This window comes from Scyliorhinus torazame, chromosome 2 (genome assembly GCF_047496885.1).
Source record: "Scyliorhinus torazame isolate Kashiwa2021f chromosome 2, sScyTor2.1, whole genome shotgun sequence".
Taxonomy (NCBI): Eukaryota; Metazoa; Chordata; class Chondrichthyes; order Carcharhiniformes; family Scyliorhinidae; genus Scyliorhinus; species Scyliorhinus torazame.
This window is the reverse complement of record NC_092708.1, coordinates 170,604,247-170,669,094: the sequence shown is the minus strand read 5'-3', so window position 1 is coordinate 170,669,094 and position 64,848 is coordinate 170,604,247. Positions and strand designations below refer to the sequence as shown.

The 64,848-nt window shown below is 48.0% G+C and overlaps 3 protein-coding genes and 1 pseudogene across 3 annotated transcripts in view; 3 read left to right on the top strand and 1 right to left on the bottom strand.

Annotated features, from left to right (window-relative positions):
- The first annotated feature begins 23,128 nt into the window (after positions 1 to 23,128).
- On the top strand, positions 23,129 to 33,377 carry LOC140393477 (gamma-crystallin S-1-like). Its single transcript, XM_072479806.1, has 3 exons — positions 23,129 to 23,155; positions 23,251 to 23,493; positions 33,033 to 33,377. The coding sequence occupies exons 1-3, from the start codon at positions 23,147 to 23,149 to the stop codon at positions 33,306 to 33,308; spliced, it is 528 nt and encodes a 175-aa protein (XP_072335907.1). The 5' UTR covers positions 23,129 to 23,146; the 3' UTR covers positions 33,309 to 33,377.
- On the bottom strand, positions 23,519 to 23,685 carry LOC140408086 (U2 spliceosomal RNA; annotated as a pseudogene).
- Positions 33,378 to 47,613: 14,236 nt separating the features above from the next.
- LOC140393486 (gamma-crystallin S-1-like) lies at positions 47,614 to 49,588 on the top strand. Its single transcript, XM_072479814.1, has 3 exons — positions 47,614 to 47,651; positions 47,747 to 47,989; positions 49,244 to 49,588. The coding sequence occupies exons 1-3, from the start codon at positions 47,643 to 47,645 to the stop codon at positions 49,517 to 49,519; spliced, it is 528 nt and encodes a 175-aa protein (XP_072335915.1). The 5' UTR covers positions 47,614 to 47,642; the 3' UTR covers positions 49,520 to 49,588.
- A 12,495-nt stretch (positions 49,589 to 62,083) lies between these two features.
- Positions 62,084 to 64,848, top strand: part of LOC140406957 (gamma-crystallin S-1-like) — a 7,284-nt gene continuing 4,519 nt past the window's right edge. Inside the window, exons 1-2 of the mRNA XM_072494790.1 lie at positions 62,084 to 62,280; positions 62,689 to 62,776. Of these exons, the coding sequence (XP_072350891.1) occupies positions 62,084 to 62,280; positions 62,689 to 62,776 (285 nt within the window). The remainder of the gene's footprint in view (positions 62,281 to 62,688; positions 62,777 to 64,848) is intronic.

The window sequence follows — 64,848 nt, the reverse complement described above, 5'->3', positions numbered from 1 at the left end:
GACCTTACGAAATGTTTTACGAAAGTCCATATAGACAAAATCCATAGCCCTTCCCTCCTCAAAAAACTCAATTCAATTAGTGAGATATGACTCCCTGGCACAAACCATGCTGTCTGTCACTAATAAGACCATTCACTTCCAAATGTACATAGATCCAGGGCTGGATTCTCCAAAAAAGAGGCTAAGTGTTGACGGCGTCGTGATAACCGTGGAGTTTCACGACGGTGTCATCAGGTCCACAGGTGGAACGATTCAACCGCTCCCAAGGGGCCAGCACAGGTGTATCGTGAAACACCTGACAGACCAGCTGTCGATTCGCTGGTTCCGTCATTGATGCGACGCCGGGGCAGCACTTAATAATTCTTCCCCCCACACACACAGCGTTGCAGGCAAGATGGGCGCCAGGAGTGCAGCGAGGTGATTCCGGGATAGCAAACGCGAGAGCCTCCTGGATACGATGGAGAAGAGGAGGCTGGTGTTGTACCCCGGGCCGGGACGGAGGTCAGTAGAATCATAGAGAATCATAGAAATTTACAGCATGGAAACAGGCCCTTCGGCCCAACCAGTCCATGCCGCCCAGTTTTTACCATTAAGCTAGTCCCAGTTGCCCGCACTTGGCCCATAACCCTCTATACCCATCTTACCCATGTAACTATCTAAATGCTTTTTAAAAGACACAATTGTACCCGCCTCTGCTACTACCTCTGGCAGCCCATTCCAGACACTCACTACCCTCTGAGTGAAGAAATTGCCCCTCTGGGCCCTTCTGAATCTCTCCCCTCTCACCTTAAACCTATGCCCTCTAGTTTTAGACTCCCCTACCTTTGGGAAAAGATGTTGACTATCTACCTTATCTATGCCCCTCATTATTTTATAGACCTCTATAAGATCACCCCTAAGCCTCCTACGCTCCAGGGAAAAAAGTCCCAGTCTATCCAGCCTCTCCTTATAACTCAAACCATCAAGTCCCGGCAACATCCTAGTAAATCTTTTCTGCACTCTTTCTAGTTTAATAATATCCTTTCTATAATAGGGTGACCAGAACTGCACACAGTATTCCAAGTGTGGCCGTACCAATGTCTTGTACAACTTCAACAAGACGTCCCAACTCCTGTATTCAATGTTCTGACCAATGAAACCAAGCATGCCGAATGCCTTCTTCACCACCCTGTCCACCTGCGACTCCACCTTCAAGGAGCTATGAACCTGTACTCCTAGATCTCTTTGTTCTATAACTCTCCCCAACGCCATACCATTAACTGAGTAGGTCCTGGCCTGATTCGATCTGCCAAAATGCATCACCTCACATTTATCTAAATTAAACTCCATCTGCCATTCGTCGGCCCACTGGCCTAATTGATCAAGATCCCGTTGCAATCCTAGATAACCTTCTTCACTATCCACTGTGCCACCAATCTTGGTGTCATCTGCAAACTTACTAACCATGCCTCCTAAATTCTCATCCAAATCATTAATATAAATCACAAATAACAGTGGACCCAGCACCGATCCCTGAGGCACACCACTGGTCACAGGCCTCCAGTTTGAAAAACAACCCTCGACAACCACCCTCTGCCTTCTGTCGTCCAGCCAATTTTGAATCCAATTGGCAACCTCACCCTGGATCCCGTGAGCTTTAACCTTCTGCAACAACCTACCATGCGGTACCTTGTCAAAGGCTTTGCTAAAGTCCATGTAGACAACGTCTACTGCACTGCCCTCATCTACCTTCTTGGTCACTCCCTCAAAAAACTCAATCAAATTTGTGAGACATGATTTTCCACGCACAAAGCCATGCTGACTGCCCCGAATCAGTCCTTGCCTCTCTAAATGCTTGTAGATCCTGTCTCTCAGAATACCTTCTAGCAACTTACCTACTACAGACGTTAGGCTCACCGGTCTGTAGTTCCCAGGCTTTTCCCTGCTGCCCTTCTTAAACAAGGGCCCAATCTTCAGGCACCTCACCTGTGGCTGCCGATGATTCAAATATCTCGGTTAGGGGACCCGCAATTTCCTCCCTAGCCTCCCACAACATCCTGGGATACATTTCATCAGGTCCCGGGGATTTATCTACCTTGATGCGCTTTAAGACTTCCAGCACCTCCTCCTCTGTAATATGCACACTTCTCAAGACATCACTATTTATTTCCCTTAGTTTCCTAACATCCATGCCTTTCTTCACCGTGAATACCGATGAGAAATATTCATTCAGGATCTCACCCAACTCTTGTGGCTCTGCACATAGATGTCCTTGTTGATCCTTAAGAGGCCCGACTCTGTCCCTAGTTACTCTTTTCCCCTTTATGCATCTGTAGAATCTCTTTGGATTCTCCCTTGCATTATTTGCCAAAGCAATTTCATGTCCCCTTTTTGCCCTCCTGATTTCCCTCTTAACTATATTACGACAATCTCTATACTCTTCAAGGGATCCACTTGATCCCGGTTGCTTTTGTACGTCAAATGCCTCCTTCTTCTTTTTGACCAGAGTCTCAATATCTCGAGTCATCCAGGGTTCCCTACTTCTACCAGCCTTGCCCTTCACTCTAAAGGGAATGTGCTTACCCTGCACCCTGGTTAACACATTTTTAAAAGCCTCCCATTTACCAGCCGTCCCTTTGCCTGCCAATAGTCTCCCCCAATCTACCTTTGCAAATTCCTGTCTGATACCATCAAAATTGGCCTTGCCCCAATTAAGAATTTTAACTCTTGGGCCAGACCTATCATTCTCCATAGCTATCTTAAAACTAATGGAATTATGGTCACTTGTCCCAAAGTGATCCCTCACTAGCACTTCTGTCACTTGCCCTTCCTTATTTCCCAAGACGAGGTCAGGTTTTGCCCCCTCTCTAGTCGGTCCATCCACATACTGAATGAGAAATTTCTCCTGAATACACTCAACAAATTTCCCTCTATCCAAGCCCCTAATGCTATGGCTGTCCCAGTCAATGTTGGGAAAGTTAAAGTCCCCTACTACTACCACCCTATTATTCTTGCAGCTATCTGTAATCTCCTTACATATTTGCTCCTCAATTTCCTGCTGACTATTTGGGGGCCTGTAGTACAGTCCTACCAAGGTGATCTCTCCCTTCTTATTTTTCAGTTCCACCCATATAGACTCAGTGGGCGAACCCTCGGATATATCCCCTCTAAGTACTACCGTGATGTTCTCCCGAATCAAAAACGCCACTCACCCTCCTCTCTTACCTCCTGTTCTATCCTTTCTATAGCATCTGTACCCCGGAACATTGAGCTGCCAGTCCTGCCCCTCCCTTAGCCATGTTTCAGTCATAACTATAATATCCCAGTCCCATGTGCCCGTCCATGCCCTGAGTTCATCCGCTTTGCCCGTCAGGCCCCTTGCATTGAAATAAATGCAGTTTAATGTAGACCTTCCTTGCTCTCTGCCCTGCTTTCTCTGGTCATGCTTTACACACTCTCCCTTCTTGCCTTTTGTTTCTGTCCCCACTGACTTCCTACATCGGTTCCCACCCCCCTGGCACATTAGTTTAAACCCTCCCCAACTGCACTAGCAAACACCCCCCCGAGAACATTGGTTCCGGTCCCACCCAGATGCAGACGGTCCGATTTGTACAGGTCCCACCTCCCCCAGAACCGGTCCCAATGTCCCAGGAATTTGAAACCCTCCCTCTTGCACCATCTCTCAAGCCATGAATTCATCCTAGCTATCCTGTCATTCCTACTCTGACTATCACGTGGCACTGGTAGCAATCCTGAGATTACTACCTTTGAGGTCCTACTTTTTAGTTTAACTCCTAACTCCCTAAATTCAGCTTGTAGGACCTCATCCCATTTTTTACCTATATCGTTGGTGCCTATATGCACCACGACAGCTGGCTGTTCACCCTCCCCCTCCAGAATGCCCTGCAGCCGCTCCGAGACATCCTTGACCCTTGCACCAGGGAGGCAACATACCAACCTGGATTCTCGTTTGCGTCCGCAGAAACGCCTGTCTATTCCCCTTACAATTGAATCCCCTATCACTATAGCTCTGCCACTCTTTTTCCCGCCCTTCTGTGCAGCAGAGCCAGCCACGGTGCCATGAACCTGGCTGCTGCCACCTTCCCCTGGTGAGCCATCTCCCCCAACAGTTTCCAAAACGGTAAATCTGTTTTGGAGGGAGATGACCGCAGGGGATCCCTGCACTGCCTTCCTACTCTTCCTCTGTCTGTTGGTCACCCTTTCCCTATCTGCCTCAGGAATTTTAATCTGCGGTGTGACCAACTCACTGAATGTGCTATCCACAACTTCCTCAGCATCGCGGATGCTCCAAAGTGAGTCCATCCGCAGCTCCAGAGCCGTCAAGCAGTCTAACAGGAGCTGCAGTTGGACACACTTCTTGCAGATGAAGGAGCCAGGGACACCAGAAGGGTCCCTGACTTGCCACATCTCACAAGAGGAGCATGACACGGGTCTGAGCTCTCCTGCCATGACTTAAACCTGAAGTTAAATTTGAACTACACTACACAGCTAAGAGAAAGTCAAAGAGAGAGAAATCACTTACCAGTTACAAGCCAATCACTTACCTGCTGGCTGTGATGTAATTGCTCCAGAGACTCCCTCACAGGTCTGCTTCTCTGCACCTCCTTCAGGTGAGCACCAAATTCCCTTAACTAGTTAATTAATTTACTTAATTAATTTGATATTTAAAAAAAAAAATTTTTGTCACTCCCCTCTTACCCGAACTCAGCCTTACCCAAACTCAGATACACTCTGTTTGCCTCCAGCACTCTGTTTCTATAGGCACTTCAGCCACACCCTTTGTATCCTTCCTGATTTACAGTCAGCCAATAGGCCTGCTCCCGAAACTGATCTCTCTCCCGAACAGCTGACCTGCAAGGTAAGGAAGTGGTTAAGCAGTACTTACCTCACCCAGGCAGCGACCTTTTAAACTGTCCCCTCTGCCTCGCAGCTCCCGCGCTTTTTGAAACTCCCACGCTGTTTCCAAGGTCCCGGCTACCTCTCTCTCCCGAACAGCTGACCTGCAAGGTAAGGAAGTGGTTAAGCAGTACTTACCTCACCCACGGCGCGACCTTTTAAACTGTCCCCTCTGCCTCGCAGCTCCCGCGCTTTTGGTGCCATTGTTTGCCGTGCCTGGGCAGAGGTGGCAGCCGCCGTCAGCGCCGTCGGGGTGGTGGCCCGGACTGCAGACCAGTGCAGGAAAAAACTGCACAACCTCCTCAGGGCAGCCAGGGTGAGTACCCAGCACTGTTCCCCTGGCACAAAGCACCCTACCCCCACATACCTGTGACACCCCCTCCCCTCCAGGGGAACGGTCCCACCCACCCACTAACCCACATAGCTGCACACACCCATGCCAGCCGCAATGGCCGGGTGCCCTGTGCACCAATGCCATCAGAGACCCAACTCCTGGGCTGCATGTGTCGAACCGTCTAACACTGTTGCTGTTTGTGTTTGTCCCCTTCACCCCAGGACAAGTCCGCGCATAACCACCAGGAGCGGGAGAAGATCAGAAGGGCAGTGGACGACCTGCGGCCCCTCACCGTGCCCGAGCAGAGGGCACTAGACATTGTCGGCGGGCCAGAGGTGAGGGAGGTCGCCGATGTGGAGGTCGGAGGCACGCCACCAAGTGAGACCCCCCTGACTGGTTGCGGGTCCTCACGACACATGTGTGCCCACCCCAACCCACCCATACCCCACACCCCAACCCCCCTCACCCCACACCTCAACCCCCCTCACCCCACACACCAACCCCCCTCACCCCACACACCAACCCCCCTCACCCCTCACACCAATCCCCCAACCCCCCTCACCCCACACACCAACCCCCCTCACCCCACACCCCAACCCCCCAAACCCCACACCCCAAACCCCACACACCCCACACACCAACAGCCATCACCACCTCACCCCTCACCCCTGTCCGCTTGTCTAACCATACATGCTGTCTTGTGTCTTACAGGACCAGCCAGCGATGGGCCCGGCCCATTCTGGGCCTCCCACCCACAGCCAGTGCCAGGTCCGGTGCCCCCCAGGACCCCAAGTACCGATGGGGTGAGCAACCGGAACATCGGCCCTCTGCCCGAGACGACCAGGAGACAAACACACAGGGGACAGACACACAGGGAGAGACACACAGGGAGAGCCACACAGGGACTGGCACACAGGGAGAGACACACAGGGGACAGACACACAGGGAGAGACACACAGGGAGAGACACACAGGGAGAGCCACACAGGGAGAGACACACAGGGGACAGACACACAGGGAGAGACACACAGGGAGAGACACACAGGGAGAGCCACACAGGGACTGGCACACAGGGAGAGACACACAGGGGACAGACACACAGGGAGAGACACACAGGGAGAGACACACAGGGAGAGCCACACAGGGACTGGCACACAGGGAGAGACACACAGGGGACAGACACACAGGGAGAGACACACAGGGAGAGACACACAGGGAGAGCCACACAGGGACTGGCACACAGGGAGAGACACACAGGGGACAGACACACAGGGAGAGACACACAGGGAGAGACACACAGGGAGAGCCACACAGGGACTGGCACACAGGGAGAGACACACAGGGGACAGACACACAGGGACAGACACACAGGGAGAGACACACAGGGAGAGACACACAGGGAGAGACACACAGGGAGAGACAGACAGGGGACAGACACACAGGGACAGACACACAGGGAGAGACACACAGGGAGAGACACACAGGGAGAGACACACAGGGGACAGACACACAGGGAGAGACACACAGGGGACAGGCACACTGGGAGAGACAGACAGGGGACAAACACACAGGGAGAGACACACAGGAGACCCCGGACTTCGGGTCGGATGAGGACATTGACTTTCCGTCACTGTTGTCTCCTACATCCTCCACCATCTCAGAGACGATCACCTCGGTTGGGCAATTTAGTGAGGAGGCTTCTGGGACACCCACTGGTGCACACCACACATCGCATCCGGTACAGCGGTGGAGGTAGGAGCAGCTGAGGGGCCGGACGGTCGGAGGGCAGCCCGGCCCCAGCAACCAGCTACCACTCTGCGGGTCCCTGGCTCTGGAATATCCAGTCCCACCCGTAGTTCCGGTGCAGTCAGAGACCCAGGGAGCAGAGGAGGGGATGACGGCCGGCTTCCAGCGCCTGCAAGCGCAGGTGGAGGAGTGCAACCGCCTGCAGGAGCAGGGAGTGGTGCCGGTCAGCCAAAACCGCATGGGTGGCGTCCACGGTGGAGGCAAATGGGGGAGATGGTGTCGGACTTGAGTTAGAGTATGCAAGGCCTGGGGCAATCCGTGCAGGCGGGGACCGTGACCCAGGACAGGGCTGCCCACTCACAGGCAGCCATGTGCCAGAGCCAGCTGCAGACAGCAGGCCATGGCTGAGAGCATCGGTGCCATTGCCCAGGTCCTGGCCGGCGACGCACAGACCGAGAGGGAAGTGGCGCAGTCCCAGACAGAGATCTCCCTGTGCTCCATGGCCGCTAACATACAGACCCTGGTCGATACCAGAGCGGGCATCCAGGACTGGCAGCGCCAGGTTTCGAGGGGGCCTCGTGGGATGGCTCCGCCCTCACCCCGTCCCATGGAGAAGCCTGGGTGCCATCGGGCATCCCGGGGGGAGGAGGAAGTGCTGGGGCCCATGCTGGTGGCACCTGCAGGGGAGGTCCCGGAACACCGCAGCACCTCGGACTCCCCCCCTCCTGCCCTGGTGCATCTGGTGGGCAGCAGGCAGAACAGGGCAGCACCACACCACCTGGGGCGTCCGAGGAGCATCCGGGCCCATCCAGGCTGGGCCGCCCCTGGAGACGTGCCCCAACAGGGACCCTCTTCGCCGTGAAGGGGTCACAGCAGTCCACCTCCACTCCTGCTGTACCATCTGGGGAACCGCCTAGGCATCGAGTTAGGGCCCGTAAGGCCATAAAGCTAGACACCAGTTAAATTGGCACGTGTGCATTGCACACTTTAATTATAGGGCTAGGGCACAGACTGTATATACATCATCACATTAAACCCCTGTTCTCACCGTTGAAATCTGCCTCTGTGCTCTGTCTGATGGGTGTGGGGGTGGGGCAGTCAGTTATGGCCACTGGGGGTGAGGGGTGATGGACGGGTGTGGCCCAGTGGGTGGAACCTGCAGTCCCCCCCTCCCCCAACCGTCCCCATCACCCCATCCCCAACTATCCGACAGTGCCATGTGATGGACTGGCCAGCTCGCATGCAGGGATCACCCAGGTTGAAGGTGCTACTGTGGGCATGAGTCAGGCATTGTCCAACAATGTGGAGTATGGAGCTCATCGCAGAGCGGTTGTCATCATCCTCCATCCCATGGACCAGACACATTGTCACTGCCAACCCAGTGCCCCCAGCTCGTAGTGCCGCAGGTATATATAATGGAGGAGGGTGTGCATGCGGGTGGTTCGGTGGTGTGGGAGGTAAGGGTGGTCGGTGGTGTGGGAGGTGAGGGTGTCTGGTGGTGAAGGTGTGTGGTATTGTGGTGTCCGTGCCCCTGCCGAGCAACTCCACCCCCCCAGATGGCGAAACGTGTGTCGACTAATATGTCCCGTGCTTGCTGGCCCTGCCAAAAGTGTAGTGCGGCCTCCTGTGCCCTGGCCACCCGCCATGTCCCGCCCATTGTCCCCTTCCCCTTCATCCTCCTTGTCTGACAAGGTCTGCCCTTGCTCCCCATCCACATCCAGCTCATCGACTCTCTGCTGGGCTATATTGTGGAGGACACAGCAGACCACAACGATGCGGCCGACCCTCCTTGCCTCGTACTGGAGGGCCCCTCCAGAGCGGTCCAGGCACCTGAAGCGCATCTTCAGCACCCCGAAGCACCTCTCCACCACACCGCTGGTCGCACAATGGGCATGATTGTATCGGTGTTCCGGGACCTCCCCTGCAGGAGTCACCAGCATGGGTCCAAGCACCTCCTCCTCCCTCAGGGTGCCCTCTGGGTCTCTGCATCGGTCTGTGGCCTCCATATAGGCGTCATCAGCCACGACCGCAACAGGTAACCCTTGTCACCCATCAACCAGCCCAGCAGTCAGAGGGAGCATTCCTCGAACATGCCGGAGATCACAGGTTGTGCCAATATGAACGAGTCATGCACACTGCCTGGGTATCGGGCGCAGACATGCAGGATCCTCATCTGATGGTCACCGACCACCTGAATGTTCATTGAGTGTTATCCCTTGAGTGGTTGGTGAACAGCAGCCTGTTATCCGCCGGTGGCCACAGGGCGACAATCACCCCATCGATGACGCCCTGGACCCGGGGCATCCCGGCGATGGCAGCGAACCCCACTGCTTAGACATCCTGGTGGCCGCAGTCCACAGGGAACTGGATGTAGTGGGCCGCCAGAGCATACAGGGCGTCATTGATGGCATGGATGCACCTGTGCACCGATGCCTGTGAGATGCCAGACAGGAACTGGAACTGGAACAGGTACTGGAACGACCCCGTCACATAAAAATTCAGGGTGACCGTCACCTTGACGGCCACCAGTAGCGGGTGTCCTCCCCCACTCTCACGCGGTGCCAAGTGTGCCATCATGTGGCAGATGTGTCCGACAATCTCCCGGCTCATCCACAGTCTCCTCCTGCATGCCCGGTCCGGGTGTTCCTCAAAGTACATGCGGCACCAGTGCATGCGGGGCGTCATCCGGCACCTCCTTGGCACCACCACCACCTTCTCCTCCTCATCTTGTTCCTTCTCCTTCTCCTCGTCCCATTCCTCCTCCTCCTCCTCCTCCTCTGCCTGTCAGGCGAGCGGCCTTCCAGCCTGAGCGGCTGGCACCTGCCCCAGTGCGGCCCTCTCCTCTGCTGCAGCCTCCACCTCCTCGCTGAGCCGCCTCAGCCTCCGCTGCCAGAGGGCTGCATGTGGGGCAGCGGCCCTCGCCACGGAGGCCAACATCGCTGGTTGGTGACCAAACATGATAATCCGCAGGGGGTGAGGGGAGAAAATGTTATCGTGCATACACCCGTGAACAATCAGGTGTCATAGACTACATGATCACCCTGGTTGGCACCATGCGCCCCAGCCACGCATGCCCCCCACCCCCTGCCTCATCAGTGCCCCCGCACCTACCGCCTACCCGTGCTGCCAGGGCCACCGTTTCATGGCACTGCCCTCACTGGGGGCTGGCATCAGTGTGGCCCTGGGTGTTTCCCCTGGTGGGTGTGTCCGGTTGACTGGGGTAGCCGGGGAAGGGGAGCAGCACCCAGCCACACGGCCGTTAACCCTTTGTTCACCCAGCTCCTGGAGTGGGTGGCCAACAAGATGGCCATCATAGTGGGGCTCGGTGTGTGGGCACCGCCCTGTCATGTGGGGGCTCGCCGACTGCTCGGCCTGTTCCCCCACCCTTCCCCGCCCCTCCCCCGACCCTGCACGGGCAACGCCCCCCCCAAAAAAAGTACGGCCGGTGTCCATCACGGGAGCCCACTGTCCCCCCCACACCAACTCCTACCTCCTCTCGCAGCCGCCTCAGCCAACACGCCGGTATCACAATTTTTTATAGGTGGTTAGAACCTCGCTGTCAGGAAATTGGCCCATCCGGCCCACTGAATCGCTGAGGCCCCAGAGAATCGGTTGTCGGGGCAGATAATGAGCTGCATCGCGGGAGCCACGATTTCGTCAGGTTGGGGGGTGCGAAGAGTCCCAAATCGGTGTGAAACCCAATTTCTGCGTCGGAGCCAACTCTCCGGCCCATCGCGTTTCACGATTTCGGTGCGGTGTCTCGGAGAATCCAGCCCCCTATCTTTGAGAATCTTTTTCAACAATTTCACTATCACTGGTGTCAAGCTCACTGGCCTATAATTACCTGGGTTATCCTTGCAACCCTTCTTAAATAATGGTACAAATTAGCTATCCTCTGGGACCTTACCTGTGGCCAACGAGGACACAAAGATTTCTGTCAGAGGCCCAGCGATTTCATCTCTTGTCTTCCTCAGAAATCTAGGATTGATGCCATTTGGCCCTGGGGATTTGTCTCCCATAATGCTTTTTGACACACATAACACTTCCTCCCTCGTAATAACAACCTGTTCTAAAGTGTTTACACATCCGCCTGAGACAACACCAATTAATGTGTCCCTCTGCTTTGTGAATACCGATGCAAAATAGTCATGAAGGATCTCACCTACTTCCTTTGGTTCTACACATAATTTCCCTCCTTTGTCATGGAGTGGTCCAACTCTTTCTCCAGCTATCCTCTTGTTCCGAGTATATGTATAAACTACCTTGGGATTCTCCTTAATCCTGTCTGCCAAGGACATTTTGTGACCCCCTTTTGTCCTTCTAACTCCCTGCTTGAGCTCTTTTCTACTTTCCTTGTATTCTTCAAGTGCTTCATCTGTTTTTAGTTGCCTAGACCTCATTCATGTATCCTTTTTCTTTTTGACTAGACTCACAATTTCCCTGGTCATCCATTGTTCCTGAATCCTGCCTTTCCTGTCCTTCCTTTTTACAGGCACATGCCTGTCCTGCGTTCCTATCAACTGTTCCTTAAAAGACTCCCAAATGCCAAATGTGGATTTACCCTCAAACAGCCTCTCCCAACAACAGCCTCCAAATCCTGCCCAATTTAACACCTCAACCCTGGGACAACACTCGTGCTTTCCATGAGTATCTGAAAGCTTATGGAATTGTGGTCACTGTTCACCACATGTTCCCCCACTGCAACTATGGTGACCTGGCCTGGCTCATTCCCCAGTATTAGGTCCAGTATAGCCGCCTCTCTAGTCGGACTATCCACATATTGTTACAAAAAACATTCTTGGACACACTTGACAAATTCCTCACCATCCAGATCCCTAGCCCTAAAGGATTTCCAGTCAATATGAGGAAAATTAAAGTTTCCCACTTTAACAACCCTATTATTTCTACATCTATCCAGAATCTGCTTACACATCTGTTCTTCACCTTCCCGTGGCTGTTGGGAGGCCTGTAGTACACCCCCATCATAGGGACTGCCCCCTCCCTGTTTCTGAGTTCTACCCACAGTGCCTCGTTACTTGATTCTTCCATGGTGTCCTCCCTCTGTAATATGTTCCCTAACCAGTATTGCAACTCCCTCACCTCTCTGACCTTCCTCCCTGTCTCGCCTAAAACTCCTATAAGCTGGAATATTTAACTGCCAATCCTGTTCATTTATTAACCAAGTCTCCGTTACAACAACCACATCCAAGTTCCGCGCATGAATCAAGGCTCTACGTTCATCTGTCTTACCTGTTATACTTCATACATTGAAGCAGATACACTCCAGGGCCACTGGGTTCATCAACCCCCAGCCTGCCCTTCCTCTGTAAGAAGTCTTACAACACCAGGTTAAAGTCCAACAGGTTTGTTTTGAATCACTAGCGTTCGGAGCACTGCTCCTTCCTGAGGTGAATGAAAAGGTGGGTTCCAGAAACATATTTATGGACAAAGTCAAAGATGCAAGAATGCGTCTGAGACACAGTCCGAATCATTGAAAATGGCAAGAATTCAATTACAGATTAAACAGCTTGAACATGAAAAAGAATTAAAGTAGCTTGAATAGGAAATGATTGAAAAAGAAAAGGAGAGAGAAGAAAGGGAAAAAAAAGAAAAAGGGAGGTACAAATTAGGGAAAATGAAAAGGAGAGAAAGGAAAGAGAAAAGGAACGAATAGCCCAAGCAGAACAAAAAGCGAGAGAAAGGGAGGTACAGATCAGGGAAAAAGAAAAAGAGAGCGAGGAAAAAGAAAAAGAGAGAGACTTTGAACTTCAGAAACTGGCCATGAAACATGAAAGTCAGTTAAAATTGGCAGAAGTAAAGAGAAATGTGCAGTCTGAGGATAGTGATGAGGATAGTAAGAAAGAGTGTCATAGTCGAAGGCTTGATGCAGATCTATTTAAATCTGTCCAAGCATTGCCAAGGTTTGATGAGAAGGATCCTTTGAGAAGGTAACTAAACAAATGAAGTGGCCACAGGATATGTGGGTATTACTGATTCAAACAAAATTGGTAGGTAGAGCTAGTGAAGGCCAGTAAGTATGTGGCGAGCATGCTGGAGAGGTTGATGGGAGAGGGGACCTTCGGCTGTCCCCTCGACGTGGATCGGGTCAGTGCAGTCTCAGTGAGCCTAATGGTTCCTTCTGCACTGTAGGTATTCTATGGAGTCTATGAGGCCCTTATTTGGTCATGAATTGGCCACTTTAGGACCTCAATTGGCAGTGGGGCGAAAGATCGACTTTAGGCCTTCCTGCATGGAACTTACTTTTGGCGGAGAGGAGGGAGTAGCAGGGTTCAGGTTTTTTATTCATTAATCGGATGTGTGCATCGTTGGCTAGGCTGCATAAATTATCAATAGGATTGACAGCTGACTGGAGGCTGAAGACTATAGGGCAGCACAGTGGTTAACACAGTTGCTTCACAGCTGCAGGGTCCCAGGTTCCATTCCCGACTTGGGCCACTGTCTGTGCGGAGTCTGCACGTTCTCCCCGTGTCTGTGTGGGTTTCCTCCGGGTGCTCCGGTTTCCTCCCACAGTCCAAAGGTGTGCAGGTTAGGTGGATTGGCCATGATAAATTGCCCCTAGTGTCCAAAAAGGTTGGGTGGGTTATTGGGTTATGGGGATAGGGTGGAGGTGTGAGCTTAAGTGGGGTGATCGATGGGCCGAATGGCTTCATTCTGCACTATAAATTATTACTTATTACTAAGTGTTTGCATCACTATCAGAGGAGGTATCTGGGACATATGAGGTTAACAATCCATCAGAGGCCATTCCAGTACACAATATTACAGCTAAAACACTGTGGAGGAGTTACTTAAATTCTTAACTAAATATGGACTACTTACAGAAATACAACAGGATCAAGGATCAAATTTTACCTCAAGGTTATTCAAGGAGCTTATGGATAGCTTAGGAGTAAAACATTTAAAATCAACTGCGTACCATCCAGAATCGCAGGGAGCGTGAGAACAGTGGCATCAGACGTGAAAGACAATATTGAGGGCTTAGTGTCAAGATTATCCAGAGGGTTGGGATAAAGGAATTCCATTCATACTGTTTGCAATTAGGGATGCACAAATGAGTCAACCAAATTCAGTCCTTTTGAATTAATTTTTGGTCATGAGGTAAGAGGACCACTTAAATTGATTAAGGAAAAATTGGTGAGTGAGTAGTCTGAAATTACATAAGAACATAAGAACTAGGAACAGGAGTAGGCCATCTGGCCCCTCGATCTCATTTAATGAGATCATGGCTGATCTTTGTGGACTCAGCTCCACTCTCCGGCCCGTACACCATATCCCCGAATCCGTTTATTCTTTAAAAAGGCATCTATCTTTTTCTGAAAAACGTTTAAAGAAGGAACCTCAACTGCTTCACTGGGCAAGGAATTCCAGAGATTCACAACCCTTTGGGTGAAGAAGTTCCTCCTACACTCTGTCCTAAATCTACTTCCCCTTATTTTGAGGCTATGCCCCCTAGTTCTGCTTTCCCCGACCAGTGGAAACAACCTGCCCGCATCTATCCTATCTACTCCCTTCATAATTTTATATGTCTCAATAAGATCCCCCCGCATCCTTCTAAACTCCAATGAGTACAGTCCCAGTCTACTCAACCTCTCGTCATAATCTAATCCCCTCAACTCTGGGATCAACCTAGTGAATCTCCTCTGCACTCCCTCCAGTGCCAATATGTCCTTTCTCAGGTAAGGAGACCAAAACTGAACACAATACTCCAGATGCGGCCTCACCAACACCCTAGACAATTGCAGCATAACCTCCCTAGTCTTGAACTCCATCCCTGTAGCAACGAAAGACAAAACTCGATTAGCCTTCTTAATCACCTGTTGCACCTGCACACCAACTTTTTGCGACTCGTGCACCAGCACACCCAGGTCCCCCTGCACAGCAGCATGTTTTAACATCTTATCGTTTAAATAATAATCCATTCTGCTGTTATTCCTCCCAAAATGGATAGCCTCACACTTGGCAACATTGAATTCCATCTGCCAGACCCGAGCCCATTCACCTAACCTATCCAAATCCTTCTGCAGACTTCCGGTATCCTCTGCCCTTTTTGCTTTACCACTCATCTTAGTGTCGTCTGCAAACTTTGACACATTGCACTTTGTCCCCAACTCCAAATCGTCTATGTAAATTGTGAACAACTGCGGGCCCAACACTGATCCTTGAGGGACCCCACTAGTTACAGGTTGCCAACCAGAGAAACACCCATTTATCCCCACTCTCTGCTTTCTGTTAGTTAACCAATCCTCTACCCATGCTACCACTTTACCCTCAATGCCATGCATCTTTAGTTTATGCAGCAACCTTTTGCGTGGCACCTTGTCAAAAGCTTTCTGGAAATCCAGATATACCACATCCATTGGCTCCCCGTTATCTACTGCACTGGTAACGGCCTCAAAAAATTCTACCAAATTAGTCAGACACGACCTACCCTTTGTGAACCCATGCTGCGTCTGCCCAATGGGACAATTTCCCTCCAAGTGCCCCGCTATTTCCTCCTTAATGATAGATTCCAGCATTTTCCCTACAACCGAAGTTAAGCTTACCAGCCTATAATTACCCGCTTTCTGCCGACCTCCTTTTTTAAACAGTGGTGTCACGTTTGCTACTTTCCAATCCTCTGGGACCACCCCAGAGTCTAGTGAATTTTGATAAATTATCACTAGTGCGTTTACAATTTCCTTAGCCATCTCTTTTAACACTCTGGGATGCATCCCATCAGGGCCAGGAGACTTGTCTACCTTTAGCCCCATTAGCTTGCCCAATACTGCCTCCTTTGTGGTTACAATCATCTCAAGGTCCTCACCTATCATATCTTTATTTCCATCAGTCACTGGCATGTTATTTGTGTCCTCCACTGTGAAGACTGACCCAAAAAACCTGTTCAGCTCCTCAGCCATTTCCCCGTCTCCTATTATTAAATCTCCCTTCTCATCTTCCAAAGGACCAATATTTACCTTAGCCACTCTTTTTTGTCTTATATATTTGTAGAAGCTTTTAGTATCTGCTTTTATGTTCTGAGCCAGTTTACTTTCATAGTCTACCTTACTCTTCTTTATAGCTTTTTAGTAGCTTTCTGTTGTCTCCTAAAGACTTCCCAGTCCTCTAGTCTCCCACTAATATTTGCCACTTTGTATGTTTTTTCCTTCAATTTGATACTCTCCCTCACCTCCTTTGATATCCACGGTCGATTTTTCCCGTTTCTCCCATCTTTCTTTTTTGTCGGTATGAATCTTTTCTGAACACTGTGAAAGATTGCTCGGAAGGTCCTCCACTGTTCCTCAACTGCTTCACCATGAAGTCTTTGCTCCCAGTCTACCTTAGCTAGTTCTTCTCTCATCCCATTGTAATCGCCTTTGTTTAAGCACAAAACACTAGTGTTTGATTTTACCTTGTCATCCTCCAACTGTATTTTAAATTCCACCATATTGTGGTCACTCCTTCCAAGAGGATCCCGAACTATGAGATCATTAATCAATCCTGCCTCATTACACAGTACCAGATCTAGGACCGCTTGTTCCCTTGTAGGTTCCATTACATACTGTTCCAGGAAATTATCCCGGGCACATTCTATAAACTCCTCCTCAAGGCTGCCTTTACCAACCTGATTAAACCAATCGATATGCAGATTAAAATCTCCCATGATAACCGCTGTACCATTTCTACATGCATCCGTTATTTCTTTGCTTATTGCCTGCCCTACCATCCTGTTACTATTTGGTGGCCTATAGACTACTTCTATCAGTGACCTTTTCACCTTACTATTCCTGATTTCCACCCAAATTGATTCAACCTTGTCCTCCATAGCACCAATATCATCCCTTACTATTGCCCGGATGCCATCCTTAAACAACAAAGCTACACCACCGCCCTTACCGCCCATTCTATCCTTTCGTATAGTCTGATACCCTTGGATATTTAACTCCCAGTCGTGACCATCTTGTAACCACGTTTCAGTAATGGCCACTAAATCATATTCATTCACGATGATTTGCGCCATCAACTCATTTACCTTATTTTGTATACTACGATCATTCAGGTAAAGTACACTTATGCTGTTTTTTTATGACTTTGTTATGAATCCTAACACCTTGATCAGTAACTTTTCGCAAATTATTTTTCCTCTTACCCTTTCTCCTAATTTTCCTTGTCTTTGAACCCATATCTTTACATAATAACCTGTCACGTAACCTGCTGCCTTGATCTCCATTCACCATTATACTGTCCATAGCTTTACACTTCCCTTCCCCCCAACTTGCTAGTTTAAAGTCCTTGTGACCAACCTATTTATCCTATTCGCTAGAACACTGGTCCTAGAATGGTTCAGGCGAAGACCGTCCCAATGTTACAGGTCCCTCCTGTCCCAGTACTGATGCCAATGCCCCATGAAATGGAATCCCTCTTTCCCGCACCACTCCTTTAGCCATGTGTTAACTTCCCTAATTTTCTCAACCCTATGCCAATTGGCACATGGCTCGGGTAGTAATCCAGAGATTATAACCCTGGAGGACCTGTTCTTTAATTAGTCCCTAGTGTTTGATAATCCCCAAACAAGTCCTCTTTCCTAGTCTTACCTCTGTTGTTAGTCCCAACGTGGACCACAACAACTGGATCCTCCCCTTCCCTCTCCAAAATCCTTTCAAGGTGACCAGAGATGTCCCTCACCCTGGCACCAGGCAGGCAACATACCATGCGGGACTCTCGATCTGGCTTACAAAGGATGCCATCAATCCCCCTAATTATAGAATCCCCTACAACTACCACTTGTCTTTTTGCTCCCCCCTCTTGAATGGCTTCCTGTACCACGGTGCAGTGGTCAGTCAACGCATCCTCCCTACAGCCCTCTTCCTCATCCACACAGGGAGCAAGTACCTCATACCTGTTGGACAAGGTCAAGGGCTGAGGCTCCTCAACTCCTAAACTCAGGATCCCTCTACCTGCCTCCCTTGCAGTCACACCACTCTGTCCCTGACCACTGTCCGAATTAACAGTACTTATTTTACCGGGTGTGACTGCCTCCTGAAACAAAGCGTCCAGATAATTTTCCCCCTCCCTGATGTGCCGCAGTGTGTGCAGCTCGGTCTCCAGCTCATCAATTCTGAACCGAAGTTCCTCGAGCAGCCAACACTTGCTGCAGATATGGTCACTGACGGTCTCAATGGGATCCACCAGTTCCATCATCATACAGCAACAGCACATCACCTGTCCAGCCATATTCAATTAGTTAATTAATTTAAATAATAATTTAAAAAAAATTGTTTTGATATAACCTCAAGGATAAACCCGAACACCAACAAAAACACAGCCCTCTCTCGCCACTCACCCAAACTCAGTAACTCACCTAAACTCAGATGCACTCTGTTCCAATCAGCACTCCGTGTCTAAAGGCATTCCTGCCACACCTTGTGTGCACTCACCTCTCCCAGCACTGTGGGAGAGGTGAGTTACATTATTGGATTACGTGTCAAATTTTGGGAATGATTAAATAGAGCAGGTGAATTGGCTAGACAACATTTAAAAGTTGCACAGCATGTGATGAAATAGGTAGCGGACAAGAAATCAAAAGCTCATAGTTTTTGCCAGTGGAGATAAAGTTTTAGTGTTGTTACCAGTGGTAGGTGAACCTTTAAAAGCTAGGTTTTGTGGACCTTATCAGATTGAAAGTAAATTGAGTGAGGTGAATTATTTGGTAAGAACGCCAGATAAAAGGAAAACTCACCGAGGTGAATATGTTTAAAAGGTATTTTGAAAGGGAAGAAGAGCAAAAGGAGGAGGTTTTAATGATGCTAGCTCAAAGTGAAGAACCAAATCCAGACGACTCTTAATTTGACATTCCTCAAATTAAATTGGATAACGAGGCTGTTCTTAAAGATTGGGATAAACCTTCCAGAGGAAAAACAAACTGACCAGAAAGAGTTATTAATATCACATGGGCAAGTTTGTGGAGATAAATTGGGAAGTACTAAAATGGCTATACATGATGTAGATGTGAGAAATGCTGTTCCAATTAAATAACATTCATACAGACATAACCCTCTAAAATTGGCACAGGTTCAAAAAAAAATTGGAAGTATGCTTGGAAATTGGCATAATTGAAGTGGGTTGTAGCGAGTGGAGCTCACCCATAGTGATGGTACCGAAACTGGACAGGACTCAATGATTGTGTGTGGACTATAGAAAGGTTAATGCAGTTACAAAAATATACTCTTATCCTATCCCATGGTTGGAGGGCTGCATTGAGAAGGTGGGACAATCAGGCTTTATCTCCAAACTGGATTTACTCAAAGGTTACTGGCAGATACCTTTATCCGAAAGAGAAAAGGAGATTTCAGCTTTTATGACTCGAAATGGTTTAAACCAATTCAATATTATGCCATTTGGCATGAAAAACGCCCCAGCCACATATCAACGGTTAACTAACAAAGTCATTTCAGGATTACCTAATTGTGCGATGTACATAGACAATCTGATGATTTTTAGTCAGACATGGAAAGAACATTTGAAGCATCTGATGGAGTTATTCGATCGACTTCAGGAGGCGGGTTTGGTGGTAAACCTAGCCAAAAGTGAGTTTGGAAAAGCCTAAGTCATGTTCCTTGGCCATACAATTGGATATGGACAAATGGTCCCACGGGATGTGAAAACAAATGTTATTGGGGAGTTTCCAATATCCTCGACACAAAGCGAAATAATGAGTGGCTTTTATCGTAAATTTGTGCCGAATTTTAGCAGCGTGGTTGCTCTACCGACGGACTTGCTGAAGAAGAGTTGCAAGTTTCAGTGGACAGCGGAGTGTCAACTGGCATTTGAAGGCCTGAAGGCTGTGTTAACCACTGCTCCTGTATTGGCCACCCCAAATTACACAAAACCATTCAAGGTGGCTATCGATACGAGTGATGTGGGTATAGTTGCTGTGCTCTTGTAAGAAGATGACGAAGGAATAGAGCGACCTATTGGGTATTTTTAAAAAAAAAATGATCACCAGAGGAAGCATTCAACAATTGAAAAGGAGACTGAGCATGGTGCTGGCTTTGCAACATTTTAGCATTTATGTTACCAGCAATTCGTCTGAAACAATTACATATACTGATCATAATCCATGTAAGTTTTTGGAGAAATTCGAGAAGAAAAATGTCTGACTGTTTCGTTGGAGTTTAATTTAAAATTTATACATATGGCAGGACGAGTAAAGGTGATAGTGAATACTTTGGCACGAATGTGATGAAGGGAAGCAGGTTCAAAGGTGGAAGATAAAGAACTAAAATGAACTGTATTATTGTAAATGTTTGCCTGTTTTGATGTTTTAAAATGTATGTATGTTTATTGTCAAGTGTTAGGAATGGGCAAGTGAAAAGGTGAAAAATTAAACCATCTTTGAAGGTGATGGTTTTTTTTTTTCTTGAGGGGAGGTATCATGTGAGTGCCCCTTTAAGAAAGATTCAGTCTCTTATCATGTGACTTGTAGCACATTGGGCTGTGGCTGTCAGGTGAGCGTTTTTTTTTTCGGTTTCAGTTTTATTGCTTTTGGACGACAGAAGGGGATAGAGGTCTTTTCCCTGTTTTTCTCTGTTTTCATTTTAAAAGCTGTTCCAGTAGAAAGCCCATTGGTTGTGTCTATCTGCCTTGGTAATGTGAAAGATATAGTTGAAGGAGTTTGAATCTGCTGGTTGGAACAGGATCAGAATTTCAGGAAAAGGACCAGCCCATTCAAATAAGAATACAGTGTGCTGGCTACACCCTTAAAAATGGGTTTTAGTTTAATTTTGCTGTGGTTATTATATATATATGTTAACTACATTTCTAGAATAACCTTGTTTGGATTAGTGTCAAGGAAGTCTGATGATTCACATCTGCAGTGAAGGCTTTTGTGCTTATCCGAATCAAATTCAACATAAAGGTTGTAGGTCAGGTGAACTTCATAATACACTTTGCAATTTCTAAGCCCTGGCCCATAACACTCCTTATACACACACAACTGTGTGTCAAAATTTGGCTCTAACTCCATCTGCAAGTTTGCTGATGACACGACCGTAGTGGGTCGGATCTCAAGGAACGATGAGTCAGAGTACAGGAGGGAGATGGAGAACCTAGTGGTGTGGTGTAATGACAACAATCTCTCCCTCAATGTCAGCAAGACTAAGGAGCTGGTCGACTTTAGGAAGCGAAGTATCGTACACACACCTGTCAGCATCAATGGTGCCGAGGTGGAGATGGTTGACAGCTTCAAATTCCTAGGTGTGCACATCACCAATAATCTGTCCTGGTTCACCCACGTCGATGCTACGACCAAGAAAGCATAACAGTATCTATACTTCCTCAGGTATCTAAGGAAATTCAGCACACCCACATTGATTCTTACCAATTTTTACAGATGCACCATAGAAAGCATCCTATCTGGCTGCATCACAGCCTGGTATGGCAACTGCTTGGCCCAAGACTGTAAGAAACTTCAGAGTTGTGAACATAGCCCAGTCCATCACACGAACCCACCTCGCATCCATTGACTCTGTCTTCAGCTCCGGCTGTCTTGGGAAAGCGGGCAGCATAATCAGAGACCCCTCCAACTGGGTTATTCTCTCTTCCAACCTCTTCCATCAGGCAGGAGATACAAAAGTCCGAGAACACGCAGTAACAGATTCAAAAACAGCTTCTTCCCATCTGTTATCAAATTCGTGAATGACCCTCTTATGGACTGAACTGATCTTTCCACACATCTTCTCTACTGAGTAGCACAACAGTCTGTATGTTTCACTCGATAGCTATGTCTATGTATTTACATTGTGTATTTATGTATGTCCTATGTTTCTTATGTATGGAGCGATCTGTCCGGATTGTTCGCAGAAGAATACTTGTCATTGTACCTTGGTACACATGACAATAAATCTAATTCTAATCTCAATCTAAATCTAATCTGCCTTGTTATGAATGCTGCACGCATTCAGTTAGAGCACCCTGAATTCAGTTAGAGCACCTTGTCTTTTTGACATCATTCCACAATCAACACATACTCGGTACTTTGCTTTGTTTCTCCTGCCCTTAGTCCCATTACTACTTCCGGTTACCAACATTACTTCCTTTCAATTTGGGTCACTCGTCAGGTTCCCATGCCCTTGACAAGCTAGTTTAAACCCATCCCAACAGCGTGAGCAAATATCCCTGATAGTATATCAGTGCCAGTCCTATTAAAATGTAACCCATCCATCTTGTACATTTTCCACTTGCCCTAGAACCAGTCCCAATGCCTCAGAAATCTGATGCCCTCCCTCCTATGCCATTTCTCCAGCAACGTATTTAATCGACCAGTCCTCCTATTCTTATTTTCACTAGCATGTGGAATTGGGATTACTCCTAAGATTCCTTCTCATGACATCCTGCTTTTTAAATTCCTTCCTAATTCAGTTAATTCTGCTTTCAGCACCTCATCTGTCTTCCTCCTATGACCTTGGTACCAGGTAGGGGGTGATCGAGGGAACGCATGTCCCTCTCTGAGCACCAGATCAACAGGTCCATTAGGTCCTGGGCACTGGGAGAATCCCATAAAACCATATTTAAATGAGACCCTAATACACAAATCTGGATCATGCCCAGTGAGGGTGAAATCCAGATGGGTTTGTCTTGCAAGATTTTGTTTAATCCGACAAAGCTTTTCCCACTTTGTTCACATGCATCATCACATCGATGTGCACCTTAATTTGATTGGACTCAAACAGAGAAACAAAGCCATTTACAGTTGCATCGTAACTGGAAGTAGTTACGTCAGTCACCAAAGCAATTAATTCATGTTTTGCTTTTTCTCCTTTGGTTAGTTTAGAAAGCGAGTTAGCTGGGTATATTTTGGAAATAAGTTCTTGAAAATGGATTTTGCAACCAATGCTGTTTGAAAACAATTTGAATGTAGAAAGGACGATGGACTCTCCCTCTTTGTTTTCACACAACAAATAAAATGAAGTGAAAGCAAAGTGAAGAGAATCAGTGACATGTCAAGCAACATGTCAAGTGATGTGTTTTGTTCTCTTTTTGCTGATGTTCAGCATCAGATCATATGAATAACAAAGGAACAGAGGAGAGAGGTCATTCTGTACAGCATATATATACCACACTGTACAACGTGTTGCTATGTTAAAGCAGTTATTCATCTAACTGTGAGCTCAAAATGGCAAAGGTAAGAATCAGTCTGATTTTCTACAGGATGTGAGAGTTCTTGATTATTATCCAGAGATTTTCAGGCTTATCAATTAATCTTGTCTCTTTCCACAGATTATCTTTTACGAGGACAGGAACTTCCAGGGTCGGCACTATGAGTGCAGCAGTGACTGTGCTGACCTGTCCCCTTACTTCAGCCGCTGTAACTCCATGCGTGTTATGAGTGACTGGTGGGTGATGTATGAGAGACCCAATTACATGGGATACCAGTATGTTCTGAGCAGGGGAGAATACCCTGACTACCAGCGCTGGATGGGATTCAATGACAGCGTTGGGTCATGTCGCACCTACCCATATGTAAGTTGGTTGTTTACTTTTTTTAAAAATGTGTTCCTTTCTTAAAGTTACAAGCCAATGCACAGAGTGGGCAGGGCAAGCCATTAATCCATCTCCTTTCTTGCTCCAGAAATCAATTCAAATTCAAATTGAGACATACAAGATCATGGATTGATCTGACGCTTGATCTTAGCCAAAAGGCCGAGAAGTGAACATCTTTATGATCATGGTTCCACCCCTGCCAAGTAACATATTCCGCTCAGATTGAGCTCGAGGACATGTTCATTCAGCAGGGCACCTAAGTTTGTGGATGTTATTCTGTTTATCACAGTTGACATTTGTAATAACAACAAAGCAGAGTTCTGAAGGTATAACTTTGCATTGGTAGGATTGGGAACTTATTGCTCCTCAAAATTAATTTTTAAGGTTTTTTGGTGGCGGCCTAAAACAGGGTTGTGTTACTTAGAATACAAATTGTGACAGTTGAGGAGTATTCTATCTAAGATGTTCCGGAGTAGTCGAGGTTGTAGGCTACCAGACAAGGTCTTGTGAATATCTAAAGTAAGACTCGCTATATGGGAGTTCTAATTATAGTATGCACAATGTGCCTTGCATTCACTACCTTCAGTGTACAGGTTAGACTATGACTTAGATGGCTATCTTTTCGTTAACGTCGACTAAATATTTCTAATTCTTGCGAGCTAGGCATGGGCAAGTGACCCTTCAGATAGCCTCAAAGGGTGAGAATATGATGAGTCTTAGTTAAATGTCACTCTTATTTATTAAAATAGACACGGATCTGTATGGTAAAATATATACGTAATGTATTTAAAGAAAAAAAGATAATACAAGTGTTTGATAAATGATACAGTTTTACAATTACAGGATATGTGATGAGCTAGCCTGTGAATTCCTGAACTACATAATTGCTTAAGCTATAAACATTTCATCCTTACAACGACTAGTAGTCTCGGAGTTCGACACTCAATCAAGAGCAGAACTCTACGAGTCGAGATAGCAGCTTACTCAAATAAACACCCAGTAATATCCCCCAAGCGAAACTCTCGCTTTCGCAGCTTTTGCTTAAATATTTATATCCTTTTCATACTTATGGAGTTTGACTCCCCAGTTATTTCGAGACAAAGAACAGTCTCTCTTTTGGTCGGCAAGACCTTGGTTTCTAAGGAGGTCTGACAAGACACTAGATACAAGGTTGATACCTCTGGTAGCTATCTCCAGAAAACCCCCAGCCTCCCTTCTTGGCAGGGTCTTTTGCCCCCATAGTGGCAAAGTCACTCTACAAGTGATATCCTCCCTTAGTTAGCAGAGCTTATTTCCAGACAAGGCCACATGATTTAATGAGTTTACTGCATCTGGACTTTTACAAAGATAATGGGCAGGATTCTACGACCCCCAGCCGGGTCCCGAAGTCTCCGCCACCAGAGATTCGCCGGGGGCGGGAATCGCGCCGCGCCGGTTGGCGGGCCCACCCCCACCGATTCTCCAGCCCGCGATGGGCTGAAGTCCCGCTGCTGGAATGCCTGTCCTGCCAGTGTGGATGAAACCACCTCTTGAACCTCAGGACAAGGTGGCGCGGGCGGGCTCCGGGGTCCTGGGGGGGGGGGGCGCGGGGCGATCTGGCCCCGGGGGGTGCCCCCACAGTGGCCTGGCTCGTGATCGGGGCCCACCGATCCGCGGGCGGGCCTGTGCCGTGGGGGCACTCTTTTTCTTCCGCCTTCGCTGTGGTCTTCACTATGGCAGAGGCGGAAGAGACCCCCCTCCCCTGCGCATGCGTGGGGATGACGTCAGCAGCCGCTAATGCTCCCGCGCATGCGCGGACCCGCGTCGCCCAGCGAAGACCTTTCGGCCCTGGCTGGCGTGGCGCCAAAGGCCTTTCCCACCAGCCGGTGGAGCGGAAACTGCTCCAGTGCGGGCCTAGCCCCTCAAGGTGAGGGTTTGGCCCCTAAAGGTGCGGAGACTTCCGCACCTTTGGGGCGGCCCGACACCGGAGTGGATCCCACCACTCCATCACGCCGGGACGCCCCGCCCCGCCGGGTAGGGGAGAATCCCACCCCTTGTCTGTGATTCATATTAAAAACATTATTGCGATAAGTAATGGTTTACATTGATAATGGACTTCATCAGTCTTCAGTTTTTAATATAGGGTTAAAGACATGAGTTAATATAGCATCAGCTCTGATCAGTTTTTAATATAAAGTGAATATATGATTTAATATAAAATCAGTTCTGATCAGCCTTTAATATAGGTGGATACCGCCACAAAATGAGATGTCAGAGAGGCTTTCTGTACCCTGAGAGATGTTTGATTGCGATGGATCTTTACGTGGCTGCAGTTTTGTAAGTAGAGACCGCCAGGAAATTATACTAAAAGCCTTCCTGTTGGCCTTAGGAGAGTCAGGTCCTTGTGTGACTCCACAATCATTGTAATCACAGCCTCTCCAACCACTTCATATTGCCATTCCCAGTGTCCACTCTACTCCAGTCCTGTTCCCCATTAATGTTTATTTCATAGAGTTTTAGAGTTTTACAGCACGGAAGGTGGCCCTTCGGCCCATTATGTTCACGCCGACCATAAGCGCCTAACTATTCTAATCCATTTTCCAGCACCTGGCCTTTAGTGTTGTATGCAATGGCATTTCAAGTGCTCATTTAAATACTTCTTAAATGTTGTGAGGATTCCCGCCTCTATCATCCTTTCCGGCAGATTCCCAACATGCTCTGGGTGAATAAGTTTTTCCTCACATTTCCTCTAAATCTTCTGCCCATTACCTTAAATCTATTTCTCCTGGTTATTGACTCTTCCACTAAGGAGAAAAGTACCTTCCTGTCCATCCTATCTATGTCTCTCAGAATTTTATACACCTCAATCACATTCCCTCCTCAGCCTTCTCTGCATAGGGCAAACAACCCCAGCCTATCCAGTCTCTTGATAGCTGAAACGATCCAGCCAGATAACATCCTGGTGAACGTCCTCTGTACCCTGTCCAGTGCAATCACTTCCTTTTTAAACTGTGCTGACCAGAACTATACATAGTACTCTAATTGAGGCCTAGCCAGTGTTTTATACAGCTCCAGCATATCTTCCTTGCTCTTATATTCAATACCTTGGTTAATAAAGGCAAGAATCCCATCGGCCTTCTTAACCACCTTATCTACCTATCCTGCTGTCTTCAATGACCTGTGAGCATCCACACCAAGGTCCCACTGATCCTCTGTACTTCTTAGGGTCCAACCGTTCATTGTATTTCCCTTGCCTTGTTAGCCCTCCCAAATGGATTACCCCAGACTTTTGACGATTAAATTCCATTTGTCACTCTTCTGCCCATCTAACCAGCCTGCCTATAATGTTCTTTAATCTAAGGCCTTGCTCCTCACTATTTACCACACCACCAATTTTTGTGTCTTCTGCAAATTTACTTATCATTTCTCTTACATTCACATCCAGATCATTAATGTACACTACAAAATACAATGGAGCATCAGTGGACACAGGTTTCCAGTCACAAAAGCACCCTTTGACCATCACTCTCTGCCTCCTGTCATCAAACCAATTTTGTATCCAGTGTGCCAGATTGCCCTGGATCCCATGAGCTTTTACCTTCTTCATCATCCTCCCATGTGGGACGTTGTCAAAAGCCTGACTAAAGTCCATGTAGACTACATCAACTGCACTACCCTCAGTTATACATCGAGTCTCCTCCTCAAATGTCTGTAAGGCGGATGATCTCCCTTCGACAAAACCATGCTGACTATTCAAGTGGAGAATAATTCTGCCCTCAGAAATTTTTTCCAGTAGTTTCCTTACCACTGACGTTAGACTCACTGGCCTGTAATTTCCTGGTTCGTCCCTACTTCCCTTCTTGAATAATTATATCAAATTAGTTGTCCTCCAGCCCTCTGGCACCTCTCCTGTGGCCAGAGAAAATATGAAATTCTGAGTCAGAGCCCATGCAATCACCTCCCTTGCCTCCCACAATAACCTTGGATACACCTCATCTGGCCCTGCGGGTTTATCCACTTTTAGGCCCATTTAAAACTGTTAATACCTCCTCGCTCTCAATGTTAAGTCATTCAAGTAAATCACATTACACCTCCTTGATTTCTATACCTACATCATCCATCTCTGTAGTGAACAAAGATGCAAAGTACTAATTTAAAACCTCACCTATATCTTCCAGTTAAATAGACGAATTGCCACGTTGGTCCCTAATGGGCCCTACTCTTACCCCGGTCAACCTCCTGCCCTCAATATACTTAGAAAACATCTTTGGATTTTCCTTTATTTACGTGTCAATGCTTTCTCATGCCCCCTCTTCGCACTCCTAACTTTTTTTTGAAGTAACCCCCAGCATTTTCTATATTCCTCCAGGGCTTCTGCTGTTTTGAGCCCTTGGTATCTGCCATAACCCTCCTTTTATCCCTTATCCAACCCTGGATATCCCTTGACATCCAGGGTTCTCTGGATTATTGCTCCCACCCTTCACTATCATGGGAGCATGTTGGCCCTGTATTCTCTCTATTTCTTTTTGAATGAATCTCACACCTTTTCTTACAAGTAGCTGCTCCCAGTTAACTTGGGACAGATTGTCTGACTTTAATTAGTCCACCCCAATTAAGAAACTTAATTTCCAGTCTATTTTTGGCCCTTTCCATAACTACCTTAAATTCTACTAAGTTATGGTCACTGTTCCCAAAACGCTTCCCCATTGAAACTTTGCCGGCTTCATTCCCTAAAACTAGATCCAACACCGCCCCCTACCTTGTGGGACTTTCTTCACATTGGCAAAAAAATCCCCTCTTAAGCCCTTCACACTTTGACTATCCCAGTTAATACTGGGGAAGTTGAAATCTCCCACTATTATGACCTGATTTATCTTACAATTCTCAGAGATTTGCCTACATAGCTGCCCTTTTATCTCTCCTTGACTGTTTGGGGCCTACAGTACACTCCCAGCAATGTGATTGTCCCCTTTTTATTACTAAGTCCTACCAATGTCACTTCATTTGAAGAACCAAAAAAGATATTACCCTGAATACTGCTGTGATGTTCTCCCTAATCAATGATGCAATTCCTCCTCCTCTGTTACCTCCCCCTCCAGCACACCTGAAACTTCTATACCCTGCGATGTTCAGATGTTCAGATGTCAATCCTGTCCTTCTTTCAACCAATAATGTCATAATACCATGTGCTGATCAATACTTTGAGTTCATCAGTCTTACTGTCAGCCTGTCTGCTCAGTGCTCGCTCACACCCATCGTCTGCATGTGGTGTGCTAATGTGTGGCTGGGAGGGTGGGGTGGGGGGGTAGAAGAAGCATCCAGGACCTCCATGCACAGGGAGCAGGAGATTGGTGCTTTCCCCGCATTGCAGAAGAAATTGCCAGAGGCGTCATATTTCACGAGTCCAACTTTTTAAAAAGACTATACATGTGTGTCCCAAACTGCCCCAATCCCCCAATAGTGCCATCTCACCTTCTGCACCCCTCCCAAACCCTCACCCCTTCATTGCACCCTCCCCCCTCTCACTGCACCCTCCCCACCTTACCCTCAACCCCCATGCCCCCTCAGTGATCCTTGACCTGCTTAGCTTTTCATGCTTTACCATTGCGCCTAGGTGTGTCCCCAGGATACACATCAGAGGTGGTGGCAGCCTGCTATCTACCGCATCCCACGGCCTTTGGTTCCCCTGGTGGGCATCCTCTGGAGGCCCTGTGGCCAGCGAGCCTCTGCCCACTTTCTGGCGACACTGCCCCGCCGTGCCACCTGATTCAGGATGCTGATTCCGAGATGCGTTGTTGTCAGGGGCGTGGAATGGGAGAGCTGTCATCGCCACTCTGTAGGATGGCTCTGGGTTGGTACCCAGGGCTCTCTCTTCCTGGTCAGTGCCCATAGGGCCCTGGGGTTCACCTCGGGATGGAGGTGCAGCTGGATTGAGCATTGACTGCCCCTCCGTCACCAGGCTCTGCCAGCCCTGGCAGCTTCCCAGTGTCTGCAACATGGTGTCTGTAAGAGATCTACCATGCGGAATTAGTGAGGAACTTGCGACACTAAAACTCAGTAGAAATTTGAGTTAAAACTTCTCGGATGCAAGTAAGAATCATTTATTGCCTCTATTTGATTACAATTGAGAGTCACTTAAATCTTATTCTCTAATAAGTCCGGCTAGCAAAAAGGACTTAAAGAGAAGCAACTTGTACACAATATGCCTTTTAAAATAATATGGCACAACAGCTTGCTTTTACTTCAAGAGTTAGAGTGGAAAAGTGAAAAATAGAGATAGCGAATAGTTTAGATCAAAGTATAGAATGATCCAGATAAAGATGGCCGTATGGATCTTCACGGTTATAGGAAATCACTTCTGTCTTTAGTCATCTATCTACACCTCAAAGTTATCCTAATTGGTTTGGGTTAGAATCAAATGAGTTTGATTTGACGGTTAGCTGTCAATCTTTAATGTGCAACATTAGCTTTAAGTGTTTCATGTCTGAATACTTGTGCATGTTATGGAATGCAATTCTGTGCTGTTATCACAACCAGTTTAAACTGGACTTCTGTTGACTTAGCTGTTAGCCACATTGTAGACAATAGCGCCTTAATGTTGCTATGGTGCCTGCCATGTCCTTGGATTGATATCTGGTACGGCTTGTGTTTTAATGTCATTGTGTCTTGCAAATGTATTTGCTAGAACAATGGAGCTCAGTAAAAGTGAATAATGCTGTGTCATGCTCTTTTGTGTCTCTATTGAAGCTATATGTTTTGAGATGACCTGAGGTTATGAGTGAATTTAAAATGGGTATTTAAAACTGGGGCTTAATATTTTATGCTAAATAGCCATCTTTTACCTATCAGGTGTATTAGAAAATAGTTGGTTTCTACAGTGTCAAAACCTTTGGTGATGCTCCTCAGTGACTGGGACATAGGCTCTGGAGTGCCCAGGCAATGCCCGCCTGGGACTGTCGAGGCACTCAGCCATGGCTGTCACTGACTGAGCCATGCTTTGGACATCTCCACTCAGGCTGCCGATGTTGTGTACCAGGCTGTCCACTGCAGTCGCAGTGTTAGCCTCTGTGCCATGCATTTCCAGTGCTATCTCCTGTGCCCATAGCCTCTGGGATTCCTCCAATCAGCTATGGACCTGCTGGAGTGTCGCCGACATCCCCCTCTGAATAATAATAATAATAATCTTTATTATTGTCACAAGTAGGCTTACATTAACATTGAAATGAAGTTACTGTGAAAATCCCCTTGTCGCCACACTACAGCGCCTGTTCAGGTTAACAAGCCCACCTTTCGGGAATTATGCAAGGAAACCGGAGCATCCAGAGGAAATCCACGCAGACTCAGGGAGAACATACAGACTCCGCACAGACAGTGATCCAAGCCGGGATTCGAATCCGGGTCTCTGGAGCTGTGAAGCAACAGTGCTAACCACTGTGCTACTGTGCCACACCTAGCATCGGCATCAGCTCTGGGTAAACCTCGTCCTGAGGCTCAGCATCTGTCTGGGACCCAGCAGACCTCCGACTGCTGTCTCGCCTGGGCATTCCTGCTTCCACCTGATGTGCATCGGCAGCTGTGTGGCGCCCACCAGAATGTGCCCCAAAAGCCTGACCACGATTCGCCCACCGAGGTGTGTGTCTCTGTACTGGTGCAGGGTGGGATAACTCCTGTGCCGCGAATATGGTGGTCTCCTCAGAGCTCCCCTTTGAGGGGTTCTGACGGGAGGCAGGGCAGGGGTCCACCCCGGATGGGCCGGCACCATCGGATGTGGATCCTGCGGGGAATAGACAAGTGGTCAGTGGGAGGATGGGTCATTCTGTGTGGCATTAACAACTCATGTGTGACAGGTCATCAGGGTGGGGGCTGGTGGAACCTCACCTCTACACCTTACACCAACCTCGACATCGGTGATTGCTCTTTTCTGGACCACCCTGTGAACTCCAGAGTCTGGTACCCTGTTGCCCGCCTGGGCCCTCTTTCACCTGCTGTGTGCCAATGTCTCCTGTGGGGGCACAGAGGGCGCGTGAGCCGAATGCTTCATTCATCATGGGGACAGGGGTTGGGGGGAAGAGATAGTGAGAATGGGGAGTGATGGGGGCATGGGGGTGATAGAGAATATGGGGGGGAGCGAGTATGGGATAAGGGGAATACGAGGGCTGGGAAGTTTGAGTTGTGGGGTGGGGAGCTTGGGGAGGAAGGGGAGTATGTGGAGTTAGGGATTTGGGGGTTGGGGAGGATGGGGGGATGGAGAGTTTTTGGGGAAATGGGGTGCTTGTGACGGGCCAGTGTGGGCGGCACTGCTGGACATGGATGGGCCGGGGCACGGAATGGTGCAAGGCGAGGGCTATGCCAGGCGCATGCTCGGGGGTGTCGGGGGTGGTGGGCAGCACCGGTACCATGGGGTCGGGGTCAATCCAGTGGAGGTCGTTGACTTTCTTACGGCACTGGGTGGCGCTTCCCGAGGTGACGGCGATGGCACCTCCTCCCAGGCGGCACTGGTTGCCCTGCTGCTGATCCTCTGAGCCCCTCGGGAGAACAGGTTATCCTGTCTGGTCATGACTGCATCCAACACTCTGGCCAGGTCGCCATTCTCGAATCATGGGCCTGGTCTCCTCAGTGGCATGGTTACAAGCTGTGTGGGGTTTGCTCTGCAGGAGGGATTTACGTGCCTCTCTCCCTTGTTAGCAGGGGGCTGGTGAGCACGGTGCCGGTGAATCAGCCAGTGGGACAATCATTTGTGGCATGAAACATGGGGGGGCTTCGTTAAGTGGACTAATTAACATTTTTTAGCACTGGCCAAGATTCGGGAGAGCCGGGAAACTCGCTGCAGTTCCCGCTCATTCCCACACTTAGAATCTTTTCCATCAATTCACGCCCAATGGTTGAATGAATTTCTTCAATCCAATCATCCCATTATCTAATTACACAATGCACAGGGCTGATGAGCAGCACCAGAAAACATGGAGACGGCCGTGCTGGAACCCTAACCCGCCCACCCCGACCCCACAGCCCACCCCATGGCCTCCCACCGCCACTCCCCCCAACCCTAGCAGAAGTTACCTGGCCAGCGGCATGCATCCCGGAGAAGGGTGGTGGCATTGGACACTGTCTACAGCCAGCACACCAGTTTCCCGACCACTGGGACCACACGTGGCCCGCGCCATCGGGAGCTCGGCCCATTGGGGCAGAGCATCGTGGGTAGGCCGGCTGATGTCGCGCCAACGGCCTAGCCACTGCGCACAGCGTACATCATGCTGATGCTGATTTGGAGTGGTCGGAGCATCACGAACCGGCGTCAAACCGGCACTTACCCCAAATCCGGCTTCGGAAGCCATTCTCCGCCTGATTGCTGATCCCGATTTCGGTGTCGGGCTATGGAGAATCCCACCTCCTGTTCTTATTATTAAATTTACTCAGCTTTACTCCAATTGATAATACAATGATTCTTATCTATCCCATCTATTCTTATCTATCCCATCTAACCAACCAGAAATTTAATTAATACCATCATCACAAATATGCTTTTATTTCTATTACAGTACCGAGGTGGAAACTACAAAATGAGGATTTACGAGAGGCCTGACTTTGGAGGACAGATGATGGAATTCATGGATGATTGTCCATCTGTCTACGATCGTTTCCGTCACCGTGACATCCACTCCTGCCAAGTGATGGACGGTTACTGGAACTTCTATGAACATCCCAACTACAGAGGCCGACAGTACTTCATGAGACCCGGTGAATACAGGAGATACAGTGACTGGGGCGGCTTCAACTCAACTATCGGATCTTTCAGGCGCATGAGGGATTTCTAAATTGTTTTTCACAAATGTCGATCAGTTTTTCTGGCCAATTTGTCAGCAAAATAAATATACATAACTTAACTGTGTTTTCTCTCAATTGATTTGTGCTTGGATTGTCAGGGGAGTTGGCTGTAACGTGGATATGATGGAAATTTTCTCTTGGGCAATTGCGCAGGTTTGAGGATGACTTACTTCCCCACTAAAAATGAATTCTCAGGTGACTGACAAGTCCAATGCACAACCTACTGTTTCTGTCACTTATGGGGCAGATGGCGATTAGAGGAGTGGGTGGATGGGATGCCTGGGTTCCTTCCCGCTGCAGGCACAATTCCTTCAGAGCATGAGATGAACCAATTTCATTATATTACAAATTTAAGTCACTTCTCTAAAAGGAGTCAGAATCTGCAACGTTGAAGTCAAAAGCACAAATAGTAACTCAATAGCAGCCAATGTCTGTACTCTTCTGGGTTTTCATCTAATCATAATGCTAGAAGTGAGAGCTTTGGACTTTGCCCAAATCGAGTTTGGCCATCGGCCGGAGAATTCCCGTTTGTGCCGCTTTTGCAATACTCCGCCCCCTCAAAACAGGATACAATGGCAGCCGTGCGGCGGATGGGTGCTTCGTCAGCCTGATCTAGCAGTGCACAGACCACCGCCTTCTGATGTCAGCTTACTGTCCCAGAAACAGACATTTTTTAAATGGATGGAGTCTTCCTGCAATAATGGAGGGTCGTGAAGGTCAGCTGACGTGGGTCGCAAAGGTTGGCAAGCGTGGGTCGCGAAGATCGGCTCATGGTAAAAAATATCTGGGAAAAAAATTTGGATAAACACTGCTCTATGCTGTGATAGAAGTAATTGGTTTCAGGAATATTTCTTTTCTTTTCCTCACCATCCACTGACACAGCCTGAGCTGCATATCTCTCTTAACATGTTTCAGGCACACCCTGACTTAAAAAAGATAGTTTGCTTCATATCTCCAATAAAGTGACTGACATCAAACAACCTTGAATCACATCAAATTCTTTTCAAAACTGCCAAGCAAAGACATAATAATTACACAAGATTTTCTGATTTCATGGAATTTCTGAGTCATAGAATGGGACAGTACAGACCATTCAGCTCCTCCTGTCTCTTTGAAATGCCCGACGAACTAGCTCTTCCTCTCATTGCCCCACATAACGTTGCAAATATTTTCCTTTTCTAAATAGAAAGACGTCCCTAAGGCTACATCTGTAATAAGTCCACGGAGGCAGAAGTCCCTTCACTAGAATTCCTGTTGTTAACAAAACCAACAGCTGTACAACCATGTGCATTCAGGTTGCTGTCCACACTGGGAGCACAGAGGATCTGGCACTCCCTGTTCTCTACAAAGAAATGGTTCCCTGATTGGCCCACTAATCAAGGAACTCGTATCCCATTTGGCTAATCTCAAAGGCCTGGTCTAAGTCACTGCAACATCCACTTGAGTAATTTTGAAGTGGAGACACTCTTGTAATGTGGAAAATTCAGCAGTAATTTGTGCAAGAAACAATGTGAATGGTAATGACAGGGAAACCTCTCATTATGTGGGTGATAAATGTTGGCCAGGACACTGAGGTTAATTCCTCTGTTCTTTTTCAAAATGTTGCTGTGGGATCTTGTACGTCCACCTAAAAGGGCAAAAAGAGCTTTAGTTTAATGTCTCATCTGAAAGTTCCGGCAATGTAGCATTCCCTCAGGACTGCAGTGGAGTCTCAGCCTGAAGTTTTGAGTTCAAGTCCTGTAGCAAGACATGAACTTACAACCTCAGATTCAGAGATAAGACTGGGCTATGGCTTTAAAATCTAATTCCCTTGTTAAAGTTATGATGGAATCTGCTTGCATCGTAGTGTGTTCCAGATCATGACAATATTCTGCATAAAAGATAATTCTCTTCACCTCACCTCTAATTCTTTTAAATTGGTGTCCTCAAGTTACCCAATCTTCCTGCCATTGAAACCGCTCTATCATTATTCACTCTATCAAAAGGCTTCATGATGTTGAACACCTTTATTAAAATCTCCCCTGAACTTTCTCTGCTCTGAGAAGAATCAACCCCAGCTTTCTAATGTCTCTGTATAATTGAAATCACACTTCTAAGGAATCTTTCTAGTACAACTCTTCTTCGTCCCTTACCACCCATCCCAAAGTAAATTCAATGGGTTGATCTTGTTTTGAACATAGACAAACAATGATTCGCGGAATCATTACAGCCCCCTCATGATTTTGAACATTTCGATCAAACTTCCTCTTTGCCTTCTTCTTTCCGAGGAGAACAGTTGCAACCTCTCCAATATATTCTCGTAACTGAAGTTCCTCACCTCTGGAACCATTCTTGTAAATCTCTTCCTCCACTCTCTCTAATGTGTTCACATTTTTCCTGAAGTGATGAACCCAGAACTGTACACAATATTCCAGATGAGGTCTAATTAGTGGCTTGTGTAAGTTCAGCATAACCTCCTTGCTCTTGTATGTGACGTTCTCTGTTGGTCTATCAGGATGCTTTGAGAAGTAGTGTTAACAAGGAACATCAAGCTGATTTATTTTACACTACTAAATTAAAAGATTCTAACCAGTCAACAAGGAATAAATTATTAAATAAAACAATACGATATCTCTTACAACAGAACTCTATGCTATGCTTCTAATTTCTCTAATGCCTGACAACCTTCTCCCAGAATCCCAGAAGTCACATGATATATATATCACTACTCCTTATCTCCATCTGGTGGTGAAAAGTATTATTACCTTATTGTTAACCCCTTGTGTACATTACAATACTCAGTCTATGTCCTACTAATAAAGCCCAGAATACTATACACTTTATTAACTGCTCCCTCGCGGCACGGTGGCACAGTGGTTAGCACTGCTGCCTCACAGCTTCAGGGATCCGGGTTCAATTCCTGCCTCGGGTGACTGTCTGTGTGGAGTTTGAACAAAGAACAAACAAAGAACAAAGAAAGGTACAGCACAGGAACAGGCCTTCGGCCCTCCAAGCCTGCGCCGACCATGCTGCCCGTCTAAACTAAAATGTTCTACACTTCCGGGGTCTGTATCGCTCTATTCCTATCCTATTCATGTATTTGTCAAGATGACCCTTAAACGTCACTATCGACCCTGCTTCTACCATCTCCTCCGGCAGCGAGTTCCAGGCACCCACTGCACTAGGTGTAAATAACGTGCTCCCCGTGTCTGCATGGGTTTCCTCTGGGTGTTCTGGTTTCCTCCCACAGTCCAAAGATGTGTAGGTTAGGTGGATTGGCCATACTAAATTGCCCTTTTCTGTCCAAAAGATTAGGTGGGGTTACTAGGTTACAGGGATATGAAATGAAATGAAATGAAAATCGCTTATTGTCACAAGTAGGCTTCAAATGAAGTTACTGTGAAAAGCCCCTGGTCGCCACATTCCGGCGCATGTTCGGGGTGGCTGGTATGGGAATTGAACCATGCTGCTGACCTGCCTTGGTCTGCTTTAAAAGCCTGCTCTTTAGCTCTGTGCTAAACCAGCCCGAAGATACAGGCTTAAGTGGGGTTCTCTTTCCATAGGCCGGTGCAGATGTGATGGGGCGAATGGCCTCCTTCCGCACTGTAAACTCTATGATTTCACCTGCCCTGCCACCTTCAAAGATCTCGGCATATATACACCCATGTTCCTCTTTTCCTGCAGGAAAAGGATATGAAAGAATTTTGCCCTTTATTTTATCTTGGCTGGAAATTTCCAGCTGGCTGTGGGATTCTCAGGCCCTGCCAGCAGTGCACCCTGCCCGTGGGTTTCCCGCAAATGTGGGACGGCTTCAATGGAAAATCCCATTGACAGCGGTGGGAACAGACAATCGCTCCGCCAGCGAACTGCTCACTGCCGCTAGGAAACAAGCAGCTGCAAGGCCGTAGAATCCCACCCATTGTCTCCCATTTACTTCCTACCAAAATGCATCACCTCATAATTCTCCACCCTGAACTTCATCTGCCACCTGTCTGCCCACTCTGCCAACTTTCTATGTCCTTTTCAAATTCCACACTGTCTCCTCACAGTGTACAGTACTTCCAAATTCTGTGTCACCTGCAAACATTCAAATTGGCCCCTGCACACCAAGCTCTAAATTATTAATATGTATCAGGAGAAGCAAGGGTCCCAATACCAATCACTTGGGCACACCATTACAAATCTTTCTCCAGCCTGAAAAGTATTCATTGTTTCCTATTACTCAGCCAATTTTGCATCTACATTACTATTGTCCCTTTTATTCCATGAGCCATAACATTTTTCACAAGTCCGTTGTGTGGCACTGTATCAAATGCCTTTTGGAAGTCAATGTACACCGCATCTAGATCCTAGAGATCCGAACTGTTATATAGTCCTGGATCACTGGTCGTGCTAGAATGAAAGAACAGCAATGAAAGTTAGAATGCCGTTTCCAAGTTCCACCTATCAACAGAGGTTATATTTCAAGATACCAATTTCTTTTTAGTGGCCTGCCCCATGGCTGTGTGATAAGCAATAAGACAGGAACTATGGGATCACACCAGCCCACTCCCAGGAAAAACTTCAGGATTGAATTTCTCTCAGAATCAGGAACAGAATCCTCCATTTTTTTTGTCGAAGTGTGGTGGCAGGCAGTTCCAATGGCATCATTCCCACTGGCTGGAATGACATGAACTCGTTCTCTATTCCATGCTTGGAGCCTAATCAATTATGCACGAGTGGGTATCTCTCTGAATCACTTGGTGGGTCGGGATCTGATTCATCCGCCTGCTGTCAGTGGGCAGGTTTAAAAGTCCTGGGGCCATATTTAGACGCCAGTCCAACACATACATCTCACTGTCTCCAGCCCACCTGTCCTCAGGAGACCATCCACGATGTCTAGAACCCAGAAGCAAAAGGCGACCTCCCCCAAGAAGATGGCAGCACCCTGCTTCAGTCATCAGGTCTTCAAAACCGTGGTGAGCTCTGGTGCTTCGCATCGTTTGACAACATCTGACTCCTGCCCACAGTAGCACTTACCACTGGCCATCTGGGTGATCCCTGCATCCGAGCTGGCCATTCCATCACACGGTCCCATCGAACCCCTAGGGTGGCAGAGGTGAAGCCGGTTGTGGGGGGAGGTGGGGGGCGTATGCGGTGGAGAGGGACGGAGGATGGACACCGGAGCGTTGAGCACTGGCTGAGCTGGGATCCCATGCCAAGTCCACCCCAACATCCTCCCATCTTCCCACCCGCCCCCCCCAGTGCCCACTCTGCAACCAGCTCGGCCCAGGCCATCCCTCACACCTTTCTGTCAGAGCACCGAGGCTGGTTGAAATGTTGTGAACAGGTGTTTATTGTGAAACAGTGAATATTTATCTACAGGTTTGTGCCCTAACCCCAAACACTATACTGTGTGCTGCACCTGTGTGCCAACGTAACAGGTGTCTACCTTTCTGGCCTTACAGGCCCTAACACTATATTTAGGTGGGCTCCCAGGTAGTACATCAGGAGTGGAGGCGGCCTGCTGTGGTTCTCATCCTGTGACCTGAATCCCCTTTGGCAGCCGTCTTCTGGAGCGACTGAGCCTGGGTGTGCCCGGCTGCTGCTCGAGTGTCCCAGCTGGCGTGGTACCATCCTGCTCTGATCACTACCTATTAGATGCGCCAGGGACAGGAAGGAGGAAGTCCGAGGTTATGTGGTCTTCTGGCATGACGACTTGTGTGGGGAGTCACAAGCACTTGGGCAGCACGGCGGTGCAGTGAATAGCATTGCTGCTTCACATTGCCGAGATCCCAGGTTCAATCCGGGCCCCGGGTCACTGTCCGTGTGGAGCATGCACATTCTCCCTGTGTTTGTGTGGGTTTCGCCCCCACAACCCAAAGATGTGCAGGGTAGGTGGATTGGCCACGCTAAATTGCCCCTGAATTGGAAAGAATTAATTGGGTACACTAATTTTATTTTTTTTAAAAACAGAGCTAACCCCCGAGGCTCCTCTGCCACCTGGCACTGCCAGTCCTGGAGCCCCCACTCGCCCCGGACCACCCCCTCACAGTGCCCCCACCCCCCGATAATGTCCCCCCCCTGCCCGCGGATTGGCATTCCCCCGACTGTGGAGGCGATGGACTGAGTCCGCAGTTGCCCCACCGAGTTCCCGGCGGGTGAGACCATGAGAGACCCATGCCGTCGGGAACTCGGCCCGTCGGGGGCGGAGCATCGGGGGGGCGGGCCTCAGGCAATGTCCTGAGGCCATCGATATGTGGCGTGGCGTACTCCTAGAGTACGCTTTGGAGGGGGGCGGAGCATCGCAAAAGCGGCATTGTCCCCGATTTGGTCGGAAACTTGGATTCTCCGGCCAGTCGCCGAACGCGATTTCGGGTTGGCAACGGAGAATCCAGCCCTGGTTGTCTCATTCTGGGATTAATTTCTGGTGTATTGTTGAGGAATCTATGGAATCTGTTTTGGTTGCATCTGTCACTTACTCTGTAGGTGGTGTGGCCAACCACAACTCCTCTGTTAAATAACATAGACTTGATACTTACACTGAATGTTACAGTATAAGATTCATATTGTCAATTATTTTATCTTTCTGAACTTGTATGGTAAAGTTTGATTTTGTTTGTTCAAAACCCGTGGAATCGTGTGGCTTTATTTCAAAAGCAGGTGTCTTGCGTCTGAACCTTTGCATATTTCAAAACAAATGTCATTGGTCCCCAACCAGATTCCCCCCCCCCCCGCCCCCAGCTAGTGGTGTCCCTCAGACTTCAGTGTTGGGCCCACAATTGTTCACAATTTACATGGATGATTTGGAGTTGGGGACCAAGGGCAATGTGTCCAAGATTGCAGATGACACTACGATGAGTGGTAAAGCAAAAAGTGCAAAGGATACCGGAAGTCTGCAGAGGGATTTGGATAGGCTAAGTGAATGGGCTAGGGTCTGGCAGATGGAATACAATGGTAAATGATAAAATATTAAAACATGCTGCCGTGCAGAGAGACCTGGGTATGCTAGTGCATGAGTCGCAAAAAGTTGGTTTACAGGGGCAACAGGTGATTAAGAAGGCAAATGGAATGTTGTCCTTCATTGCTAGAGGGATGGAGTTTAAGACTCGGGAGGTTCTGCTGCAATTGTATAAGGTGTTAGTGAGGCCACACCTGGAGTATTGTGTTCAATTTTGATCTCCTTACCTGAGAAAGGACGTACTGGAGGGTGTGCAGAGGAGATTCACTAGGTTAATCCCAGAGCTGAAGGAGTTGGATTACAAGGAGAGGTTGAGTAGACTGGGACTGTACTCGTTGGAATTTAGAATGATGAGGGGGGATCTTATAGAAACATATAAAATTATGAAGGGAATAGATAGGATAGATGCGGGCAGGTTGTTTCCACTGGCGGGTGAAAGCAGAACTAGGGGGCATAGCCTCAAAATAGGGGGAATTAGATTTTTGACTGAGTTTAGGAGGAACTTCTTCACCCAAAGGGTTGTGAATCTATGGAATTCCTTGCCCAGTGAAGCAGTTGAGGCTCCTTCATTAAATCTTTTTAAGATAAAGTTAGATAGTTTTTTGAAGAATAAAGGGATTACGGGTTATGGTGTTCAGGCCGGAAAGTGGAGCTGGTCCACAAAAGATCAGCCATGATCTCATTGAATGTTAAGAAGGCTCGAGGGGCCAGATGGCCTGCTCCTGCTCCTAGTTCTTATGTTCTTATGAAGGCACCAAGGCAGCTGTTGTTTCATCATGTTCAGAGTCTTGACAGGCCTCTTCCAACGTATGCTGCTTGAGTCTGTAGCTTGTTAAAACCATGGGCGTGATTCTCTCTTGCCTGACGCCAATATCATGGTATTCTGGCCTTTGCATCCCTGGTAGCCCGGCGAAGGATTCTTCTTCAGTGGAAGGATGCGAGGCCCCCAAGCGTGGAATCCTGGATCAACGATATGGCAGGGTTCATTAAATTGGAGAGGGTGAAATTTGCCTTAAGGGGATCGGTGCAAGGGTTTTTCAGGCGGTGGCAACCGATCTTGGACTTCCTGGCAGAACGGTAGACAATGGTCAGCAGCAGCAGCAACCCGGGGGGGACGGGGGGGTTCTATTTTATTTTTGTTTGTCGATATTGGGGGATCTGAGGGGGTGTATATATTTGCTTTGTTTGCTATGTGTTTCGGCGGGTGTTATTATATTATTTATTTATAGGGGGGAGGGGGCACCAGGTTGTTTTGTTTTCTTTTGTATTCTATTGGGTTCCTTTTACATTTTGTTGTTGATATTTTGTGAAAACTTTAATAAAAATTATTTTTTTTAAAAATGATGTTACATCGTCATTACTTCAGCATCATGCACTTCTGATATGCTCCTCATTACTCTACATTAATCTGCACAATTTTATAGAACCATAGAATGATTATAGCACAGGAATTAGCCATTTGGCCTGTCATGCCCGTGCCTACTCTCTGCATGAGCAACTCACCTAGTCACACTCCATTGCCTTTTCCCGTCACCCTGCAAATTAGTTTTCACTTCAAATAGTTATCCAATTCCCTTTGAAAGCTTTGATTAAAACTGCTTCCACGACACTCTCAGATAGAATATTCCAGGCCCTAACCACTTGCGGTGTGAAAACGCTTTTTCCCCTGTTGCTGTTATTTCTTTCACCAATCACCTTTAATCAGTGTCCACTGGTTCTGCCAATGGAAAAAAGGTTAACTAGACGTCTTATGACCATGAACACTGCCATCAAATGTCTGCTTAATTTTCCCTTCACCAAGGAGACCATTCCCCTGTACACAGGGCTGAAGTTTTTCATCCCTGGAAACATGCTGGCAAATCTTTTTTGAAACGTCTGATGCCTTCACATTTTGTCCAAAGAATGGTGACCAGAATTCGACACAATACTTCGACTGCGGCAAAGCAGGCTCATCATAATTTCCGTGTTTTTATACTCAGTGCCCCTAGTTATAACGCCGAGGAACTCGTATGCTTCAGAAACTGCTTCCTTAACCTGCCCTGCCACCTTCAATGATTTGTACACAGGCACCCCAGATCCCTCTTCTCCTGCACCTCTCCTATGCTTGATTATTTATTGCATCTCTCTGTTCTTCTTACCATAATGAATCACTTCATACTTCTCGGCATTAAATTACATCTGCCATATACTCACCCATTCAATTGGCCTGACTAAGGTCATTTATAGAACATGGAACAATACAGCGCAGTACAGGCCCTTCGGCCCACGATGTTGCACCGAAACAAAAGCCATCTAACCTACACTATACCATTATCATCCATATGTTTATCCAATAAACTTTTAAATGCCCTCAATGTTGGCGAGTTGACTACTGTAGCAGGTAGGGCATTCCACGGCCTCACTACTCTTTGCGTAAAGAACCTACCTCTGACCTCTGTCCTATATCTATTACCCCTCAGTTTAAGGCTATGTCCCCTCGTGCTAGCCATTTCCGTCCGCGGGAGAAGGCTCTCACTGTCCACCCTATCTAACCCTCTGATCATTTTGTATGCCTCTATTAAGTCTCCTCTTAACCTTCTTCTCTCTAACGAAAACAACCTCAAGTCCATCAGCCTTTCCTCATAAGATTTTCCCACCATACCAGGCAACATCCTGGTAAATCTCCTCTGCACCCGTTCCAAAGCCTCCACGTCCTTCCTATAATGCGGTGACCAGAACTGTACGCAATACTCCAAATGCGGCCGTACCAGAGTTCTGTACAGCTGCAACATGACCTCCTGACTCCGGAACTCAATCCCTCTACCAATAAAGGCCAACACTCCATAGGCCTTCTTCACCACCCTATCAACCTGGGTGGCAACTTTCAGGGATCTATGTACATGGACACCTAGATCCCTCTGCTCATCCACACTTTCAAGAACTTTTCCATTAGCCAAATATTCCACATTCCTGTTATTCCTTCCAAAGTGAATCACCTCACACTTCTCTACATTAAACTCCACCTCTCAGCCCAGCACTGCAGCTTATCTATATCCCTCTGTAACCTGCTACTTCCTTCCACACTATCGACAACACCACCGACTTTAGTATCGTCTGCAAATTTACTCACCCACCCTTCTGCGCCTTCCTCTAGGTCATTGATAAAAATGACAAACAGCAACGGCCCCAGAACAGATCCTTGTGGTACTCCACTTGTGACTGAACTCCATTCTGAACATTTCCCATCAATCACCACCCTCTGTCTTCTTTCAGCTAGCCAATTTCTGATCCACATCTCTAAATCACCCTCAATCCCCAGCCTCCGTATTTTCTGCAATAGCCTACCGTGGGGAACCTTATCAAACGCTTTGCTGAAATCCATATACACCACATCAACTGCTCTACCCTCGTCTACCTGTTCAGTCACCTTCTCAAAGAACTCGATAAGATTTGTGAGGCATGACCTACCCTTCACAAAGCCATGCTGACTATCCCTGATCATATTATTCCTATCTAGATGATTATAAATCTTGTCTCTTATAATCCCCTCCAAGACTTTACCCACAACAGACGTGAGGCTCAGCGGTCTATAGTTGCCGGGGTTGTCTCTGCTCCCCTTTTTGAACAAAGGGACCACATTTGCTATCCTCCAGTCCTCTGGCACTATTCCTATAGCCAATGATGACATAAAAATCAAAGCCAATGGTCCAGCAATCTCTTCCCTGGCCTCCCAGAGAATCCTAGGATAAATCCCATCAGGTCCCGGGGACTTATCTATTTTCAGCCTGTCCAGAATTGCCAACACCTCTTCCCTACGTACCTCAATGCCGTCTAATCTATTTACCTGGAGCTCAGCATTCTCCTCCACAACATTATCTTTTTCCTGAGTGAATACTGACGAAAAATATTCATTTAGTATCTCGCCTATCTCTTCAGACTCTACACACAACTTCCCATCCCTGTCCTTGACTGGTCCTACTCTTTCCCTAGTCATTCACTTATTCCTGACATACCTATAGAAAGCTTTTGGGTTTTCCTTGATCCTTCCTGCCAAATACTTCTCATGTCCCCTCCTTGCTCGTCTTAGCTCTCTCTTTAGATCCTTCCTCGCTACCTTGTAACTATCCATCGCCCCAACTGAAACTTCACACCTCATCTTCACATAGGCCTCCTTCTTCCTCTTAACAAGAGATTCCACTTCTTTTGTAAACCACGGTTCCCTCGCTCGGCACCTTCCTCCCTGCCTGACCGGTACATACTTATCAAGAACACGCAGTAGCTGATCCTTGAACAAGCTCCACTTATCCAGTGTGTCCAACACTTGCAGCCTACTTCTCCACCTTATCCCCCCCAAGTCACGTCTAATGGCATCATAATTTCCCTTCCCCCAGCTATAACTCTTGCCCTGCGGTGTATACTTATCCCTTTCCATCCTTAACGTAAACGTCACCGAATTGTGGTCACTGTCCCCAAAGTGCTCACCTACCTCCAAATCCAACACCTGGCCTGGTTCATTACCCAAAACCAAATCCAATGTGGCCTCGCCCCTTGTTGGCCTGTCAACAAACTGTGTCAGGAAACCCTCCTGCACACACTGTACAAAAAACGACCCATCTAATGTACTTGAACTATATCTTTTCCAGTCAATATTTGGAAAGTTAAAGTCTCCCATAATAACTACCCTGTTACTTTCGCTCTTATCCAGGATCATCCTCGCCATCCTTTCCTCTACATCCCTCGAAATATTTGGAGGCCTATAGAAGACTCCCAACAGTGTGACCTCTCCTTTCATGTTTCTAACCTCAGCCCATACTACCTCGGAAGATGAGTCCCCATCTAGCATCCTCTCCGCCACCGTAATACTGCTCTTGACTAGCAGCGCCACACCTCCCCCTCTTTTGCCTCCTTCTCTGACCTTACTAAAACACCTAAACCCCGGAACCTGCAACATCCATTCCTGTCCCTGCTCTATCCATGTCTCCGAAATGGCCACAACATCGAAGTCCCAAGTACCAACCCATGCTGCCAGTTCCCCTACCTTATTTCGTATACTCCTGGCATTGAAGTAGACACACTTCAAACCACCTACCTGAACACTGGCCCCCTCCTGCGACGTCAAATCTGAGCTCCTGACCTCTATACTCTCATTCTCCCTTACCCTAAAACTACAATCCAGGTTCCCATGCCCCTGCTGCATTAGTTTAAACCCCCCCCAAAGAGCACTAACAAATCTCCCCCCCATGATATTTGTGCCCCGCAGGTTCAGATGTAGACCATCCTGTCTGTAGAGGTCCCACCTTCCCCAGAAAGAGCCCCAGTTATCCAGAAATCTGAATCCCTCCCGCCTGCACCATCCCTGTAGCCACGTGTTTAATTGCTCTCTCTCCCTCATCTCACTATCACGTGGCACGGGCAACAACCCAGAGATAACAACTCTGTTTGTTCTAGTTCTGAGCTTCCATCCTAGCTCCCTGAAAGCCTGCCTGACATCCTTATCCCCTTTCCTACCTATGTCGTTAGTGCCAATGTGGACCACGACTTGGGGCTTCTCCCCCTCCCCCTTAAGGACCCGGAAAACACGATCCGAGACATCGCATACCCTTGCACCTGGGAGGCAACATACCAAACGTGAGTCTCTCACGCTCCCACAAAATCTCCTATCTGTGCCCCTGACTATAGAGTTCCCAATTACTAATGCTCTGCTCCTCTCCCCCCTCCCCTTCTGAGCAACAGGGACAGACTCCGTGCCAGAGGCCCGAGTCGTCCCCCCCACAAGTATCCAAAGCGGTATACTTGTTTCTCAGGGGAACGACCGCAGGGGATCCCTGCACTGACTGCTTCTTCCCAGTCCCTCTTACAGTTACCCATCTATCTCCAATCTTTGGTGTAACTAATTCCCTGAAGCTGCTATCTATGACCCCCTCTGCCTCCCGAATGATCTGAAGTTCTTCCAACTCCAGCTCCAGTTCCCTAACTCGGTCTTGGAGGAGCTTGAGATGGCTGCACTTCCTGCAGGTAAAATCAGCAGGGCCACTAACGGCATCCCTCACCTCAAACATCCTGCAGGAGGAACATTGCACTCCCTTCCCTGCCATTCCTCTAACTTTCTACCAAGATCTGGCTAACAACTAAATTAAATTTTTTATATAAAAAAAAATATTAATAACAATAATAAAATTTGGTACTTACCTCACACCAATGGGTTTTATTATTAGGTTAGAGGAGGAGGGCGGGTGGGAGACACTACACGTGTAGTGTCTCGGGTTTCCTCTCCACCAGAATTTATTGGTGAGGGTCTTCCCAGAAGTCCGCGGGTCGACTTCCTGTTCCCACCTTAAACACTAGAATTTTAAAATAAAATTTAAAGGAGAAACTTACCTCCCAGAAATCACTTCCGCACTGCCCCCGCTGAAATGGACTAGCCTGCTCCGCTCCTGCTGAAATCGACTTGGCCTGGAAAGTAAGTAAGTTGTTAATCAGTACTTACCTCACCACAGGCAGCGACCTTTTAAACGGTCCCCTCTGCCTCGCAGCTCCCGCGCTTTTTCAAATTCCCGCGCTGATTCTAAGGTCCCAGCTCTCACTCCCGAACTCAACAGCTGACCTGCAAGGTATGTAAGTTAATCTGTACTAGTAAATAAGTGAATCTGTAATCTGATAGTGTTTAATAAAGTTAAACACTATCCTTCTCATGGTTCACAATTCCCAAATTTTGTGTTATATGCAAATTTTTAAATTGTGCCCTGCACAGTGAAGCCAAGGTCATTAATATTGATCAAGATAAGCAGATGCCATAACTCTGCGCCCTAGGGAACCGCATCATATATCTTTTTCCTGCGTGACAAAGATCGCCACTATTCTATCTCTTACCGCTCAGTCAACATTGTGCTCCTTTGACCACTGTCCCTTTCATTCCATGGCCCTCATTTGCTGACAAGTTTGTTATGTGCTACTTAATCAATGAAAACTCCAAACAATAAAAAAAATAACATTGGAGATGGAGTCTGAAAGTACAGAAGTAATAGTTATGACAATGAGCAAAGCAATTAGTGCGGGTTTTGCTTGTTCGCTTTGATGAATTTACAAACTGAGCTGTCTGGGTATACTTTGGGAATAGGTTCTTGGAAATAGATTTTGGAACCATTGCTGTTTTGAAACAGTTTGAATGTAGAAAGCACGATGGACTCTCCCTCTTTGTTTTAACTCGACAAATAAAATGAAGTGAAAGCAAAGTGAAGAGAATCAGTGACATGTCAAGCAACATGTCAAGTGATGTGTTTTGTTCTCTTTTTGCTGACGTTCAGCATCAAATCATATGAATAACAAAAGAACAGAGGAGAGAGGTCATTTTGTACAGCGTATATATACCACCCTGTAGAACGTGTTGCTATGTTAAAACAGTTACTCATCTAACCGTGAGCTCAAAATGGCAAAGGTAAGAATCAATGCATTTTTTTCTCAGGATTTGAGAGTTCTTGATTACTGTCGCTAGATTTTCAGCTTATTACTTAATCTTGTCTCTTTCCACAGATTATCTTTTACGAGGACAGGAACTTCCAGGGCCGGCACTATGAGTGCAGTAATGACTGTGCTGACCTGTCCCCTTACTTCAGCCGCTGTAACTCCATGCGTGTCATGAGTGACTGGTGGGTGATGTATGAGAGACCCAATTACATGGGATACCAGTATGTTCTGAGCAGGGGAGAATATCCTGACTACCAGCGCTGGATGGGATTCAATGACAACATTGGCTCATGTCGCACCTACCCATATGTAAGTTGGTTGTTTATACATTCTGCTCAGATTGACATCACATTGAATTAACTGAGTGGATGAATTCAAATATTCTGCACATCCCCAACTAGAGTCATTTATATTCAATACACATTTTGATTTGAAAAAGAGTTTATTGAATTGGGGATTTAGAATGTTGATTTAAACTGTGAATCTGTTGGATAAAGTTTTTCATGCAAGTTGTTATTGTTTCCTAGTGGACTGTTTTCTTATTCTAACTTGTTGTGATATTTCAAGGCCAGTTTTCTGTTGAAACACCTCGGTTTCAGTGTGAGCATAGCATCGAGACACAGTCCCACTTTATATTGCAACAGAAGTGCGTAAAAGTGTGTTCAGACAGACATCATGTGCTCAATAACAATTCACAGCATTAGACTTCTAATCAAATTATTCTATTGTTTATATTGCCCTCACACATTCTTCCCATTTCCCATAAACATCTAATGGTGAGGAAGTTAATATATCCAGACAATCACAGACATTGCTGAATAAATGGTTCCCAGTCCATCAGCCCGTTATCTGTGACAATGTCCTTATCTCAGGCACATTTATAAAATGCATTACTGCTCAGCAGAAACATGGGGTGGGCGTTTTTGGCCATGACCTCCCAGCGACTGGAAATTCCCGTCCAAGGTCAACAGACCTTTACATCGTCCCAGCCTCGTCCATGGCGATCTTACAACAGGTACGGCCAAAAAATCTTGGGGCTATAACTTCCTGGCTCCACAGCGTAGAATGTGAGGAGTATGCCAAAGGTATGCTGTGGAATTCTCCTCGGATGTCCACAGCTTTGTGTGGCAATTGTGCAGAAGTCCGAACATCCCCCGGACAATTGAGCTGGAAATCGCCTCACAAAACTATTTTAATTACTAACTTTGGATGGATCTGCCAGTTTTACGTCAATACATACCTGACTCGACCCATTCTGCACCTTCCTCCATGCCCACCCCACCCAGGAGCTTACCCAACCTAGCTTGATCCAACCACCTCTCCCCCCCCCCCCCCCCCAACCCTTCTCCCGTGGTGGAGCTGAACCGGCCCCACCTCCTGGGGTTCACCCACCTTGTCCCCCCTCCCACCGCCTCCCCCTTTTCCGGAACCTTGCTTTACCCTTATTGGTAATGAGATGATACTTCAGGTATTCCCTTCAAACCTACCAGCTCCATTTCTATGACCTGCATCAAATATATAATTCATGCTATCATTACAAATATGTTTTTATTTCTATTACAGTACCGAGGTGGAAACTACAGAATGAGGATTTATGAAAGGCCTGACTTTGGAGGACAGATGATGGAATTCATGGACGACTGTCCATCTGTCTACGATCGTTTCCGTTACCGTGACATCCACTCCTGCCAAGTGATGGACGGTTACTGGAACTTCTATGAACATCCCAACTACAGAGGCCGACAGTACTTCATGAGACCCGGTGAATACAGGAGATACAGTGACTGGGGCGGCTTCAACTCAACTATCGGATCTTTCAGACGCATGAGGGATTTCTAGATTGTGCTTGACAAATATGGCTTTGTTTTTCAGACAAAAGTGTCAGCAGAATAAATATACATAACTTAACTGCTTTTTCTCGCAATTAATTTGTGTTTGGATTGAGTGAGAAGAATACATGGCACAAGATATCTTCAGATATCTTCAGGATGATAAAAGGCAAATTTGACAACTTCCCATTATACACCCTGCCTCATTTTCCATTAATGCTGAATTGAAGTTGAGAATGGCATGCTAATTGTCTCTACGATGATGACCATTAGATAATCCAATTTCATGATCACGCAAAACTAATCTCTATGTCACTTCTCTAGGAGCAGGCAGAAGTTCAGTTCCTTATGATTTCTGAGTCTAAAATATGGAAGTCAGAAGAAACATTGGCTAAATAAATAACAGTCGATGAATGTGCCCTTCTGATTTGTGTATAATCTGGGGCTGGTTTAAAGAGCTGGCTTTTAGAGCAGACCAAGGCAGGCCAGCAGCACGGTTCAATTCCCGTACCAGCCTCCCCGAACAGGCGCGGAATGTGGCGACTAGGGGCTTTTCACAGTAACTTCATTTGAAGCCTACTTGTGACAATAAGCGATTTTCATTTTTCATAGTGGCGATAGCAGTGAGAACTTTGTGCTTTGCATTAACACATGAAAAATTAACTCTCAGTTGCCGTGAATAGCAAATCTCAATTCATCTGGGTTCATACAAATCTGACTCTTTTTTTGCACCAACATTCTCACCAGAATGTCCCAGTCCCAGGGCTTTTCTGGTTTTGACCATTTTATAGAACATAGAACATACAGTGTAGAAGGAGGCCATTCGGCCCATCAACTCTGCACGAACCCACTTAAACCCTCTCTTCCACCCTATCCCAAGAACCCCTCCTAACGCTTTCGGACACCAAGGGCAATTTAGCATGGTCAATCCACCTAACCTGCACGTCTTTGGACTGTGGGAGGAAACCGGAGCACCCGGAGGAAACTCACGCAGACATGGGGAGAACGTGCAGACTCCGCACAGACAGTGACCCAGCGGGGAATCGAACCTGGGACCCTGGCGCTGTGGAGCCACAGGGCTAGCCACCTGTGCTACCCTGCTGCCTGAGTCATTTTGTTACAATTCATTTCTAGAAATCTCTTCCATGAAATCCAATCCAGCCCTGACTCACCCTCAACTCGATAGAGGAGAGATTTGTTTTAAATGAATAAAGCAAAGGAACTGGAGCAAAAAAAGATTTCTTCACAACAAGCATTGATCTCATTCCTCCATTCCTGCAAAATATATCAGCTGTGATGCCTGCCCCGAACTGTGATTCAAGTACATTATTTTCTGAAATATTTCTTTTCTTTTTCTCACCACCCACTGACACAGTCTGAGCTATATATTTCTCTTTAGAGGTTTCAGACAGACCCTGACTTAAACATAGCAGCTTGCTAAATATCTCCAATGAAGTGACTGACATAAAACAACCTGAATCACAACAAATTCTTTTAAAATCTGACAGCCAAACACCTTCTTGATAATTGCACAAGATGTTTCTATTTCTTAGTGGACTATTTGTGACCAGCAAGCTCCCACAAACTGAAAAGTAATAACGTCACGATAATCTGCTTTTGTTACACGAGATGAGTGATAAATATTGGCCAGGGGACTGGGCTTAATTCTACTGTTCATGATGTGCTCTGGTCTTTGACATCCACCGCAAACGACAGACAGGACCTCAGTTCACAGTCGCATCTGAAAAATGACAGGTGTGATTCAGCAGCCTCATCGTGCCCGACTTGGTGTTGGGGCGAGGCTAATGAATATCACAAAAGGCCTGCATTGCGATTCGCTCTGCAAAATTCTGTGGAATCTCGCGAGACGTTTCGAGCTGGACGAGATCCAGGCACACATATTTAAATGAGTCAGGTGACATTGCTGGAGTGCTGAGGGGGGTCAAAAGATCGGGCTGCCTTTAAAAACGGTGCCCCAATTCGCGAGTAGTCTTCCTGCTCTGGAGAGTGGCCTCTACAGGGAGTTCCTCATTGAGGCCGAAAAAACTGACCAAGTGCCACTGAATGGCGAGGTCTTTCCCGGCACTGCAGGCACCTCCAATAATGCAGCACTCCTTCAGTACAGCTGTAGCCATCTAAGATGACCAGCTGAAACTGACCATGGGAATTATGGCCAACCCAGAACTCAGACAGATAAACAGCCTATGTGTATCTGAAACACAGGTAACCAGACCTGATCGAAACCCCCGCTCGTTTGCATTTCAATGGCCCATTTGTCCAGGACAATAGAACTCCAATCAAGCAACCCGTACAGCCACAGACTGATCGATGCCACTCTCTTTACTCAGAAAGCCCAACGGCCAAGGCCAATGACTGCTAAGGACCCCCGCAGCCACCAAAGCACCCGCCCCTTTTGTGGTAGTATGTATTAGGGGTCATGTGGGACTGGAAGCCCTAATGTCATTGGCTGACAGATCCCGGGTCCTGGTTCGCCGTTGACCTCTAGCTCCGCCCTGAAGGCGGAGTATAAGAAGCCGGAGTCCTCCCCCGCAGGCCAGTCTACTACCGAGCTGCGGGGGAACAGACACGCTTAATAAAGCCTCATCGACTTCACTCTATTCGTCTCTCGGAGTCTTTGTGCGCTACAATTTATTAAACGTGCCTAAAAAGGACTATGGAGCTCAGGATCATCCCGGATTGCCTGAGGATCAGCCCCCACGCAGTGAACGCGGCAGCAGCTTTCAAGCATTGGCAGACTTGTTTCGAGGCCTACCTCAGAACGGCCACCGGCCGGGTCACAGAAGACCAAAAACTACAGGTCCTGCACTCGAGGTTAAGCACGGAGATTTTCTCTTTCATCGAAGGCGCAGAGGATTTCCAGACGGCGTTCGCAGCACTGAAAAGTCTCTATGTCCGCCCAGTAAACCAGATCTACGCTCGCTATCAACTCGCAACGAGACGGCAAAGTCCCGGAGAATCGATAGATGAATTCTACGCCGCGCTACTAATTTTGGGACGAGCCTGCAGCTGCCCTTCGGTGAACGCAAATGAACACACGGACATGTTAATGCGCGATGCTTTTGTGGCAGGTATGAACTCCTCCCAAATCCGCCAAAGGCTTCTAGAAAAAGAGTCTCTAGGACTCTCAGAGGCACGGGCCCTAGCAGCCTCCCTAGACGTGGCCGCGCGTAATACCCGCGCCTACGGCCCCGACCGCGCGGCAGCCCATTGGGCTCCGTACGTACCCGTCGTGACAAACCCACCCCCCCCCCGGACACCCCACAGGCTTGCGCGGTCCAAATGCCAAGTCGCACCGGGGGCGCCCGCTGCTATTTCTGCGGCCAGGCGAAACACCCCCGGCAGCGCTGCCCGGCCCGCGCAGCAATCTGCAAGAGCTGCGGGAAAAAGGGCCATTTCGAGGTTGTGTGCCGGTCCCGCAAGGTCGCCGCTGTCCCGGGAGAACAGGGAGCCCTGCACGCCGCTTACGCTCCCCAACCCCCCCAGCGCCCCATGTACGACCAGCAGGCGCAGCCACTCTGGGTCCCAACCACCGCGGTCCCGGGAGAACAGGGAGCCCTGCACGCCGCTTACGCTCCCCAACCCCCCCCCCCCCCCAGGGCCCCATGTATGACCCACCGGCGCTACCACTTTGGGTCCCGACCACCGCTCTCCCCGGAGAAGAGGGAGTTCTGCGCGGCTCTAACGCCCCCCAAACCCCCCCCCCCGCGCCCCACGTATGAACCGCCGGCACTACCAATTTGGGTCCCGACCACCGCTGTCTCCAGAGATGAGGGAGCCCCGCGCGTTCCTAACGCGCCCCATGTGCGACCCGCAGACGCCGCCATTTTGGGTCCCGGCCACCACGAGGGGAGGAAGGGCGCCGCCATCTTAGACCACCCCAGACCTGTACGACGCATGGGGGTGGCCATTTTGTCCACCCCCACCGCCATCTTGTGACCCCCCAGCCACGTGCGATGTATGGGGGCAGCCATTTTGTTCATCCCCGACGCCATCTTGGGCGGCAACAACGGACCCCAGTGTCGACGGCTCCACGGGGTTCGAGGAAGACGCTCCACTACTACAACCACGTCTCGCTTCAATAACGCTCGACCAAAATCGGCCCCGGACACTCCAGACGACGACGACAACGGTGCTAATAAACGGGCACGAGACACCATGCCTAGTCGACTCCGGGAGCACGGAGAGCTTTATCCACCCCGACACAGTAAGACGATGTTCCTTGACCACCTATCCCAGCGCACAAAAGATTTCCCTAGCTGCAGGATCCCACTCCGTACAGATCAAAGGTTTCTGCATAGTTACCCTAACGGTGCAGGGGAGGGAGTTCAAAAACTGCAAGCTACACGTCCTTCCCCAACTCTGCGCCCCCACATTACTGGGATTAGACTTCCAGTGCAATCTACAGAGCCTTACCTTCAAATTCGGCGGCCCAATACCCCCACTCACTATCTGCGGCCTCGCAACCCTCAAGGTGCAACCCCCGTCCTTGTTTGCGAACCTCACCCCGGATTGCAAACCCGTCGCCACTAGGAGCAGACGGTACAGCGCCCAGGACCGGACCTTCGTTTGGTCCGAAGTCCAGCGGCTACTAAAGGAAGGCATAATCCAGGCCAGCAATAGTCCCTGGAGAGCACAGGTGGTAGTAGTGAAGACAGGGGAGAAGCAAAGGATGGTCATAGACTATAGCCAGACCATCAACAGGTACACACAACTAGACGCGTACCCTCTCCCCCGCATATCCGACATGGTCAATCGGATTGCCCAATATAAAGTCTTCTCCACCGTGGACCTCAAGTCCGCCTACCATCAGCTCCCCATCCGCCCAAGTGACCGCAAGTACACAGCCTTCGAGGCAGACGGGTGATTATACCATTTCCTAAGGGTCCCATTTGGCGTCACAAACGGGGTCTCGGTCTTCCAACGAGAGATGGACCGAATGGTTGATCAACACGGGTTGCGGGCCACGTTCCCGTATCTCGACAATGTAACCATCTGCGGCCACGACCAGCAGGACCACGACGCCAACCTCCAAAAATTCCTCCAGACCGCTAAAGCCTTGAACCTCACGTACAACGAGGACAAGTGCGTTTTTAGCACCAACCGGCTAGCCATCCTGGGCTACGTAGTGCGCAATGGGATAATAGGCCCCGATCCCGAACGTATGCGCGCCCTCATGGAATTTCCCCTCCCGCACTGCTCAAAAGCCCTGAAACGCTGCCTGGGGTTCTTTTCATACTACGCCCAGTGGGTCCCCCAGTACGCAGACAAGGCCCGCCCTCTAATACAGACCACGACCTTCCCCCTGTCGACAGAGGCTTGCCAGGCCTTCAGCCGCACCAAAGCGGATATCGCAAAGGTCACGATGCGCGCCATCGACGAGTCCCTCCCCTTCCAGGTTGAGAGCGACGCCTCCGACGTAGCTCTAGCGGCCACCCTTAACCAAGCGGGCAGACCCGTGGCCTTTTTCTCCCGAACCCTCCACACTTCAGAAATCCGCCACTCCTCAGTGGAAAAGGAAGCCCAAGCCATAGTGGAAGCTGTGCGACATTGGAGGCATTACCTGGCCGGCAGGAGATTCACTCTCCTCACCGACCAACGGTCGGTAGCCTTCATGTTCGATAATGCACTGCGGGGCAAAATCAAAAACGACAAGATCTTAAGGTGGAGGATCGATCTCTCCACCTTCAACTACGAGATCTTGTATCGTCCCGGAAAGCTGAATGAGCCGTCCGATGCCCTATCCCGCGGTGCCAACGCACAAATTAACCGCTTCCAAACCCTCCACGAGGACCTCTGCCACACGAGGGTCACTCGGTTTTTCCACTTTATCAAGTCCCGCAACCTCCCATACTCTTTAGAGGAGGTCCGTACAGTCACAAGGAACTGCCACATCTGCGCAGAATGCAAACCGCATTTTTTCAGGCCGAATGGTGCGCACCTGATTAAGGCTTCCCGCCCCTTTGAACGCCTTAGTCTGGATTTCAAAGGGCCCCTCCCCTCCACCGACCGCAACACATACTTCCTTAATGTGGTGGACGAGTACTCTCGCTTCTCATTCGCCATCCCCTGCTCTGACATGACCGCGGCCACAGTCATTAAAGCCCTGAACACCATCTTCACACTGTTCGGTTGCCCCGCATACGTCCACAGCGACAGGGGGTCCTCTTTCATGAGTGACGAGCTGCGCCAGTTCCTGCTCAGCAAGGGCATAGCCTCAAGCAGGACGACCAGCTACAACCCCCGGGGGAACGGGCAACTAGAGAGGGAGAACGGCACGGTCTGGAAGACCGTCCTACTGGCCCAACGGTCCAGGGACCTCCCAGTTTCACGGTGGCAGGAGGTCCTCCCGGACGCTCTCCACTCCATCCGGTCACTATTGTGTACGAGCACTAATCAAACGCCTCATGACCGTCTCCTTGTCTTCCCTAGGAAGTCCTCCTCTGGAACGTCGCTGCCTACCTGGCTGGCGGCCCCAGGACCCATCTTGCTCCGAAAGCATGTGCGGGCACACAAGGCGGACCCGTTGGTCGAAAGGGTTCACCTCCTCCACGCGAACCCGCAGTACGCTTACGTGGAGTACCCCGACGGCCGACAGGACACGGTCTCCCTGCAAGATCTGGCGCCCGCCGGCAACACACACCCCCCCCCGACACCATTCACCCAACCCCCCCCTTCCTGCCACCGCCGCACCCCGCGACCGCACCCTTCCCAGGAGGATCGGTCCACCTCCCCCCAGGCCCGACCAAGAATAAAGCCCAACCTGAAACTGTAAGGCTCCCGGTGACGACAACACCGGAACAAACACCACCACCACCACCGGGGCCGAGGCGATCGACACGGACGACCAGACCGCCCGACCGACTCGTGGCGTCGATCTAAATCAATATATGGACTTTTCACAAGAACATTTTGCTTTTTCTCCCGATACCTTCTGTAAATAGTTGAAACAGGACAAAATTGTACATACTGTATTGCCATATGAATGTTTTCCTCCCAGGACCAGCCCTGTAAACCCTTACCACCATGCGAAGCATCACCCCGCCGGGTTCATTTTTGACAAGGGGTGAATGTGGTAGTATGTATTAGGGGTCATGTGGGACTGGAAGCCCTAATGTCATTGGCTGACAGATCCCGGGTCCTGGTTGGCCGTTGACCTCTTGCTCCGCCCTGAAGGCAGAGTATAAGAAGCCGGAGTCCTCCCCCGCAGGCCAGTCTACTACCGAGCTGCGGGGGAACAGACACGCTTAATAAAGCCTCATCGACTTCACTCTATTCGTCTCTCGGAGTCTTTGTGCACTACACCTTTATTGGCCGAAATTGAAGACAGTGATCAGAGCCCTGTCAAACTATTGGGTCCAAGGTTAAGGACCGCCCCAAAGAGCGCAAAATCCCAGAGGGATAAAAGAGGACACAGCCATGTGTTCTGTCTCCTTTGGATCCAGCCTGTGCCAACCCAATTGCAGCAGGAACAGCCAGCTAAGTTTAAGACCAACAATCGCTACCTGACGGATGAGCCCAGCAGAGACAGAGCCACTCTCTTAAAACCAGCCAAGTGAAATCCAGATAAAGGCCTTATTCATTTGCACAGTGCCGGTCGCCCTGCAGTTAAGTATAGATTATTGTAGCTGATAGGTGTAGTTTAACTTGTAGTAGATATTGTGTTTGCATGTTGAGATAACTCTTGTGTATGTAAATAAACCATCTTTTGAACCAACTAACTGGTTGTGTGGTCATTTGATTGATATAAGAGAAGGCTTCTGGTTCACCAACATTATTAATAGAGCAACACTGCACTGGATATCAGCCTGGATTGTTGCGTTTGAGTCTTAGATTGTGACTTAAACTCATGACCTCTGGCCCAGAGATGAGACTGTTACGCCTGAGCCAGCACTCCATATTTGAATTCCCTTGTTAAAGGTTTGATTAAATCTGCTTCCAGCACTATTTCAGGTCATGTGTTCCAGATCATGACATTCTTCTGCCTGAGAAACAATTCTGTTGGTCTCCCCTTGAATTCTTTTATTTTAAATCTGTGTCCGCTGATTACACAACCATCTCTGCCTGAAACCAGTTAATCTTTATTCACTCAACCCAAAGGCTTCATGGTTATACATTTCTTTATTAAAATCTTCCCTGCTGTAAGAAGAGCCAATCCAAGTCTCAGTGTAATTAAGATCCCACATCTCAAGTACCATTCCAGTTAGACTCTTTGTCATTGCTTCAAACACTTGTCATGTGAGAGTACCTTTAAGAATTGGGTGTTTATAAATGGGTGTGTATATAAATATCTGGAGTGAGTGTACCTTTAAGAAATGGGTGTTTACTACTGCAGTGATGTCAGAGAGTGGGTGGAGCTGGGCTGTCTGTCAGCTTTTTACTTTCATTTTTGAGCAGGCTGCAGGGTGTGTTTTAGTTTTGTTTTCAGTGTTGGAGCTGAAGCCAGACCAAGCAGGTGTACTGCTGTTCTCTCTGCCATCAAAAAACTATCTCTTGATCAGTTGGTGAATTCAGAATTATAAATATTCTCAGTAGTGGATGTGAACCTAATGTGCTTCTGGTGAAAGCTGTTTTAAGTCTTATGGATGTTAAACGGAAAACTTAAAGCATTACTTAGTGTTGTATTCTTTGGGGTTGTATTTGAATTGATGGTTGCTAAGATGTTCACTGTATGTTTTAAAAAGGTTTACTTGAAGTCATAGAATGAACATTGTTTTGCTTTAAAAAATACTTTTCCATTTCTGCTGTACCACACCTGTAGAGTGGGCCGTGTGCTCCCCATACCACAATCTATTAAAAGTTGTGTGTCAGGTGAACTCCATGATACACTGGGGCTCTCTAAACCCTGGCCCATAACACACTTGAAATCCATTCTAAAGTAAATTAAAAATGGTTATATCTTGTCTTGAACATTGACAGATGATGATCAAGGGGTGCAAGATGTTGTCATGTCCAGGCTCACTGACGGAAACATTATTGTGACAATGCCCAAAAGTTTGAGTCTCTAGATCTTCAAAAGAGGACATGTGACGGAAGCTATGCGTTAGGACCCCGAAATTCTGATGTGTGGTCACACGTGGGAATTGCCTGGGGAGTTCACAGTTCTGATGGGCAATTCTCTGCTGCCCAGGAACGTCTCCAATTCTGAGCTAGCATTGGAAGCTTGGACAGAACCCTGCAACTTCCCTTAATAGATACCCAAGAAATGTTAAACACCCCATCCTGATCCAACCTACTTCCCAACTCAATTCACGCCCCCCCCCCCCAGACTCAACTACTCTAGACCACCCGATTACCCCACAACTACCCAACTGTGCCCACAACCATACCTGCCTACCCACAGATAACCTGATTGCTCCCTGACCAAAGGCAGTGCAAATAGTGTGACAGCTTAGGAAGCAAAACAAACCACTTGCTCGTGGCAATAGTGTCATTCTTTGGAGAAAAATGAGTGAGGTCATCAAATATAAATAAGGGAAAGTGCAGTGAAGCAAAAGCCGTGAAGCCGAAAAATAGTGTACCAACAGCCATCTTTCTTTTTTATTTATTCTTTCATGGAATGTGGGCATTACTGGCAGCATTTATTATCCCCCCAGATTGCTTTTGAAAAGAATTGCTTGTTTGGCCATTTTAGAGGGCATTTCAGAGACAACCATATTGTTGTGGATCTGGAGCCATATGTAGGTAAGGGGTGGCAGATTTCCTGCCGTAAAGGACATTCGCGAACCAGATGAAATTTCACAGCAATTAACAATGGTTTCATGGTTATTATCAGACTCTTAATTCCGGATTTCCTTTTGAGATGATCTTGGTGTGACAGGAATACCTGATAGAAGTGGAAAGCATGCCCAGCAGGAAGAGCAGAGTGCCGCCAGGGTGCTTTAAAAATGTCTGCTAATCTAAATTACATGTAGCTCACAGACAGAAAGAAAAAATAACAAGGCCAAATCAAATCCAAGAAGTGGAAAAGCCACAGATGAAACAAATAATCTTCAGAGAAGAAGTTGAATAACTGAAAATAATTATCGGAGCATTAAATTGAAAGTTGATGGTCAACCCACAGAATTCAAACCAACTACTTCTTGGTGCTGGTGATTCGGTATTACCTGATAGAGTAAATTGGCTTAAAATTATCATGTTGCTGCCATGCTGCATCCAGTTGCAAGGTCGAGGAGGAGCTACACTGAATGTACCAGGCAAGATTAAGAGATAAGGGGTGCGATCTACTGTCCACGTTGCGCCCAAACAGAATCGCGACGCAGCCGGTAGATGCTTCCGAGAGAGACCTCTCCAGGCTTCCCGATAGTCGTCTGGCCTTGCGAGATCTAACCAGATTTCATGAGACGTCGCGATCTGGATGCCACCTACGAAGAATGGGTCCAATCTTGCAGAGTGAAGTTGACTTACCACTCCCTTCACCGGATCGAGCGGCCACCCAGCATCTACTGGCCTCACCGAGGAGACCCCAGCCGGGCGCCGTTCAGCACTAGTCCCCACAAACGGGTACCAGGTGGAATAGTACCTGGGGGGCTCCCAGACAATCGGAGACTCCCCGGTGTTTTATTTTAGTTAGATCGCGTCCAAGGATAAAGCAATTATGGAACCCCTGTATATTACACAGAACCGAGATTCATCATGATTGAACAGAAAAACATGCTTACAGTTGTAGATAATTGATGAAATTGCTGATGAGCTGTCCAGTAATGTATGGGAAATAAATTTCCACCCCTAATTTAAGGCTCAAGAAAGCTGAAGATAGAATATCACATAGCAGTAAGGATAGATGCCTATATGTCTCTTCACCATGAGGATAATCCCCACCCACTCTTGGACAGAGTCAAGGGCGAGTTGTTATAACAAGGAGTCATCTCTCCAGTAACCATACTGAAAAAGGGTGGTCTGGAATGGTCACAGTATCAAAGGCTAATGACTCAATAAGAATTTGTGTGGACATGGCCAATTAAATTACAGTGGAGCACAAGATCCAGCCAATGGCATCAGTGGGTGAAAGTCTTGCCAATTTGGCAAAAAAGCACCCTTTTCACAAAATTGGATACGGACAGTGGTAATTGCCTCTGGACAAATAATCAACATTGCTAACAATTCTTGCCATCCCATTTGGTTGTTATTGCTTTTTAAAAATAAATTTAGAGTATCCAATTATTATTTTTTTCCAATTAAGGGGCAATTTAGCGTGGCCAATCCACCTACCCTGCACATCTTTGGGTTGTGGGGGCAAAACCCATGCATACACGGGGAGAATGTGCAAATTCCACACGGACAGTGACCCAGGGCCGGGATTCGAACCCAGGTCCTCAGCGCCGCAGTCCCAGTGCTATCCACTGCGCCACTGTGCTGCCCTGGTTGTCATTGTTTTAATAAGTTACCATTCGGAAATGCTTCTGCTTCCGTAATATTTCAAAGAACGATGGAGTGAATTCCCTGTCTCCCCAGCCATGTGTTCCTCGGCGACGTGCTGTCGCCAGCAGCGGGACTCTCCGTTCCTGCAGCCAGCCAATGAGATTTCCCATTGTGACTACACCGTGTCGCCGGGAAACCTGTGGGGTAGCGGTACGCTGCTGGCAGAATGGAGAATCCTGCCAGTGGAGAAATTACCCCGATGTCTTAGACTCTGAAAGGCATAGAAGAAGTAATATGCCATTTGGACGACTATCTCGTACATGATCCATAAAATTAACAATTTGACCGTGGAGTCACACAGCACAGAAAAGGCCCTATGGTCATCGCATCTGCACCTGTCAGAAACAACCATCTAACTATCTAATCCCATTTTCCAGCACTTGGCTCATAGCCTTGTATGCTTTGGGATCGCAAGTGCACATCTAAATACTTAAATGTCATGAGGGTCTCTGCCTCCACCACCCTTTCAGGCAGTAAGTTCCGAACTTCCACCGCCCACTGGGTAAAAAGATTCTTCCTCATATCACCTCTAAACCTCCTGCCCCTGACCTTAAATCTATGTCCCCTGGTCATTGATCCTTCCACCAAGGGAAAAAGTTTATTCTTGTCTACTCTATCTCTGCCCTTCATAATTTTATACACCTCAATCATATCCCCCGCCAGTCTCCTCTGCTCCAAGGAAAATAACCCAAGCCTAGCCAATATCTTTTCATAACTAAAACTCTCCAGCCCAGGCAACATCCTGGTAAATCTCCTCTGCACCCTTTCCAGTGCTATCACATCCCTCCTATAATTTGCATTCTAGAACTGCACACAATACACTAGCTGTGGCCTCACCAATGTTTTATACAGTTCCAGTATATCCTCCTTGCTCTTAAACTCTATGCCTGTGAGGGCAAACTTGAAGGTTCCACAAGAAACAGATTTGGCATTGAATGACAAACATGAATTTATGAAGCGTATGATAAAATTCTTCGGGCACATTGTGCAGGATTTGGGAAGTTCTGCTCACCCGCAGAAAAGCCAGGCGATTAGAGTACTTGCAGTCTAGAAACCATCATAAAATTACAAAGGTTCCTTGGATGGCCAATCAAATCTTGAGTTGCTCTTTTTAACCTAAAGGAAATTGCAAAAAATGACACCGACTATTCTCATGAGATATGATTCAGTTGTCGAATATGTTCAAGGGAAGTGCCGGACAACATTAGATGCACTGTCGAGATTACCAGTGGAAGGAGTCAAAGTGGAAGATATACATTTATTAAGGAAGTGGAAGTATATACTTTGCTCATTGTCAAACACTTATCAGCCGCTGAGTTTACACGAGATTAAGTAAGCACAACAACAGGATGACAAAAGCATCCAAATAAAAGGGTACTGACAGAACAGATGCCTGGATTATACTCCAAATAACCCAGAATTTTGCCAATTCTCAGCATGGCGGAAAAACTATGGATAATTCCTTTGTTTTTAACCTCCAAAACACTTTGACTTGACAGTCTACAGACAATCCACCAAAATCACTTGGGAATAGTGAAATGCTGAGTAAGACCCCAGTAATAATTCTAATGGCCAGCCATCAGTCACCCCATTCTCAAAGTGCCATACATGTGCAATGAATAGTTAACAGCAGAGAGAACAACTGGCACCCTCCACATTTTCTTCGAGGACATTCTTGGGAATGGATTTATTGAGGTTCAAAGGCAAAGTTTTCACCATTCCTGTTAATTATTATTCCAGATGGTTTGAAGTGAGTAGACGAAACAGCATCATGATGGAGGCAGTCACTAAGAAGAAACTTTGCGCACATATCATCCTAGATGTTGTGGTCAGATAATGGTCCTGACTTCGCAAATGATTTGTTTCACAACTTTGCACAGGAATATGTGAAATGAGAAATGAAATGAAAATTGCTTATTGTCACAAGTAGGCTTCAAATGAAGTTACTGTGAAAAGCCGCTAGTCGCCACATTCCAGCGCCTGTTCGGGGAGGCTGTTACGGGATTGGATTCTCAGTTTCCGCGGCTAAGAGCAAGCCCTGTGCATAAAACCAGTGGCGGGATTCTCCGTTGCCCAACGTCGATATCGTAATCGGCGATGGGGTGTAGAATCCCTTCAAATGTTCAAACCGGGGGCGGCACTGGTTCGATGCTGGTTTTCAAGCTTCCGCCCCCTCTGAAATGACATCATCGCGACACACGCCGCTGAAACAGCATGCTCTGTCCCTGATGGGCCGAGTTTCCAGACCGCGCAGCTGACATGTGGTCTGAGCGGTCGGGAACCCGGCCAAAATCGGCGCCAAACCCTCAGCGATTCCGGAATGGTGAGGGTCTAGCAGCAGCGCTCCCATGCTAAAAATGGCCGGAGATTGACAGGGTCCCTGGCCGTGCATGCACACGGCTGACAACCTGTAGCGGTCGCCGTACAACGTGCGACCCCACAGGCCACCCCCTGGCGACTCACTGGCTGCCCCCCCACCAGTCCCCCTAGACCTCCTGGAAGCAACTCTTCCCGGCCAGTGGCACGGATCCCGGCCGAGTGTGGGGCGCTGGACACAGTCTGCAGTTGCCACGCTGGGTTCCCTACTGCTCAGACCACACGTCAACTGAGCGGTCGGGTACTTGGCCCATCAGGGATGGAGCATCACCGGAGGGCCTTCCGATGATGTGCCAATGCCGTTGCAATGGCGAGCGGTGCACAACGTAATGACGCCATTTCAGGCGGGGCGGAGACTTGAAAACCGGCGCCGCCCCCGATTTGAACATCTGAAGGGTATCACCGATTACGATCTCGGCTTCAGGCAACGGGAAATCCCGCCCCTAGTTTTATGCACAGGGCTTGTTAGTTAAAAGGGATTTCAAACAATCAAGGAATTGATGGAAAAAGAATGAAAATATTAACATATCTTCTTAACAACAGAACCACCCCATTAAAAATGGGTTCTCACCATCAGAACTGATGAGATGATGGCTGAGAATACAACTTCCAGCTCTACAGCAAACACTAAAACCTAACATTACCTCAAATGATCACGAGAGTCAGGAAGTGTGAGGAGCAACAAAGAGACAGTAAAACTCTGGATTTCAACTTCAGGCACAAAGCACAACACCTTCCGCATGTTCCCCGCTGAGGCTTCTAATAAAACATAGTCAAGTGTTTCTTGAGAAACACAGGCTAAATATGCTCGCTACGAGACTTTGTTTCCAAATAGTTGAATCGAGCCCCACCAGTCCACACTATCACATTCTGGGTAGCAGCACTTCCATTGTGTGCAAGCGCCGTGTGCGCCCATGTGCTGCATACTGGAATCAGCAGCAGATAGAACTTGTTGCCCAGTAACCACCCTTTGTTTTGACCTGAGTGTTCAGATGCAGCTGGCACAGCGGATCGCTGGAGGGTGAAGACATCATGACATTTGTTAGGACAGTATGGTAGCACAGTGGTTAGCACAGTTGCTTGACAGGGTTCCAGGTTCGATTCCCCGCTTGGGTCACTGTCTGTGCGGAGTCTCCACGTTCTCCCCGTGTCTGCGTGGGTTTCCTCCGGGTGCTCCGGTTTCCTCCCACAGTCCAAAGATGTGCAGGTTAGGTGGATTGGCCATGCTAAATTGCTCTTAGTGTCCAAAAAGGTGAGGCGGGGTTACTGGGTTACGGGGATAGGGTGGAAGCGTGGACTTAAGTGGGGTGCTCTTTCCAAGAGCTGGTGCAGACTCGATGGGCCGAATGGCCTCCTTCTGCACTGCAGGTTCTATGACATCAGACACCAATCTACATGATTTCATGGAACCATAAAACGATTCCAGCTCTTGAACTGGTCATCCAGCAAGTCAAATTATGAGCGTGTTCACCCTTCAAGAGCAACACTCCAAGTCCCACTTTGCTTCATTTTTCACTACTGCTC

Coding starts and splice junctions, on each gene's coding strand:
- LOC140393477 (XM_072479806.1), top strand. Junction 23,494..33,032: donor CATGTCGCACCTACCCATAT/GTAAGTTGGTTG, acceptor TTTCTATTACAG/TACCGAGGTGGAAACTACAA.
- LOC140393486 (XM_072479814.1), top strand. Junction 47,990..49,243: donor CATGTCGCACCTACCCATAT/GTAAGTTGGTTG, acceptor TTTCTATTACAG/TACCGAGGTGGAAACTACAG.